Below are 72,089 nucleotides of genomic sequence, written 5' to 3' on the forward strand. Positions count from 1 at the left end.
AGAATCAAGTTCTGCCTGGATCGCATCTTTCCATTTTGGCCAGTCAGCTCTACGTTGGCATTCATCAACGGAGCGTGGTTCGATGTCATCGGTCTCAATAATCTCACGCGCCACTGAATACGCGAATACATCATCAATGATGATGGAGTTTCTTTCCCACGTCCCATGTACACTAGTGTAATTTACAGAGATCTCTACGTTCTCAGGGATAGGTTTTGACATTGAGGCGTCCCCCAATGATGTCTCTTGGGCATAACCATAATCCGGAACATTCTCATGGGACGGATTTTGAGTATCGATGATCAAAGAATTTGTTTGTGCCTCATTCGCTCTCTTTCTAGGGCGAGTATCCTTCAAACCAATTGGTCTACCACGCTTCCTCGCGAGACCTGCGGCCATAGACTCCACATCATTGTCATTCTGAGCAATGGCGCCATCTCCTGGTGTCACAGGAGTGGCGTTATGTCCAGTATTCGGGACATCAATCTTTGCAGGCACGTTTGCAGCAGGTATGTGTGATTTCGTCACTTTGGCAACATCAGAAAACGCATCAGGCAGAGTGTCTGCTACGTTCTGGAGCTCAATTATTCGTCGCACTTCAAGTTCGGACTGTGCGGTATGGGGATCGAGATGAGACATAGTGGGGACAGACCACGACAATTCCTGTCGTTCCTATTGAACATCTGTGTTCTTATCTCCCCCTAATGATGGGAAGACTGTCTCATCAAAGTGACAATCCGCAAATCTAGCGGTAAAGAAATCGCCTGTCAAGGGTTCAAGATAGCGGATGATGGTTGGAGATTCATAGCCAACATAGATTCCCATTCATCGTTGTGGACCCATCTTAGTACGCTGTGGCGGCGTAATAATAGGCACATAAATGACACAACCAGAAATGCGTAAGTGCGAGATATAAGGCTCGTACCCAGTCACTAGCTGTAACGCAGAGTAAGATTGGGTTGCAGTGGGTCGTAGACGAATTAGCGTCGCTGATAGAAGCATTTTAATGCGACGTTTTAACTGTTATCTCCCTACATTTCCTGCATTATTTCCTTAATAAAACTCTGTTTAGGAAAGTTTCCATTATTCGATTGGGAAAGTTCCTATTTGTAGAAAGTTTCTATTTTGTAGTTTCTATTTTTCATTTTTAGAAAGTTTCCCATTTTAGTTTAGGAAAGTTTCCGTTTTTCATTTTAGGAAAGTTTCTATTTTTCATTAACAGTTTCTATTTTCAGGACCTCGGAGCTAAAAAGTGGAAATGAGCTCACAAATGGAAAGAGGAGCTAGAGAACATTGGAGGGAACAAAGATAAGCCACTAGAGGACGCAGAAATGAGCAGAAATGAAGAAAAGAAGTTTTCCTGTTTCAACCAAGAAATCCTGTCCAAGAAAGGAAACGACTCCTAGGCCATCCATGAAGTGTGATCGAAAATATTGAAGTGTTAGGATGATGAGAAGCTTCTTGAAGACACTAGAAGATGACATGGCATGAAGGTGACGCATAAAGGCCCAAGAACTCTCAAGACCTTTGTGGATTTTCGGCAATGGATAAAAGCCCATGAAAACTAGGGTTTTGTGACGCAAAGAACCATGTGTGATGTGTTTGCCGTGAAATACCTAGAGGAAAAGAAGGAAGCAACATGAAAATCAAGCAATTATCAAGAAGATTTCGGCAAAGAGAGATTCTAGGGAGAGTTTTAAGGAAAGAAGAAGTGTGGACAATAAGAAAAGCTCAAAACAAGTCTAGATACGTTCCCTACTTTCTCTAAAGGAATTTTGGCCGAAATAAAAGAAAAAAAATCAGAAAATCTTCATGGAATTTCGGCAAGATTATTTAGGGAGTTTAAATGTCCAAGAAAGGAATCGACTCCTAGGCCATCCTTGAAGTGTGATCGAAAATATTGAAGTGTTAGGATGATGAGAAGCTTCTTGAAGACACTAGAAGATGACATGGCATGAAGGTGACGCATAAAGGCCCAAGAACTCTCAAGACCTTTGTGGATTTTCGGCAATGGATAAAAGCCCATGAAAACTAGGGTTTTGTGACGCAAAGAACCATGTGTGATGTGTTTGCCGTGAAATACCTAGAGGAAAAGAAGGAAGCAACATGAAAATCAAGCAATTATCAAGAAGATTTCGGCAAAGAGAGATTCTTTTAAGGAAAGAAGAAGTGTGGACAACAAGAAAAGCTCAAAACAAGTCTAGATACGTTCCCTACTTTCTCTAAAGGAATTTTGGCCGAAATAAAAGAAAAAAAATCAGAAAATCTTCATGGAATTTCGGCAAGATTATTTAGGGAGTTTAAATTGGAGTTTTGTGATTGGTTGGACCACATCATAGGGATTACTTGGCAAGCTATCATTGGAGGAAACTATGTGGAATTTTCAGATTAATTCCATGGGTTTATTAGAGAAGTACACGGCTTGGAGACCAAGTCATGCCGTCCCCTATATATACTCCCTCATTCTAGACGTCTAGGGTTCCCCTCCATACACTTTTACACTTTAGAAAAATTCAGAAAACTCTCTTGTTGCCGTGAGCTTCTCTCTCCCTCTCTCCATCCTCTAAGTGCAAGCCACGGATTTCAAGCAAGGCCAAGGCAAGAGAAGAAGGAGCCGTGAGTTCATCATCCATCACCACCCTTGAAGCTTGCTTTCGAGATTCAAGAAACCAACAACGTTAACCATCCATCCTCATCATCCATCCATGGTGTAATTCGACCTCTACTTTGTAACCTTGTTTTGAATTTCGTTGGTTTTGTGCTTAGTTGACATTGATGTTTGAACAAGGTTTTAATTCTGAAATTTATGTAATTGAATGAGTATTTTCGAATCCTATATTGTAATTCTTAGTTGCTTTTGTGAGTTCGTTTGATTAAATTTGCTTGACAGATATCTTTTGTATTTTAATCTTATGTGGTTCGAAACACTTAGGGTTTTTATATGAATGGTGCTAGAATTTAAGAACATGAATCAACTTTTTGGTTTTGTGTAAATTAAATCGAAAGGTAGTAAAGGTTTTGTGCAAAAACCGAATTTAATTAAAGAGGATTGCAATTAGGTGGACTTTTTCGTACTAAGTTGCACACTTGAGTTGATAGCTTTTCTATGTGTTTCATGCGTTAAACATGTTATGATTATCTAGCTTTCTAGAGCTTGAATGCATGTTTGATAGGATTAGTCTTTGTGCTTTCACTTAGATTAATTAGCGTTGAAAAGTAAAATATGGGAAATCGTTTGCTTTCTAACGTTTCACATGATCAACTCCTTTCTCATGACTTAGATGAACAATATTAGGGTTGAATCGAATTTGATTATAATTTCAGTTTTGATCTTTGTTTCTCTCATTCCATCTTTGTATTTATGTTTTTGTGTTTTATTTGTCTTGTTTATTTAGTTTAATTTTCGGAAACCAAAACAAAATCCCCCCTCTAATCTCGTGTAAAATGTTTATACTTTGTTTTATTTTTGTAAATAATATACTTTGTATTTTGAATGACAGGTGTGCCCTCAATCCCCTGAATAGAACGATCCCTATTTACTATATACTAACGATGACATTTTCAGGGTTAAATTATGCGCTTGCTTTTAGCGTATCAGTTGCTGCATGCAATATTGCATATCCCCAAGCAGAAACAGGGAGATTGGTGCGCATAACCAATGTCCCTGCTATCATCTGTAGTCGTTTGATAGCGGCTTCTGCGAGACCATTTTGGGTATAAACATGGGGAATTGGATGCACTACATCAATCCCCAGTGACATGCAATAATCATCGAACATTTTCGATGTAAACTCCCCAGCATTATCAAGTCGAATTGACTTAATAGGGTGGTCAGGGTAGTGAGCCCGTAGACGGATAATCTTGGCGAGGAGTTTAGCATAAGCAGCATTTCGAGTGGACAACAGTGCGACATGTGACCAGCGTGTCGACGCATCAACCAATACCATAAAGTATTTAAAAGGTCCGCATGATGGTTGAATTGGTCCACAGATATCCCCTTGGATTCTTTGTAAGAACGGAACGAGTATTTTGGGATCCTTTGCGTAGGACGGTCTCGGTCCTAATTTCCCGAATGAACAGGCTTTGCAAAATGAGCGAGGGGCCTTAGAAGCAACCAATGAGGATTTTGGTTGGGCCTGAGCGTCTGTAGCGCTATTAGAAGCAAAATGTGTGACTACATCACCCATCACGGTGTTGGAACCATGGAAAGTGGCATCCATGGCATCTTGACCATGAGGAAGGACATCCATGGCGTCATGGCCATGGGTAGCGCCATTTATGGCGTTGTCATAAGGTACTTGGACGGCCCTATGGCATCCCAAGACAGCTGCAGCGTCAGATGCTGCAGTGGCTGCTGTCTTACTAAGTCCTGGAATCAATTTTCGATTCTTGCTTCTTCTCACTCTGAAGAATGGATGTCCGTGTGAAGTCTTTAGTATACGGATCATCATATCACGACCAGGATGTCCTAATCGGTCATGCCAAAGCCAATATGTGTCTGAATCCAAGAGATCTTCTCTTATGACATTATTGGATTCAATTGGTCGAATTGTAGTGACATAAAGTCCACTAGACTGACACATAAGCTTCTCTAAGATGCGCTTACGTTCGCAATCATTAGAGGTAATGCAAAGGAACTCTTTTCCGTTCTCAGTATGAGTTTCCGCATGGAATCTGTTGGCTCTTATATCTTTAAAGCTCAATAAGGTTCGATTTGCCTTAGGAGTGTAGAGAGCTTCTGTGACTTTAATCAAGGTGCCATTTGGCAATAGGAATTGGGCCATTCCATGTCCTTGAACTAAACCTGATTGCCCAGCCATCGTAGTCACAGAGGAATGTGTAGGCAACATCTCTAAGAATAATTGCCTATGGCGTAGAATGGTGTGCGTAGTCGCACTATCCGCAAGACATTGTAGTTCTCCAGAATCCATTCCTAAAAGAAAAGCTCGTAATTAAAAAGGAGTCATAAAGAAAAGAACTCAACTTTTATTAATAAGCCAACAAGATTACATCATTGTCTCTTTTACTAGAGAAAATCTAATCCAAAAACTAGCTAATGCAAAACAATGGTGGTCGTCTAACTTCTTTCGGTAATTCGAAAGCAAATGTGACCAGGTGAGTAGAGAGATGTCGGTGGAGCAAGGCTCTCTTAAGTACCACTAATCTCAAAACCTTCCTAGACATCACATTTGTATTGAGTACGCCTAAGGGTGGGCAAAAAAACCGATGCAAACCAAAAAACCGGCCTGGACCGATCCGAACCGGCTGGTTCTGTCCGGATTTTGTGGAAATTTTTAAGGAAAAAGTCTGGTCCAGTCCTGAACCGTGCCAGACCGGGTTCGGGTCCGTTTTCGAATTTTGAAAAAGCAGAAAGCCCGATGGGCCTGAATACTATTAATTACTAAAGGGGATGGAGATATGAACTGTCCATTCACTTCTCTATTGAAGAGGCACTTCAAAGTTTTGTCTTCTACTGATGCTACGATCACAATCAAACTGGCAGCACCAGAATTTCCGGCATCCGGAGCTAGAATTCGAAGGTTGGGATCGATCTGAGTTTTGTGGTATGGTCTCCGACCACCATACCTCTTCTGCTTCTGTTTTTGACTTTTTTGAGATTGATAGATCTATCATTTTCTATAGTTTTTGTATTGTCCTAAAACAAAGTTTCTGGGTTTGTTTTGTGACGGGAAATCTTCGAATCGATTTCCATGTAATTGGCGCGGACGTGGTCCAATTTCTTGGGGATGGAGGTGGATTTGGATATGGGTCTAGTGGATGTGAGGTTGAAGAGGAGGAGAGGAATGGGATAGAGGGTTTTGCAGATTGCAGAATGGTATTTGCAGCTTTGCTTTGTAGGTCTAATTGCCTAAACAGAAGCAGCAAAATGCAACAGTGTTGCAAGGATCGATGGAAACCGAAAGCCCGGAAAAATCGGCCCGTTTGTCTCGGTCCGGGTTTAGGCCGGTCCCTCTTCTCTGCAACTGCAATCCTGGCCCGAAGTAGCTGTGCCGGTTCCGGTCCCGGTAAAAGCAGTGTCGGTCTAGAACCGTGCGCAGCCCTAAGTATGCCTACTTTGAAGAAAGATTAAACCATTGGCATCTACTACAAAGATAATATGGCAATTGCCTACATCTCTTGGAAAATAAAAGGACTTAATCAAAATCGCCAGTTTCTGGGTCTTGATCCTTGTAGTCTTCCAGCCTTAGATCGAGATCGCCATCTTGATCTTCTTGTTCCATGTAATTTGCCTCCCTTGCTTCACGATACATCTTGTATGCATTTGCAACATTCTGGGATGCTTTACACGCCCTTGCCCAATGTCCAGGTAGTCCACATCTAAGAAAAGCATCTTTATGGTCAGGTTCCCATGATCGAGGCGCTTTAGAAGCATTTTGGGGACGGTTTCTTTCCTTGGTAGCGTCACCACCATAACCGGAGGCTTGGCCTCTCTCTCTCTCTTCACACGTTTACCACCACAATTCCGTGCACGCCTATCTTGGCGGTTTCCTTCCTTTTAGGGCGAGAATTATCCCTATCCTTAGGGTTTCGCTCCTTGCGACCTCTCTTAGGGGCGCGACTATAATTAGACTCCGGAATTTATTTGGCTCCCACGGGTCTAGAGTTATAGTTCTTCACAAGTATGTTATCGTGCTTTTCAGCAACGTTCATGGCACCAATAAGCTCATGAAATCTTGTGATGCGTCTAGCATTGACATCAATCCGATAGTTCTTAGCTACCATCAATGCAGAGACGGGGAAGGTAGAGAGAGTCTTCTCGATCAACATTGTATCAATGATTTTCTGCCCACAGAATTCCATCAAAGACTTGATACGAAGTGCTTCTGAATTGTAGTCAAGTACGGACTTGAAATCACAGAAGCGAAGGCTATGCCATCTCACTTCTAAGTCTGGAAGCAGGGAGTCACGGACGTTGCCAAAACGCTGCTCGAGTTCTACCCATAGTTTTCTTGGGTCTTCCTCATTGAGGTACTCGTTTTGGAGCGCGTCATTCATGTGCCTTGTCATGAGAATGATGGCTTTAGCTTCATTCGCCTCTCTCATAGCTCTATTTGCTTCAAAAGCAGCAGCTTGTTGAGGAGTAAGCACGTCCTGACTTGGCTCTTGGATCGTACTCAGGATTCCATCAACCTTAAGATGCTGGCGCACATCACGGACCCACTTGTGGTATCCTGCGCCTGTTGTCTCTAGTGGAGCGAAGCTCAACTTGTTCAGGTTACTCATCCTGAAAAAACAACAAGAAAATAGGGTTAGTTTCGGAGCAAATTAGGCTACCACGAAAACAATAAAATTTCTGAGCGTAGTTGCTTCCGAGAAATTGGGAATTTCCGAGCGTAGTCGCTTCCAAGAAATTCTATTCCAAGAGGGGTTGGATTAGATTGAAACAATGATGTTTGTGGTCGATCGTTTTTATCTCAACAAACTCTAAGTTTGGAGGACTCTACAAGCTCCAAGCTTAGAGTGAGCACGAACCCCCACAGTACGGCTTTTTGGTCTCCCCTATGAAGAAGAAAGGGGGGTAGGAGAAGGGAGGTTGCAAGTCCCCGAGAAAAAGAAGAAAAGAATGAAAAACTTCAGAACGGGAACTTTAATCTTAAAAACTTACTTGTTGATTCAGGGCTTGAGAACACGCTCGTGTTGGAAAACAGGCTGCGGGGATGTGCGAGGCAGGCAAGCTTTGGGCGAGGCTAGCTGAACGCGGGAGCTGCGGGTGCTGCAAGGGCCGCGGGGACAGCAAATGCAGTGTGCGCACGCGGGGAGCAGCGAGCGCAGGGGTGCGTAGGAGCTGCGGGAAAAGCGAGCGAGCGCAGGGCTGCGGGGGTAGCAGATGCAAGGCGCGCTCGCGGGGTCTAAGTGTCACGGGGTCGCGTGGTCAAAGTGTCGCGGGGTAGCGAGCGTGAGAGCAGGCGAGCGTTCGCGGGCGCTGTAGGGGCAGCAAGGCTAACCAGGTAGGGTTAGCGTTGAGTTGCGACGCGGGGGCTGCTGCGGGGATGCTGCGGGGTTTTGAAGGCTACGATTTTTAGGGTTTCAGGGTTAGGGCTTCGTGCTGATAACGTGTTTTAGGGAATCAGAAATTGAGAGAAAATTGTTGTGTATTCTCATTGATAATAGAGGCCTCTTTATATAGAAGATTACAATGCATGGATCATCCGAATCATACAAGGAAAAGTAATCATACATTGAATAGGAATATCTAGATCCTTCTAATTAAACCCTATTAACACTAGGTCAAGTAACATAGGGTTTAGGCCAGACACACAAATAAGGATTTACTTGAACAAATGAGAGATTTTGGTTAAAAATATTTATTTTTTAATTAGATATGTCATATAAGGATATTCTTGGAATGAGATTTGGGTTAGATAAGTAAATTTAATAATTGAAACGAAATTAAAATGTAGGGTGTAATGAGCAAAGTAGGGTGAACAAACAAAATGGTAGGGTGGCAATAGCCGCACCCTTTCATGATTCTATCCGGTCCTCCAAAATTAAACATAAGACGATAATTTTTTCTTTTTTTCTTTTTGGGTACAAACATCCTTGCATTCCAACGACAACAAAAGAAAAAAGGGAAAAATAAATAAATAAGGACATCTAACTTACTTTTACAAATAACCAATATACTATCTACATCTCCCAAATTAGACTAACTTTTCGATTACATATCGGCATCTCGACCGTTCAGATTTGAGATCTATATGGGTAGATCATTTCTGCAAATTTTCAACCAAATTGATAATCATTAAGGCACTCATAACTGCGATTTACAATTATAAACATGAGCGGTTCAAGCTAGATAGATTTAGTTCGTCCATTGATATAATTTTTCAGGTCATCAATTTGGCTGAAAATTTACATAAATGATTTATTCATGGAGTACTAAGGCCTCGTTTGGTTCACGGAAATGAAAGTAATTTCTTTGTCTTTCCTATGAGAATGGAAATGAAATTTCCCAGCAACTTTCCATTCCGATGTTTGGTAACGTAAGGAAAGTTATCAGGAAAGGTGTTAAAAAGTTTGTAAATAATGTAATAAAATAATATATTGTGAGTAATAAATGCAAGGAAAGAATGAGGAAAAGTGATTCCTTTGGGATTTGGAAGGAACCACCTTCCCCTTTATTTTCCCTTCCTTCAGGAACTGATTTCGATTCCTGGAGGCACTAGGAGACTATATGGATCAAAGATGACACATGGAGGCCCAAGAATGTTCTAGACTATTGTGGATTTCGGCAAATGGATTAAAGCCCAAGTGATTAGGGTTTTGTGATGTCAAAGAGATATTTTTGGGATGAGTCATGTGCTTTGCCGTGAAATACCAAGAGGAAAAGAATGAGCCAACGTGAAAATCAAGGAGATTGATTGAAGATTTCGATTGGAGGAATTCAAGGGAGATTTTTAAGGGCAAAGAGATATTCTTGGAGGATTTAAATGTGGTTTGCCGTGAAAAGCCAAGAGAGAAACAAGGAAATAACGTGAAAAATCAAGGAGATTGACGCCACATAAGGAAAGATATGCCTTGGAGATTTCCTAGGGAGAGTTTTAAGGAAAGAAGTGTGGACAACAAGAAAATGCTCAAAACAAGTCTTGGTTCATCCCTACATTCCCTAAAGGTATTTTGGCCGAAATTAAAGAGAAAAATTAGAGAAAATCTCTAGATATTTCGGCAAAGATATATTCAGAAAATTATGGACTTATTTTGGAGCTTTATGATTGGTTGGATGACACAACAAAGATGACATGGCACTCTGTGATTGGTCGAAGCTATGTGGAATTTTCTGATAATTCCTTGGAAAATAATAGAAGAATCATGAAGCATTGCCGTCCCCTATATATACTCCCCTTCTTTGACGTTTTAGAGGTCTACTTCCCATTCAGAAAAATCACACCATATAACGTCAAGTCTCTCTCCATCCTCTAGTGCAATCCACAGTTTTCAAGCAAGGAAGAAGAAGAGAAGAAGGAGCCGTGAGCATCATCATCCATCTCACCACCTTGAAGACTTGCTTCCAAGATTCAAGAATCCAACGTCAAGCCTCCATCTCCATCATCCATCTCACGGTGTAATTTGCCCTCTTTCTTTGTAACCTTGTTTGATTTTCGTTTGAATTGTTTCTAGTTGACATCAATGTTTGAACATATTTTAATCTGAATTCTTATGATTGAATGAATTTTCGATTCCTATGATTGTGATTCTATAGTTGCTTTTGTGAGATTGTTCAATTAAATTTGCTTAATTGATATCTTTTATATGTTTATTCTAATTGGTTCGAAACTTTTAGGGCTTATGTATAATTGATGCTAGATTTAAGTTTATGATTCACCTAATAGTTTTGCAAACTTAAATCAAAAGTAGTAAAGGTTTTGGACAAGAATCGAATTTAATTGAAAAGGATTGCAATTAGATGAACTTTTTCATACTAAGTTGTGCACTTAAGTTGATAACCTTTCTCTTGTTTATTGCGTTGAACATGTTTTCATTAGCTAGCTTTCTAGACTTTGATTGCATGTTTGATAGGATTGATCTAGGTGCTTTCACTTAGGTTAATTAGTAAAGGAAAGTAAAATATGGGAAATCATTTGCTTCGAATGTTTCACATGATCAACTTCTTTCTCATGACTTGGAAGAACAATTGTAGGGTTGAATTGAATTTGATTATGGAATTGGTTTTGATCTTTGTTTCTTATGTTTCATTCTTGTACTTGTGTTTGTATAGTTTCTTTGTTTTGTTTCTTTTAATTTTCGGAAACTAATTCTTAAACCCCCCCCCCCTTAATTTCGTTACTTGTATATATTCTTGTAAATATTTTACTTTGTTTTATTTTAATTCTTTATTTGTCTTACAATGACAGGTGTACCCTCAATCCCCGGATTTGAACGATCCCTATTTACTGCGTACTAACAATGATATCTTATAGGGTTAAATTATACGCTTGCTTTGAGCATATCAGCGGCTCTGGGTGGTGGTAGCTTTTGGATGTAGTCGGATCCGGTCGGAAAATGTAGCTCCGGCGACGGCACGGCTTCAAGCTTCCTGTTTTGAGTTCGTAGGAGCTTCCCTAATTGATCTGTGGTGTTTGTTTGGATAGATTCACATCGGAATCGGATCAACTCAAAGTGAACAGTTCACGGCGGCTTGTGGCGGCGATCTAGGCCTAGTTGGCTTGAACCTCAGGTATTAAAGTTGATCTATTTGGTGTTCTTGACATTTTGGACGGTTGGATTAATCTAGTTTTGAGTTTTGGCCGGTGGTGGTTGTGGTGGTTGTGCCACCGACTGTGGCGGATTTTTTGGCAGCCTTCCAGCCATGTATTGGATGATTTCTGGTATTATATATCATCTACTCGTCGATATGAGCGTTTCAATATATAATATGCAATTTTTGGAGATCGTATGAATATATGGTGATTTTTACGGTTTCGGACCGTTTGATGATTCAATCCGTGAGGATATGAGCGTTCGATCGACTTGTGATTTTGTCATATCGATCGTAGAAGTATACCGGAGACATTGGGTGGTCTCGGATGTGGTTTCGCCTCGATTGGCGTCACTTTGGGGATTTTAGTTCAAAACAGAGGTTTCAGACTTAAATCGTTTGTGAATCGTTACTAAGTGGAAACCGTATGTGATTAGGTACATGACGAAGTATTCTTGGACGGTTAGTTGGTGGTTAGGCTGTTTTGTTCTATATTGAAGATGCAGCGGGAATTTCGAGATGAGTAATCTTACAAGGTTCATTTACGAACGGAATTACCTTTATCGTTTTGAGAGTTATTAATTTAACTGCAAACTATAGTTGGTATTAGTAGGCATTCCTGAGCGGATGACTACGTATATATATATATATATATATATTTACGTGAAATATATATGTTTTGGTAGATTTGTGGATTTATGGAAACAATATGCATGAATGATGCTTTTTATTGTTTTGGGTTGTGGCTTTTCGGAAAACAAATGGTTGTGAAATGATGATTTCTATTGTCTTGAAAAGCATTGAGATTTGTGTAACATTTTGGGTCCAGTGCGACTCCTTTAAATGTTTTATTCCGAGGGACTGTGCGGCCCGAGGATTTAATGTCACAAGTTGACTTTTGGCAGTATATCGTAAGGTTGAACCTTGGCCGGGTGACAGGTTATGATTCAGTTAGAGCTCTAGTCTGTTTGCCAGTGTAATTCATGGGGTAACGGTGCGAGGTTATATCTAACTCATGAATTTGTGTTTTAAGGAACAAGGTGTGAGTTGCTTCCTTATATACGATTTATAGGAAATCAAGGTGTGAGTTGCTTTCCTTATTTCGTGATTTGAATAGGAAATCAAGGTGTGAGTTGCTTTCCTTATTTCCCCAATTCATTATTAAATATGTTGAATCTTGGTCTAAGCTCTTCTCGTAGTCCACAATTAAGGGAATTGTGGTCAGCATGCTTTGTTACTTCTCTATGGTTTATTTGGAGTTCAAGGAATAAGATTAAATATGATGGCTTTAGAGTGAATGTTGTTCATGCATGTTCTCTAATCTCTAGCCATATTATTTCATCAAGTAAGGTAGATACGGTCTGCATGTTTAATTCCTGTGAGGAGCTTGTGGTGTTGAAGAAATTTGGGGTGCAATGTAAACCCCGTCGTGCTCCACGAATAATTGAAGTTAATTGGCATCCTCCTCCTTATGGGTATATTAAGGTGAATACTGATGGGGCATGGAAAACTAGCTCGAATAAAGCTGGCTATGGCGGGGTGTTTCGGGATTATAGAGGCAAGATTCTAGGTGCCTTTTGTTCTAATTTGGACATTGCCAGTTCTGTTGCCGCTGAAGTTATGGCTGTTATCCAAGCTATTGAATTAGCTTGGATAAGGGAGTGGAAGCATATTTGGTTGGAAGTGGATTCAGAGTTAGTTCTTCACTTCCTTCGCTCTCCTACCTTAGTACCTTGGCAACTAAGAGTAGAGTAGAGGAACTGCTTGTACCAGATTTCGCAGATGGAGTTTCGCTCTTCTCATATTTTTCGTGAAGGTAACCGAGTTGCAGATGCTTTGGCAAATGAAGGGATAAATTCATCAGGTATGACATGGTGGGACTTGCCACCTGATTCTGTTCTCTCCTTTTGTAATAGTGATTGGTTGGGGCTTCCCAACTTTCGGTTCTGTTAGTTTTCTTAGTTAGTTTCAAGTTATAGGTTTGTTTTTTGTTTCTGGTGGGCTATGATTTAGGCCCCTCCTACTTTACTGTACTTCTTTCCCTTTTTTAATAAATTATTCTCACTCCGTTGGGGTTTAACCAAAAAATAAATAAATAAATAAAGAGATAATAAATTTTTTTGAAATTTTTTACATTCCAACCGGGAATGAAGATATTCTTTCTGGAGAAGTTTTAAATACACACCCCAAATAACTTAATACACACTCCTTACTCAATACACCTACCATTTAATTTCTCATTCTAACATTTTACTAAATACACAACCCAAATTACCTAAAATATCCTTAAACTTAAAAGTCATGAAATACACTATTATTTAACATTTGATTAGTATATATAATTGACCATATTAATTACTTGTGTTAGTTATTGGGAAATCCATAAGGATTCATTATTGTTCCCTTCAATGTTCAAATAGATGCTTAGAAACAGGTTTTGTATTATTTGAGTTCTCATCCACCAAACACCCTATTGATCAAGTATAAAATTTTGAGTCAAACATTCAACCAAAACTGTATCAGTAGTTTCTCCACAATGGCGGAACTACGAAGTTGTCATTGGATGGTCAAACACATTAACAATTACAAAGTTTTATACATGTGATGTTTTATATTAGATAAGAAATTGTCTGATCGTCACTTTTAGATAAAAAAAAATGAACTAAAAAGTGGGAGTAAAGCGATATATTTTAAAAACATTTAATGCTATTGATTTCGAAATTCTAAATTACTTGGTATCTCACCCCATTTAATTACAATTCATTGAAGAAAAATTTAAATTAGATGGTTTCTAACTTTATTCTTGTTTTAAATGAGGATGCCATGTATAGAAATTCATTGTGTTTATAATTATAGAATAATATAAGGAACATATGATTATTATTATTATTTTTCTTTTAATACATAAATGTCTATTTTGGTCATTTAACCTACCTATAAAATCTGATTTGAAATATAAAATAATAGGGATGTGTATTAAGTAGTTTGGGGTGTGTATTTAAAATTTCTCTTCTTTTTGCCCCTAGCCAAAGGAAAAATAGATGTTTTAGGGGAATAATTTAAATTTGCAGGCTATAAACCATATAGTCTTTATTCGTTAATAAATACAGGAGCAACAGTCTGTGCATGCAGACCTAATTCTCTACCACCAGAAAAATGGACATTAATGAAATACCCCATTAATGTCTCAGGTATAAAAGGAAAAGATATAAAAATTGAGCATAAAGCTAAAATAGTAGCAATATGGTTAAATGGTGTTGAATACATAATACCAAAAATTATAGCTTTTCCGGAAATGAATGGAGATGTGATATTAGGTAACAACTTTACATTTGCCTACTATCCTATTCTTCTTAACATAGGGTACATAGTCCTTAATGTCAACAACATTAATGGTGAAATACACAAAATTCCATTCCTACCACAACATAAATATAAATGTCACAAGGGTTTTGGGTTAAACGTAGCCCCTCAGGTATTTATTCAAAGATGGATGGACAATATCTTTAAAGACCTTAAAGATTTCTGTGTTGTCTACATAGACGATATCTTAATTTTTCTCTAAAAACAGAGAAGATCATAAGAAACATCTTCAAATTCTCTGTAGTAAATTCCAAAAACATGGGATTATACTATCACTCACCTTCCTGGGGAAATTTATAATTCAGTAAATGGCGTATGGATAAACCATATTTCAGGAATCAAGAAAGATTTCATAGTGCAGCTAACCCAGCTGTCAACTCAAATCTCAGATCTAGTAGCACAAATAGACGCTGAGAAGGTTAAAATTTTCAAATATAAACATGCCATCCTCCCAAGTATTAAAACAAATAAATTGGAGTGAACATTTTACTCTAGAGAAAATAACCAGTTTTCTCCAGCTAACAGAAATGTAAGACCCCGGAAATTTGTTACTAATTCCTAAATGTTTCGGGAACTATTAAAGTGTTCGTTATTAAGATTTCGTGATTCAATGCTGGAGCGGAAATTATTTCGAACTATTATTTGCTCGAAATGTTTTGATTCAAGAGTTAACTTTCTGTACGTTTCGATTTTGTGAAAACTTCCTTCATGAAAGTTGTAGAGCGCATCAATACGAGTTCGTGAACGCGTGAATCGGAGTTCGTACGAAGAAGTTATGACCATCGGAAAAAGTTTCCATTTTGGTTAAATAGGAAAATTTCTCAAAAATCAGAAGAAGAAAAAATCTGGGTTTCCTTTTTTGGAAACCAGAGTTTCTCTCTCCTTTCTCCCGAGCCATTCCCGAGCAGCCGACTTCGACCGGCGATTTCTCTCTCGTCCGACCACCAATCGACTAGCCGCTTGTTCTATTCTCTTCTCCTCACTCCCATCTACAACTCTGTGAAGGTTCACGACTTGGGTCAGCCCGTGCACGGCGTAGCAACACCGAGAAGTGGTGGCGGCGCTGTCATTGTTGGCCATCTTGGAACTCAAGATTCCTGCCACCATTTTCGGTGATTCTTGGGGGCTTTTGGAGCCCAAAGGACTTAGAAGCTTTCTCCCAAGGTGGCTTGCAACGATTCAACCTGTGGTGATCAAATTTGAAGATTGACATTCTAAGATTCATCGATTTTCCGATCTCTCAAGGTAAATTCCGGCCAAATGGCTTTGATTCAAACTTTGTGGTAGTTATGAATGTTGATTTACATGTTGAGAGGAAGAGTTTGGCATAGGTCTCGCCACCTAATTTTGAGGTCGGCGGCGGCTCTGCCACTTTCTGTGGTGGCGTTCTCCGGCGGCTTCTGACCACCTCAAGGCCAGTTTCTGCCCCTCATTGTGATCTACTCGTCGATACGAGCATTTCGATATATAGTTTGTAATTTTTGGAAATCATATGAGCAAGTTATGAATTTTCAAAGTTTTAGGGTTTTCGGTTCGATCTATTTTCGATCCGTGAGGATTCAGCCGTCTGATCAACTTGTAATTTTGATATAACGATCGTATAAGTATTCCGGAGACCTCGGATGAAGTTTTGCCTTGATTGACATTACTTTCGGGATTTTATGGCAAATGGGAATTCGAAATATAATAGTTTTCGATTCGTGTTCTAAGTTAAGATCGTATTGTACTTAGGTGATTGGCGGAGCGTATTCGATCCCTTATCTGCTGTAAGAGAAGACGCAGTAGGATTTAGAGGTGAGTTAATATCACGTGGTTCATTTACGAACCGAGTTTCTTAACATTCAGAATTAATTGATAATTGTAAATCGTTTTCGAAAATGAGTATTTGTTTTAAATGATATGAACTTGATCGACTATGGTTCATAGGACTGCTGTTCATAGGTATGGAAAATGGATTTTAATTATAAAAATGAATTTCTCGGTTTTTGGTGCGTGGGAACTATAGTTGGTATTAGTAGGCATTCCTAGGTGGATGACTACGTATATATATATTTACGTGGAATATATATATGTTGATGGAGTGATATTGTGATATGCATATGAATTGTTGATTTTATTGTAAGAAAGAGTATTTGAGTTTTGAGTAACATTTTGGGTCACGTAGGAGTTGTAAATGTTTTCGATCTTTGGATCTAGTGTCACAGTAGTGACGGAGGCGAGTGTATCAGATGCCATAACCTTGTTCGGGTGACGGGCTATGATTGAGTGAGTGTATCGAATGCCATAACCCTAGGCGGGTGACGGGCTACGATTGAGTGAGTGTATTGGATGCTATAACCCTAGTCAGGTGACAGACTACGATTGAGGCGAGTGTATCGGATGTCATAACCCTAGGTGGTGACGGGCTACGATTGAGGCTAATGTATTGGATGCCATAACCCTAGGTGGTGACGGGTTACAATTGAGGCGAGTATATCTGTAAGACCTTGGAAATTTGTTATTAATTCCTAAATGTTTCCTGGGATTAATAAAGTGTTCGTTTGTATGATTTCGTGGTTCGAGGGTGGAGTTGAATTATTTTCGGACGAATAATTATTCGAAGTGCACGTTTTAGGGGGGGTTACGAAGTTTGAATTTTTATACGTTAGGATTCTGTGAAAACTTCCTTAATGAAAGTTGTAGAGCGCGTCGATACGAGTTCGTGGACATGTGGAACGCGGAAATCGGAGTTCGTATGAGAAAGTTATGAGCGATTGAAATTTGGGGAAATTTCTATAAATATGAGAAATTTTTGGATTTTTTCATAAATCCCAAATTTTCTACTTTTTTCATTTTCTCCCCCAGAATTCTCTCTGTTCTCTCTCCTCCGCGCGACCCGACCCTAGACGAAACCCGGTTCCCGACCCGACTCAGTCTCTCTCCTTCGGCCACCTTCGACGACAGGACAAGGCAAGGAATGTTCAGACCAGCATCGTGAGCCGCCTTATGGTGGTGGTTTGCGCCATGGTTCGCCGGAAACAGCAGATCGGAGTCGAGGAAGAATTCACGATCGGGACCCGGTCGAAAATCCACTTTTCCGGCGACATCTCGGCCGATCCTTCTCTGTTTTGGAATGTCCTCCTCCTCCTGATCATCCCCATATAGGCCTTGCATCACGATTTGGTGTGTTGAACAAATCAGCGGCTGTGGTTGAATCTAGAAACGTGATCAGACTCTCGAGATTAATCCAACTTCCAAGCCTGATCTAGGACGATCTAGACCGAATCTCACTTCGTTCCAGGTATGAAAGTGGCTCATCTCTTCATTTTGAACAAGTTTGTAGTTGATGACTTTGGCATCGGAGGTGGTTGATCCGGCGTTGACCGCCGTGGTCGACCACAATATGAACCACCGCTTGTGGCGGCGCGTGGTGGCGCATAGGACCTCTAAATTGAGTTCTGTTTTCAGTTTATGCATCTACGCATCGATACGGTCGTTTTGATATATTATAAGGTTATTTTGGAGAAAGTTGATGCATGTTAGGGTTTTAGGGTTTTCGATTCGTTTCGGTTTTCGATCCGTGAGGATTTGGCCGTCCGATCAACTTGTAGTTTTGATTTGTTGATCGTAGAGCTGTTCCGATGACTTTGTGTGGTCACGGATGAGGATCCGACCGTGGGATCGTCGTTTAAGTGTGTTTTATGAATCGGTTGCTAAGTTAAGGTCTTATTTGTTTAGGTGATTGACGGTTTTGGTTGGGCGAACGGTTGTGATTGTGATTTTGGGCTGTATTGAAGACGCAGCTGGATTTAGAGGTGAGTAAATCTCACGGTGTTTCGGTTGATAAAGTAGTTATGTTTTAATTTAGTATATTTAAATTGTTAGCATGAAAAATCATTTTTGAAACAAATTATTTGTTTTAAAATATATAAACTTAATCGACAACGGTTCATGGGTAGGTTAAAACAATGTTTTGATATAAAATGATTTTCGAGAGGAATAATTTATAAAACTATAGTTGGTATTAGTGGTCATTCCTGCGTGAATGACTACGTATATATATATTTACGTGGAATATATATATATTGGATGGTGTGACATTGGTGAAGTTGTGTTTGAGAGTGTGATTAAATATATTGTAATATCAAAGTGGCAACCAAAGTGGCGATAGTTTATACAGTAGTACCAAAGTGGTGACCAAAGTGGCGATGGTTTATATTGTAGTACTAAAGTGGTGACCAAAGTGGCGATGGTTTATACAGTAGTACCAAAGTGGCGATAATTGATGTAATTGTATGAGTGTAGCGGTATACAATTCATCATGTGTATGATTGATGTAATTGTATGGAGTTGATGGTTGATCATCTACTTTAGTCAAGTCGATGGGTGAACATCGACTATTGACTATAGTTTGGAGTTGATGGGTGATCATCTACTTTAGTCAATGATAGGAGCATTTTAATGCGACGTTTTAACTGCATTTCCCTACATTTTCTGCGTTATTTCCTTAATAAAACTTTGTTTAGGAAAGTTTCCATTCTTTGATTGGGAAAGTTCCTATTTGTAGAAAGTTTCTATTTTGAAGTTTCCATTTTCAGTTTAGGAAAGTTTCCATTTTCAGTTTGGGAAAGTTTCTATTTTTCTTAATAGTTTCTATTTTCAGGACCTCAGAGCTAAAAAGTGGAAATGAACTCACGAATGGAAAGAGGAGCTTGCAAACGTTAAGGGGAGCAAAAATGAGAAACAATGGACCACAGAAATGAGCAGAAATGAAGAAAAGAAGTTTTCCTGCTTCAACCAGGAAACCCTGCGAAAAGGAGGAGAGCTTACCAAGCAAGTTTCCAACGCAACCATGAAAAAGAAATGGAAAAATGAAGTGTTATGACGTTGGAAGGTGACAAGGCTTGAAGTTGAAGCAACAAGGCCCAAGAACTCTCAAGACTTATTGGATTTTCGGCAAAATGGATCAAAGGCCCACAAAGCCCATGCAATTAGGGTTTGTGACGCAAGATTAAACCCTAGAGACCTTTTTGCCATCCAAGCCAAGAGATAAACAAGGGAGATGGCGTGAAAATCAGAAATTAAAAGAAGATTACGCCAAGAGAATTTCTTGGGGAGAGTTTTAAGGAAAGACAAAGTGTGGAGATCAAGAAACGGCTCAAAAGGTGTCTAGATACATTCCTAAAATCCCTAAAGGTATTTTGGCCGAATTAAAAGAGAGAAAATCAGAAAATATTCAAGGAATTTCGGCAAGAATATTTAGGGAGATATTTTAGAGAATTTTGTGATTGGTTGGACCACCTCATAGGGCTTATGTGGCAAGCAAGCATTGGAGGAAATTATGTGGAGTTATCACATCATTGCCGTGAGAATTTTGAGAGAAGTACACGGCTTGGAGAGCAAGGAGGCCGTCCCTTATATATACTCTCTCATTCTCAACGTTTGGGGTCCTCTCCTTTACGTTTTACACTTTAGAAAAAAATCAGAAAATCTCTCTAGCATAGCCGTGAGCTTCTCCATCCTCTAGTCATCTCCACGAGTTCAAGCAAGGCCAAGGGAGAAGAAGAATTGCCGTGAGCATCCATCATCCATCTCCAACCTTGAAGCTTGCTTTTGAGATTCAAGGGATTACAACATCAATCGTTCATCACCATCATCATCCACGGTGTAATCCGATTCTTCTTTGTAACCTTTGCTTTGAATTTCGTTGGTTATGAACTAGCTGACATATATGTTTGAACAAATATTAATTTCTGGAATTTTTATGATTAATTGAGAATTTTCAGATTCATATATTGTAATTCGAGAGTTGCTTATGTGAGTTTGTTTGATTAAATTTGCTTGATAGATATCTTTTGTGTGTTAATCTTGTGTGGTTCGAAACATATAGGGTTTATGCATAATTGTTGCTAGGTTTAAGAACATAAATCAACTTTTTGTTTTGTGTAAACTTGAATCAAAGTAGTAAAGGTTTTGGACAAAGATCGAATTTAATTGACGAGGATTGCAATTAGGTGGACTTTTCCATAATAAGTTGTACACTTGAGTTGATAGCCTTTCTCTATGTCTAATGCGTTAAACATGTCATGATTGACTAGCTTTCTAGGGTTTGATTACATGTTTGATAGGATTAATCTAGGTGCTTTCATTTAGGTTAATTAGCATTGAAAAGTAAAAAATGGGAAATTATTTCCTTTCGAATATTTCACATGATCAATTCCTTTCTCATGACTTAGATGAACAATATTAGGGTTTGAATCGATTTTAATCATAGTTTCGGTTTTGATCTTTGTTCTTTCATTTCCCTTCGTGTTTTGATGTTTTTATGTTTTTATGTTTTACTTAGTTTATTTTCGAAACCTAAATCCAAACCCCCCCCCCCCCTAATTTCGTAAATAATGTTTGTACTTGTGAATATCTTTGTGAATATTATACTTTGTTTTAATTTTAATTGTTTAATTGTTTGACAATGACAGGTGTACCCTCAATCCCCGGAATAGAACGATCCCTATTTGCTTATACTACTAATGATATTTTCAGGGTTAAATTATGCGCTTGCTTTGAGCGTATCAGTCAAAGTCGATGGGTGAACATCGACTATTGACTTTAGTTTGGAGTTGATGGGTGATCATTGACTTTAGTGTGAGTTGTTTGACTTCTTCATTTATTTTCCTTTTCCTTCTAATTGTTGAATTTTATGTAATCTCTTGAACTAAGTTATATGCAGGGATTACTGTCTTTTGAATTGTTTGTTTTAATGTAATCTCCTAAACTAAGTTATATGCAGGGATTACTGCTTTTGTATTGTTTGCTTTAATGTAATCTCCTGAACTAAGTTATATGCAGGGATTACTGCTTTTTGAATTGTTTGTTTTATGTAAATTTCTGAACTAAACTCTATGCAGGGATTTATATGATTTCTATTGTTTGTTTTTAATGTGATCTCCTGAACTAAGTTTCAATGCAGGGATTACTAATTTTACTTAATTCAATTGTAAGTGCGGTTGTGGTTTGAGACTTGTAGTGAGTTGTGAATGAGTTGTGAGGTTATCGTTTCGACAAATGCTTTATGTTGAGGGGAAGTGAGTGTGATTTGTCATTGAGATTATATGATATGATATGAACTTGATGTTTGGTTGTGTTTTGTGGAATTAAATATTGTTGCTTTAATTCATCTCACGAATTGAGAGATTATAAGCATGCGTGACGTGAGTCACCTTATTTGAGTTTACTCATACGGGCTGAAAGGCTTACCGGGTTTGTTGTTTACATTCCCGGTGCACTATTCTATGGTGTAGGGGTTATTGTGCAGGTTTGAATATCGAGTGATCATTATCAAAGTTGAGGTGTACATTCGATGGCGTGGACGTGGAAGGGTGCTCTTAGTTTTAAGTCTTCCGCTGGGTAGTGAGTTGTGGTGGGTGTGTTTACTTATTGAATTGTCATTCAGTTTGATTTGTAAACTATCTGTAATGTAATATGTGACTCTAAAGAACGAGTCGGTATTGACATTGTGAGTTCAGTTTGTTTGTTGCTTAGTTTAAATGAAAAATTTTCTATGTGTTTTTCTTGTGCTTGTTAAGTTATCGCGTTTCGGATTTGAATTTAATTATTCAAAATTCGGGGCGTGACAATATCAGATGTCATAACCCTAATCGGGTGACGGGCTACGATTCAGTTAGAACTTTTGTATGTCTGCCATCTCATGTCATAAGATATCATGTGGATTACTTGGGGTCATGAGTTGTTTTCCTGGAGTTGAGAGGTTGATTTCTTGATTTAGCGTGAGTTGTCTGATTTCTTATTTATTTTCCTTTTTCTCATTTCTTTTGTCGATTTTTATGTAATTTCCTGAACTAAACTATATGCAGGGATTACTATGATTTCTTTTGTTTGATTTTAAGTAATCTCCTGAACTAAACCATATGCAGGGATTACTATAATTTCTTTTGTTTGATTTTAATTTGATCTCCTAAACTAAACTATATGCAGGGGTTACTATGATATTTTGGAACGTGTGCTTTTCGATGATCTCCTGAACTAATTTTCTATGCAGGGATTACCATGTTTTATTTAGAATGATTAGATTTGTCACGGTAGTGACCTGTGTCATTCCAAAGCTTGAATGGATCTTCACTAAAGTTTTCTTCTAAGACTTTATATACCTAGTGATTTTTGTTGAGTACGTGAAACTTTGTTTCTCCAAGTTTAGTAGGTTTGGTGGAGTTGGTAGGGTCTAGTTTTTCAAGTTCAGTTATTTCTTCTTGTTGGTCACCACGCTGGCTTGGGGCGAAACCTTGTGACATTTATATTTATGTTATGGTAGGAATGGGATTTTGTGTATTTCACCATTAATGTTGTTGACATTAAGGGCTATGTACCCTATGTCAAGAAGAATAGGATAGTAGGCAAACGTAAAGTTGTTACCTAATATCACATCTCCATTCATTTTCGGAAAAGTTATAATTTTTGGTATTATGTATTTAACACCATTTAACCATATTCCTACTTTTTTTAGCTTTATGCTCAATTTTTATATCTTTTCCTTTTATACCTGAGACATTAATGGGGTGTTTTGTTAATGTCCATTTTTCTGGTGGTAGAGCATTAGGTCTGCATGCACAGACTGTTGCTCCTGTATCTATTAACGAACAAAGACTATATGGTTTATAGCCTGTAAATTTAAATTTTCCTAAAACATATGTATATCCCTTTCAAAAAAAAAAAAAAAAAACATATGTATATCTCTTTTTCCCTTGGCAAGGGGCAAAAAGAATATCTTCATTCCTGGTTGGAATGTAATACATTGCTAACTCTTTATTTTTTTTCTTTTTTTTTTTTTTATAACTTGTTCCCGGCATGATCGGGATTTGCACTTGTTTTAGTGCAATTGCTTCTTCTTCTTCTTGTTTATTTTCCCTTTTTCCTTTTTTAGGTCACTATCACCTTTTATGACTAAAGTTTTAGTTTCTTGTAAGGGAAATTTTTAACAACAGTACACGACAAATGGGTGATTCCGAAGTTCGGTACATTATCTTTCAAACAAATCAAAACGGTACATGAACTTGTAATCTTGACCTAAGATATATACATGCCGTTACATTTACCATTAGTCAATGTGACTTTGGTCAAATTTGTAAAGGCAAATACGTCTTTTCAATGATTGATAAAGAAGACAAAAAAAAAAAAAAAAGAAGGGGGATCTCCTCTCTCTCCGTCTGTCACATATTTTGATGATGCTCGGAGCTGCTCAATTCTCCTAAAGCCCAAATCTATTGGGATGGCTCTATGCCTTTCTCCCTCTCTTGAATTCAAAACCCAGCCTTTTTCACAGTGACCGCAGTCGACCAACGCACTTCGACCAAATCTCATACCCAACCAAATCCACACAAACGCATCAAAATCGATCCTCAAATCCCAAAGTCTCTAATCAATCATCTGCCTTCTGTTGTCTGCTTCAATCAACTCTGAGGCCAACTTGCCAAATTAAAACTCTATTATGTAGTTATCTCTTTGAATACACAAATGGTTCTAATTAGAATAGCTTATGATGTTTATACTCCAACCATTATCATCAACTATTATTGCCATTTGAACCAAATGGGGTTTACTTGAATTAGCTGCAGCCCAAAACAAAAACCCTAACTAATTCAATACACATCAAGAAATTCAAAGCAGAGAAGCCAATTAGACTAGAGGTGAGTTCGAGTCCGACTCCAAGTCCAAAACCCCAAAGAAAAATTGAAAGAACTACATACCTGATGATAAATTGTTGAGAGAAAGTTTTTGGGACGAGGGATTAGAGAGGATTTGGAGCTGGAATCTGGAAGCTAGGGTTTGCAAATGGTTATAGAGGAAGACAAAGGGCTCAAAGGTGTCGAGGTCCTGAAAGGAGGATGAGCGGGAATGAGTGCCACTACCGAGGAGGGTGGAGATTGAGGAGCACCAGTTGGTGTAATTGAGGAGCAGCTTCTTGTGGAACTTGTGCAAAACGGCACCGTCGAGAGTTGTCTGGCGGAGGATTCAAGCGCATCTGAGCTTTGGCGAGGACATTGTTGTATTGGAAGCCGAAGAACAAGGTGAGCCAGTCAAGGAGGTCCATGTGGGGCCGCCATTGGGCATAGGGGGGCCTGCGGTGGTTGCCGAAGGCGCGGAGGGAGACGGCGGAGGCGCGGACCTTGGGAAAGTGGAGAGAGGGGTGGTCGGCGAGGAGGTTGTGGACGGGATGATGTTGTAGGGCTCGGATTCCTGGTCGGGGGCTTGGGCTGGAGGAGTACCTTGGCAGATACTCATGGCATGGGGATTATAGTCAGAGAAACAAGGAAGAGAGAGAGAGAGAGGAAAATTCTAAATTACCCTTAGAAAAAATGAATAATTACATAGGGTTAACTGTGTTATTGATGTCATGTACTAAAAGTGTGTCAAGATTACAAGTTCATGTACCGTTTTGATTTGTTTGAAAGATAATGTACAGTACATGTACCGTCATGTACTCTTGTTGATTATGGCAACTTTATAAGTAAATTTTTGTCATTAACCAACTTATAATTGTTAAATTTACCGATAATTCACTCCAATAATTTTCAACTATAAGTATAAAAAATTTCAATATATCACTGCATTTTTTCACTCAGCACTTTCATTTCTTCACTCTACATATTTATTTGCTTGATAAGGTGCAAACATCTAACCTCTGATTGGGTATGCATCCATCAAAAAGAAATAAATTGTTTGCTCAACATTTCATTACAGAATAGACTAATCAAATAAACATTTCCTAAAGTTTCGTTTAAGACTAGAAACACCACACATACGATGATGCACTGTACTGTGAAGTTTTCTACAGAATAATGGATGATGTGAAAAGAGCGAAAATAGAATCCAAGTGAGAGAAATTAGGATTTAGGTCATTTGGTAATAGAACTGATAAATAGAAGGGCACCAAGCAGGAGCTCTTTCTAGATGCAAAAAACTTAGAGGTAAACCCGTTAGTCCATTGTAGGCAAAAAAAAGTAAAACACATTATCAAGGGCAAAGCTGTCCTGGCACTGTTCATAAGGGAAAAAAGACAAACAAAATGAACAATGCTGGGGGATGGGGACCAAGAATTAGAATAGAGAATTTTCATATTTTCATCTAAATTTCTCTTTTTTCTATTGAACATATAATGATATTGATATTTTCTCGATATATGCGATATATTGGTCTTTGGTATATGGGATTGACAAGTCAAACTCCCAACATGCATATATACAATAAGATGGTAAAGTTAATAGATTAATATATGTGGAATTTTGATAGGAGCATTTTAATGCGACATTTTAAATGTTATTTCCTCATATTTACTTAGTTATTTCCTTAAATAAATCCTTCTTTTTTAAGAAAGTTTCTATTTTTAGGAATTGTAATAAAAGTTTCTATTTTTAGGTCCCATGGAGCAAATGGAGCTGAAATGAGCATAAAGGAGAAAGAGAAGCAAGAAAAAGTTGGAAATAGCTAAGGCAAGACACAAGGGCTGCAAAATTGAGCTGAAATGAAGTTTTCCTGGTCCAACCAGGAAATCCTGTTCAAAATAGGAAACTTTGTCAAAGCAAGACTCCTGAGTCAACTAGGAAGCACGGAAAAAAAAATGAAGAAAAATTGCTAAAAGAGAGGAGTCCTGAAGGCACTAGGACACCATGTGGCTTGAAGAAGACTCAAGAGAGCTCAAGATTCTTCTAGAACACTTGTGAATTTCGGCAAATAAAGAGACCTAAGTATACTAGGGTTTCTTGGACACAAAAGGAGTGAATTTTAAGTGAAATGATTGTTTTTGCCGTGAGATATATAAGGGGGTATAAAAAGTGACGTTTTGGGACTAAAAATATGTCCAGATACATTCCTGGAGAATTTCAAGGGATTACAACAAGCAGAAAGGTTGAAAATAGGTCCAGATACATTCCTTGATGTCCACATTCATTCTTGGCCGAAATTGATGAGATAAATCAGAAATTATTTATTTAAATTAAGCAAAAATATAATCTCCCTTAAATCAAGGTGTTAAATTGGAGGCTTCTCATTGGTTGGATGACATAGCAAAGCTAACGTGGCATTAATTGATTGGTTGAAGCTGTGTGACATGAGCAGATAATTCCTAGGAAAATAAAAGAAGAATCCAGAACCTTGAGCCGTCCCCTATATATAGCCTCATGCTTTAGACCACTTCACACATCAATTCTTTCATTCTTTTCAACATCAGAAAAATTCTCTCCATTCTCTAGTCTTCAAAAGCTCTGCGTCTCAACCAAGGAGGAGGAGAAGTCATGCAATACATCAAGATTCTAGCCGTCATCCACCCTTGTGTCGTCCCTAGAAGATTGCTTGCTTTCAAGGATCTTCAAGTTCTTCGTCTCAAGGCTTTGTCATTCATCTTTCACGATGTATTTCATACTTTCTTTTGTTTTCCTTTGTTTGATTCGTAGAGTTATGAATTCTAGCTAGTTAACATAATGTTAAGGGCAAAGTTTAAAGCCCGTTTATATGTTTTGAAATAAAGTTGTGATTTCTATATGTTGATTTCTATGTTGCTTATGTGAGATAGCTTGATTGATTTTGGATTATAGAAAACTTTTATATGTATGTGTTCTTTGGTGGCCAACTTAGGATATATGCATGTAATTGGAGCTAGATTTAGGTAAACAATTCACGTAATAGTTTTGTAAACCTAAATCATAAGTAGTAAAGGCTTTGGACAAAAGTCGAAATCAATTGAAGAGGATTGCAAGCAGATGAACTTATTCATACTAGGTTGTGCACTCAAGTTGATATCCTTTCTGTATGCTTATAGCGTTGAACATGTCTTGATTAGCTAACTTTTTAGACTTTGATTGCATGTTATTTAGGTGCTTTCACTTAGAATGATTAATTAAGGAAAATAAAAAATGGGAAATCGTTTGCTTTTAACGTTTCACATGATCAACTTCTCTCTCATGACTTAGATGATCAACTATAGGAATTATAATTGAATTCGATCATATGAATTTGGTTTTAATCTTTGTACCTAACGTCCACCCCATCTTGTATATATTTTTTATATGTTTGTGTTATTTCTTTTCAATTTTCGATTGCTTTATCCTAAACCCACCTTTTTCGTTAACTTGTATATATTCTTGTTTTATTTTTGTAAATTATGCTTATAATAATTCTTTATTTGTTTTACAATTACAGGTGTACCCTCAATCCCCGGTTTGAACGATCCCTATTTACCGCATACTAACGATGACATTTTTCCGGGTTAAATTGCGCGCTTGTTTTTAGCGTATCAAATTTTGACATTAATGAACCTCTTAACCAAGCATTGTCATATCTAATAATTTTAAGACAACTAGTAAAATAAACTTCTGAGCACAATATCATGCAAAGAAGCAAAAGCAGCCTCATAAAGATGGTTCTAAGAGAGCATGTGATGAAAGTAGATATTCACCTTTTCTTCACTCAATATATGGATTCATAACAATATTTATTTTTCACTAGATTTCTTCAATGAGTGTTTCTATTGGGACCTCTAAATTTGATCACTTGACCTCACTTTATTATGAATTATTAAATGACATATATAATCTCCTATAAAATGACTATTAAGGACAATAATTATACCAAAAAATATTATATGTTTTAGGGAATCGAGATTTGAGAGAGAAATTGTTGTGCTTTCATTGATAATAGGGTCTCTTTATATAGAGGATTACAAGGCATAGAATCAGATTTGTACAAGGAAAGGTAATCATACATTGTGACAGGACCCGCCCCGAATTTCGCCCTGAAATCCGAGGTGGCCCTGCGGGGCCCACCTTAGAGATAACTCTACCGGGAACTGGTCGAGTCACCACTAAAGTGGACTACCCAAAACAGTAACCCACGATAGGTCAGAGCCAAACAAAGAAGTGCGGAAGCAATTCATCAACTATGCCTCGAACCATGTACGCCCGACCTCAACTAATAGCGCCTGCAAACTGGGCATTTGAAACCGAAGGGCCCAGGGAAAAGTACACGAAAAACGTTAGAGTGAGTGGACAAAAATAAACAATTTAAAAGAAAAAGGATTTCATACTTTCCCACACTTATTCCTTTTAAAAACACGATGCATGCAACATTTAAGAAAAACACATTTAGCTTTAAATCCAAGGATTTCAAAACGATAAACCGACTAGCCTCGCTAGTCAAAACATTCGAAAATCATGTATCGTAAACCGAAATCTCGTTTCTCAAGAAAATAAGACCAGCCCCGCTGGTTACGATAACATCGAAATCCACAATTCTCGTGAAAACATACCAGCCCCGCTGGTTACGAAAATAACGGACTAGCCCCGCTAGTCAAGTCACGAAAAAGTATGGGGAAGAAGTTATCACCATACAAGAAGGGAGCCTCCCAGGCTCGGGTCGGAGTGTCCCACACTCTGGAGCATCCCATGCTCTGCTCTTACTCACCCACAAACACATAGTAAGCAGGGAGGAGTACTAATAGGCTAGCTAGCAATAAATATAACGACCCAGGTATGGTGGGTTAAAATCCATCTGAAAACTCGAAAATCAATAAGGCTTCCCCATCATCTCACGAGAAAATACATATGCCAATGACGTGACCCCGCACGCCAAAAATATTCTCGAAATCATAAACCAAATCTGAAATCATCAACAAGACATTCCAAATGCCAAATTCCATCGAAATCCCATTTCGAAAAATATTCAAAATTCTCAATATCGACGAAAAGAAATGTATTATAAATTTCCGGAAATCACCTCGGAAAATAATTCGTCGAAAATCACTTAAATCACAAGTTCAAATCCGAGCGGATAAAACTCACGTTCCAAAAATCATGATGGAAAATCCAAGCAATATTCCAAAACCGAAATCATATCCGAAACTAAAATAATATGATAATTAATAAAACATTAATTCGAAAAATAAATGCATGCATCAATATTCAAAAACAAACGTCCACTCACAGTACTATTGGCGACCACACAAACGAGTTCCTTCATCTAGCCATAGCTCGCAACAACGTCCTGTTCACAAGTACATTTCCATAAACGACAATTCGAATAAATAATTACGAACCTAAACGAAACCCGAAAATCCCTATCTTCACTACTTCTCAAATTCAACCCAAATCTCTTCCACAACACCAATTCCTCAATCAACATATTCCACAACGAAAACGAGGAAAATCCGACGGCCGGATTTCCAACAATTCCATCACAAAACACCGAACTTCGAAAAATCACAAACAATTCCAAACTCCTCCAAAATTCACCAAACTTCATATACAAGCTCTACAACATATATACAATTTAATGGACTAAAAACTGGAATTAAATCACTGCTCAACACACCTCCACGCGCCACCAACAGTGGCGGCGCGTGGGCCCCACGCGCCGGCGGCCACCACCTCCGATGGCCACCAAACTTGGACAGTAGCATCTACTCAACACACTCAACCATTCATTCAACTACAACAAGTGCCAATTTTACCTGAAAGAGCTCCATTTCGGCCGGTGAACACAAGCCCAGAAATTCCTCAAGAACCCTAAAATTTCAATTCATCAATTCGACATTTACACAACAAATCGTGACACAAGGCCATAGGGGAAATGATCAGTGATGAAAACCGAACCTTCGATGCCAATTTCGTGGCCGGAAACGGCCGGAATCGCCGGAAATCGACGAAACTCTCCAACTACTACAGTGGACTTCACGGCTCAATTCCGAGCTCCACCGGTCGAGCCACCGCAAAACACCACCCCAGGCGTGACAAGGGAGAGGAGGCGAGCCTGCCGGTGCCCGGATTCCGTCGTGGGTCGGCCGGAGAAGGAAGAAACCGGAGGAAGAAGAAATCGGGCCGAAGAGGAGAAAGGGTCGGGGGAGAAGAGAGAGAGAGAGCCGGTAAGTTTCCAAAAATGGAAACTTACCACAGTAAATTGGCTATTTATAGAAACTTACCATGAACAGTAACCATGAACAGTAACTTTACTATTTCGCTTATAACTTTCGCATACGAGCTCCGATTTTTACGTACCACATATCCACGCGCTCGGTTTAACGTCCCCTACAACTTCCATGAAGAACATTTTCTCAAATTTTGACCCGAACAAAAAGTCGACTTTTAGGGCCACTAAAAGTACTAAACCGAAAGTAAAAGTGAAAGTAAAGGTCGTTTACCGTCCAAATGACTAGTAAACGGGTAAATTTGGGTTCGGGACGTAACACATTGATTGGATATCTCTAAGATTCTCCGAGATTATCTATAATTCTAACCCTATTTCAACTAGAGCAAGTAACCTCGAGTTTGGGCCAGACACAAAATCTGGATTTACTTGAACACTCCCCCTTGTGTCGCCCAAATGTGGTGTTCCTCTCGTTGCCTCATTAAAAACCTTGCCGAGTAACAAAAACCCTGTGGGACAAAAATAACCTTGGTCGAAGGGAAAAAGAAGCAACACACCCTTCACGTTTCGATCCACATGTAGACATCTCCCCCTGATGTCTGCGTCTCCCCCAGATGACTACGATCATGGGAGTTCGGTAACTTCCGCAAGCCAATGCTTGCAACATGTTTCTCGAACGTGGATTTGGGCAATGACTTAGTAAACAAGTCTGCAACATTGTGCTCAGATCGAACCTAGTTCACTCTGATCTTTAGGAGCTTCTGTTGTTGCTGATTGTAGAAGAACTTGGGCGATATGTGCTTGGAATTGTCGCTTTTGATGTAGCCTTGCTTCATTTGTTCAATTCAAGCAGCATTATCCTCATAAATGCTGGTAGGCTCATCTGTGGTAGACTTCAGATCACAATCGCTTCAAACATGCGTAACTATGGATCTAAGCCATATACATTCACGAACTGCTTCATGAAGAGCAATAATCTCTGCATGGTTCTAAGAAGTAATGACTAGTGTCTGTTTAGTAGACCTCCAAGATATCGCATTCTTACCCATGGTGAATACATAACCAGTTTGGGAACGACCTTTGTGTGGGTCAGAGAGGTACCTAGCATCAGCAAAACCTTCCAAAACACTTACGTCGTTTTGGGATGGGGAAAGAGAACGCAGACCACTGTTAGTGGCGTTCCTGGCATATGATGGGTCCGAATCCATCGTCTCTCTGTAGGGATAGAACAAGCCCATATCAATCGTACCACTTAGGTGTCGAATGATATCTTTAACACTAGTCCAATGATATCTTTAACACTAGTCCAATGGCGTCGTATTGGCGTAAAGCTATATCTAGCTAACAAGTTCACAACGAAAGAGATGTCTGGTCATGTGCATTGAGCTAAGTACAACAATGCGCCTATTGCACTTAGGTAGGGCACTTCTGCCTCTAGCACATCTTCGTCGTCATCTTTTGGACTAAATGGATTCTACTTTGGATCAAGACTACGGACGACCATTGGGGTGCTTGAAGGCTTAACTTTATCAGAATTGAAATGCCTAAGCATCTTTTGGGTATAAGCTTATTGGTGAATCAGAATACCATCTTCACGGTGCTCAAGTTCCAAACCGAGGCAAAACCGTGTTTTCCCAAGATCTTTCATCTCAAACTCGGATTTCAAGTGTTCAGCGGTTTCCCTTAATTCTTTAAGGGTGCCAATTATGTTCATGTCATCGACATACACCGCTACTATTGCAAATCCGGAACTTGTTCTTTTTTTTTAACACACATGGGCATAGGTCATTGTTAACATATCTCATCCCAATCAAGTAGTCACTTAGACGGTTATACCACATCCGTCCGGATGGCTTTAATCCATATAGTGAGCGTTTCAACCTTATTGTAAACGCGCTCCGTGGTTTAGAGCCACTTGACTTGGGTAATTGAAGTCCATCTGGAACCTTCATGTAAATCTCTTTATCTAGATCCCATATAGATAGCAGTAACCACATCCATGAGCTACATGTTCAGTTTTTCAGAAACTACCAAATTAACAAGGTAGCGGAACGTAATAACATCCATTACGGGAGAATATATCTCCTCGTAGTCGATTCCAAGGCGTTGTGAGAAGCCTTGCGCCACAAGGCAAGCTTTGTACCTTACAATCTTGTTTCTCTCAATACGCTTTCTAACGAATACCCATTTATGACCAACTGGTTTGGTGTTGGGCGGTATTGGCACAACTTGCCCAAATACCTATCTTCGCTAGAGAATTAAGTTCTGCCTGGATTGCATCTTTCCATTTTGGCCAATCAGCTCAACGTTGGCATTCACCAATAGAGCGTGGTTCAATGTCATCAGTCTCAATAATCTCACGCGCTACAGAGTACGTGAATACATCATCAATGATGATGGAGTTTCATTCCCACGTCCCATGTACACTAGTGTAGTTTACAGAGATCTCTACGTTCTCAGGGATAGGCTCTGACATTGAGGTGTCCCCCAATGATGTCACTTGGACATAACCATAATCCGGAACATTCTCATGGGACGGATTCTGAGTATCGATGATCAAAGGATTTGTTTGTGCCTCATTCGTCCTCTTTTTAGGGCGAGTATCCTTCAAACCAATCGACCTACCGCACTTTCTTGCGGGACCTGTGGCCATAGACGCCACATCATTGCCAATATGGGCAGTGGCGCCATCTCTTGGTACCTCAGGAGCGGCGTTACGTCCAGTATTTGGGACGTCAATCCTTGCAGGCACGTTTGCAGCAGGTATATGTGATCTCATCAGTTTAGCAACATCAGAAAATGCATCAGGCAGAGTGTCTGCTACATTCTGGAGCTCGATAGTCACACTTCAAGTTTGGACTGTGCGGTACGGGGATCGAGATGAGACATAGTGGGGACAGACCACGATAATTCCTGTCATTCATGTTGAACATATGTGTTCTTATCTCCCTCGAACGACAGGAAGACTGTCTCATCAAAGTGACAATCCGCAAATCTAGCGGTAAAGAGATCATTTGTCAAAGGTTCAAGGTAGCAGACGATAGTTGGAGATTCATATCCAACATATATGCTCATTCGTCTCTGTGGACCTATCTTAGTACACTGTGGAGGTGTAATAGGCACATAAATGGCACACCCAAAAATGCGTAAGTGCGAGATATCTGGCTCGTACCCAGTCACTAGCTGTAACGCAGAATACGGTTGGGTGGCAGTGGGTTGTAGACGAATTAGCGTCGCTGCGTGCAATGTTGCATATCCCCAAGCGAAAATAAGGAGATTGGTGTGCATAACCAATGTTCGTGCTATCATTTGTAGTCGTTTGATAACGGCTTCCACAAGACCATTTTGGTTATGGACATGAGGAACTGGATGCTCTACGTCAATCCCCAGTGACATGCAATAGTCATCGAACGTTTTCAATGTAAACTCTCCAGCATTATCAAGTCGAATTGACTTAATCGGATGGTTCGGGTAGTGAGCCTGTAGACAGATAATTTGGGCTAGGAGTTTAGCATATGCAGCATTTCGAGTAGATAACAGCGCGACATATGACCAGCGTGTCGACACATCAACCAATACCATAAAGTATTTAAAAGGTCCGCAAGATGGTTGAATTGGTCCACAGATATCCCCTTGGATTCTCTGTAAGAACGGAATGAGTCTTTTTGGATCCTTTACGTAGAACGGTCTCGGTCCTAATATCCCTAAGGAACAGGCTTTGCAAAATGAGCGAGGGGCCTTAGAAGCAACCAATGAGGATTTTGGTTGGGCCTGAGCGTCTGAAGCGCTATTCGAAGCAAAATTTGTGACTACATCACCCATCATGGCTTTGGAACCATGGGAAGTGGCATCCATGGTGCCATGGCCATGGAGAAAGCCATTTATGGTGTTGTCAAGGGGGACAGAGGCGGCTGCAGCGGCGGTCACACTAAGTCAGGGAATCAATCTTTGATTCTTGCTTCGTTTTGCTCGAAAGAATGGATGTCTGTGTGAAGTCTTTAATATACAGATCATCATATCACGACCAGGATGTCCTAGTCGGCCATGCCAAAGCCAATATGTGTCAGAATCCAAGAGATCTTCTCTTATCACATTATTGGATTCAATAGGTCGAATTGTAGTGACATAAAGTCCACTAGATTGACACATAAGCTTCTCTAAGATGTGCTTTCATCCGCAATCATTAGAGGTAATGCAAATGAACTCTTTTCCATTCTCAGTATGTGTTTCCGCATGGAATCTGTTAGCTCTGATATCTTTAAAGCTCAATAAGGTTTGATTTGCCTTAGGAGCGTAGAGAGCTTTTGCGACATTAATCAAGGTGCCATTTGGCAAAAGGAATTGGGCCATTCCATGTCCTTGAACTAAACCTAATGGCCCAGCCATCGTAGTCATAGAGGAATATGTAGGCAACATCTCCAAGAATAATTGCCTATGGCGGAGAATGGTGTGTATAGTCGCACTATCCGCAAGACATTGCAGTTCTCCAGAATCTATTCCTAAAAATAAAAAGCTCGTAATTAAAAAGGAGTCATAATGTAAAGAACTCAACTTTTATTAATAAGCCAAACATAATTACATCACTGTCTCTTTAGCCAAAGAAAATCTAATCCAATAAACTAGCTAATGCAAAACAATGGCATTCGTCTAACTTCTTTCGGTAACTCCAAAGAAAATGTGACCAGGTGAGTAGAGAGATATCGGTGGAGCAAGGCACGCTTAAGTACCACTAATCTCAAAACCTTCCTAGACATCACACTTACTTTGGATGAGCCTACTTTGAAGAAAGACTAAACCATTGACATTCACTACAAAAATAATATGGCAATTTCCTACATCTCTTGGAAAATAAAAAGACTTAATCAAAATCGCCAGTTTCTTGGCCCTTGAAATCTTCCACCCTAAAAGCGAGATCGTCATCTTGATCTTCTTGCTCCATGTAATGTGCTTCCCTTGCTTCACGATACGTCTGCAACATTCTGGGATACTCTACATGCTTTAGCCCAATGTCTGGATGCTCCACATCGAAGACAAGCATCATTATGGTCAGGCTCCCTTGATCGAGGCACTTTAAGGGCGCGTTGAGGACAACTTCTTTCCTTAGATGCGTCACTACCATAGCTAGAGGCTTGGCCTCTCTCTCTCTTCACACGTTGACCTCCACGGTTCCGTGTACGCCTATCTTGGCGGTTACCTTCCTCTTTGGGGTGAGAGTATTGACCAGAACGTCCAGAATTATCCCTACTCTTAGGGTTTCTCTCCTTGCGTCCTCTATTGGGGGCGCGACTATAATTAGACTCCAGAATAGACTTGGTTCCCACGGGTCTAGAGTTATAGTTCTTCACAAGGATATTGTTGTGCTTCTCAGCTATGTTCATGGCGCCAATAAGCTCATGAAACCTTGTGATGTGTCCTGCATTTACATCGATCTGATAATTCTTTGCAATCATCAATGCAGAGACAAAGAAGGTAGAGAGATTCTTCTCGATCAACATTGTATCAGTGATGGTCTTGCCACAGAACTCCATCAAAGACTTGATACGAAGAGCTTCCGAATTGTAGTCAAGTACCGACTTGAAGTTATAGAAGCGGAGGCTATACCATCTCACTTCTAAATCTGGAAGCATGGAGTCACGAACGTTGCCAAACCACTGCTCGAGTTCTACCCATAGCTTTCTAGGGTCCTCCTCATTGAGGTACTCATTCTGGAGCGCGTCATTCATGTGCCTTGTCATGAGAATTATGGCTTTAGCTTCATTGGCCTCTCTCGTAGCTCTATTATCTTCATAAGCGGCAGCTTGTTAAGGAGTAAGCACGTTCTGACTTGGCTCTTGGATCGTATCTAGAATCTCATCAGCCTTAAGATGCTGGCGAACATCACAGACTCACTTGTGGTATCATGCTCATGTTGTCTCTAGTGGAACAAAGTTCAACTTGTTCAGGTTACTCATCTTGAAAAACAACAAAAGATTAGGGTTAGTTTCGGAGCGAAAAAATCTACCACGAAAACTATAAAAATTTCTGAGCGTAGTCGCTTCCAAGAAATTATGGATTTTTTAGAATAGTCGCTTCCAAGAAATTCGATTCCATGAGGGATTGGATTAGATCGAAAAAATGATGTGTTTGTGGTCGATCATAACTTCTCAACAAACTCTAAGTTTGGAAGACTCTACAAGCTCCAAGCTTTGAGTGAGCACGAACCCCCACAGTTCGGCTTTTTGGTCTCCCCTATGAAAAAGAAAGGGGGGTAGAAGAAGGGAGGTTGCAAGTCCCCGAGAAAAAGAATAAAAACTTCAAAAATGGGAACTTTTAGTAAAAATTACCTCGAAATAGTCGTTGGAGGTGGCCGGAAAATTACCTCCGAAATTTGGCCGAAAAAAGTAGTCGGAGGTTGCCAGAAGGTCGCCAGAGCTGACGTGTCAGTGGGCCTGCTACCTCTTTTTTTTTCTTTTTTTTTCTGCCAATTGGGCTTCTGGGCTGCGGGCCTCCTTCTCTCTTGAGCTAGGTGGGCTGGAACGAAAGGGTTGAGGCAGAGATAGAGGACAGGCGGCAGTTCAAAGGGTGCAGCTCGTTCTTGTGGCCGGTTCGGGGACTACGGCTGGTTCAGGGAAAAAAATTTCGGTTCCCGGAATCTGGAATCAAGGCGCTGATGGTGGCGAAATATGGTTGTCGGAGGCGGACTGGAAGAATGCAAACCAGGCAGGGGAGGTCGTGCTTCTTTTGAGGGCCAGTTCAGTATTTTTCCGGCCGGTTCTGGGGGTGGAGCCGCCTATTCTGGATTCCTGGGATTGGGGCTTCAATATATGCGGCGATGGTTGCTAGGGTTTGAAGGCTACGATTTTAGAGTTTCAGGGTTAAGGATTCGTGCTGATAACGTGTTTTAGGGAATCGAGATTTGAGAGATAAATTGCTATGCTTTCATTTATATAGAGGATTACAAAGCATAGAATCAGAGTTGTACAAGGAAAGGTAATCATACATTGATTAGATATCTCTAAGATTCTCCGAGATTATCTCTAATTCTAACCATATTTCAACTAGTAGAGCAAGTAACCTCGAGTTTGGACCAGACATAAAATCTGAATTTACTTGAACATTATATTTATTTTCGCTATATTTTCCAATTCAATAATATTATTGCATTCTTAAATATTTTCCTTATCTATTTTCATTTTCCAATTTCACTACATACTCATTAAAGCATTTATATATATTTAGTAAGAATTAAAACTATGCTTAAGATCATGTGACATAAAAATTTCTAATCATACATGTTGAACGCATATTGATGAGGGAGAACAAAAGAAAAAAAAAAGCTAGAAATTAAAAAACAACTTAAAAAACTATTGAATAATTAATCATGAGGTACAGAAAATAGAGAAAAAAAAAACATTAAGAAAAAGAAAAGCTAAAAACATGATATTTCTTTTTATTAGATAAGAGATTTATGTTGTCTGATTAATGAATGGACATGTAAATAAATAATTGAAATGGCTAAAGTTTTTTTTATTTTAAAGATAATAGTTTGTTTGAAAATTATATATATATGAGTGAGGTTATTTGAGGAACTTGAGTGAGGCCGGTTTAGTATTTGAAAAGTTTAATAGGAGGTGTAAAAAGCATAGGAGGTCAAGTGAGTAAATTTTGAGGTCCCAATAGGAAAACTCTTCTTCAATATAAAGAAGGGAGAATGAAACCACTGCAAGTGGCCTAGTGGTTCTTGCCTAGTTGGGTGTGCTCCCCAACCTAGGTTCGAACCCCAAAGCTGTCAAAGTGGCCAGGCACTGTGCTACAATGCACAGTTGGAGCATTTCACATGCGCCGAAGGGAGCCTAAAGCCTAGGAAGCCTTTGGGTTCCCCTTGACAAAGTCAAAAAAAAAAAAAAAAAAAAAAAAGGGAGAATGAAATTCACACTTCTGAATTTGCAATCCACACTCCTTTTATTTTTTTTATTCAAATTCTTACAAGAATAAATAATATAAGTACAAATTTCACTCCCATAAATAATTGAATCAAACTGCTGAGTTTAGGGAACGGAAAGCTTGTTGTTTCTTTGGATTTGGATTTGAGTACATTTCTCTCCTCTCCATATTCTTAGCTTTGGCTGCAACAAGGGCCAACGGCCCAACGCAACTGCAATTTTTTTTTTGGTTGGATTGGAAGGGAAATTTCAATTATAACTTGCAGTAATACAATGGGGTTGAATGTGTCTCATTTCTTGAATATAGGTAAGGAGAAAGATAGTAACCCCCCTGAATTTAACATTCAATAATGCATCATTCCATAAAATATTATCCAGCTAAGAAGTGCCAGATTCTATCCAATAGACAGGTTGTTTCAATGGTAGTGCAGCAGCACGAGCTACAGAATGAGCATAGCATTGCAAATTCCAGGAGTTTTAGGTAATTGGAAAGAAATAAACTATTCTTATTTCCAAGAGAAAGAAACTATTCTTATTTCCAACAGAAGCATTAAAAAAAAAACAAAAACAAAAAGGAATAGCAGCTGTGTATATGTATATGCATCTATTTCTATTAGAATGTCAAAGACTGCATGTAACAAGAAATTTAAATTGAATTATTACCTTAAGAATGCTACTCTACATTCCCCAACTCCAAAAGAAAAAAGAATGATAACTTAAAACAGGTCCTAAACACTAAGAAATAGATTAACACTCACTCCATCACATAAAAAAGATGAAGTTACTACATTGTAACATAAGCATTTCACAATGTAGCACCTTCATTCTTTTATATGTGCCAAATTACAGCTAGTTTTCCAGCTTCAGTAATGAAGTAGGATAAAGATAGGTGTTTGGGCGAGTTTGAACAGAACATGAGCACTAGAATGAATTAATCTCATTTTCTTGATTCCATTATAATTACATCACTGACCTTCACATTTCACCTCTAATCTCAGTAAATGAGCATTTTAGGATCATTGACTCAACAAGTTCAGTCAATCTATCATATGACAAGCATTTACTGAGAAAAATTTATCCAGCAAAACCTGAGAAGTAAACATTGAGACATGGTAAGGTGAACCAGTTATCGTACAAAGATCAGATTAACTAGGGGTTAACCCATATCATATCCATACTCAACTATGCATTGAGTTGAAATGTACTACTTAAACTGTGTTTATCTTGCGTTTCAAATTCATAGCACTTAGATAAATGTATAATGAAACAATTAATCAACATATGATCTTTACCCAAAAAAAAGAAGAAAAAATCAGCACAGAATATCTGTATTTTATAACTGATATGTTTGACCTTTCTATGTTTCTATCACTTGTAAGACTAGCCAAATTTGGAAAATCTGAACTCAAACTTGTGCTAACATATGTGCATACTTGTCTAAGCCGTAAACAACAAAAGTCCATTTATTACTAACCAAAATACAGAATAAAATGTCAGGCACACAAATCGTGCCCTATACTGGAACTGGTCACATTCTCATTTCTACATTTTCCACAAGTTACAATATCCCACACTAGTGCCACCGTTTAAAACTATATTGGTGCTGTCTACCAATAAGTTGGTATTTCATCTCAATGTACAACCATGAATCAACAAATATTAAGTAAATAGGCCAGCTACATGTAACGAAGCATTTTAGTAAGTAACTCATATCCAATAATGTACTATGATGCCCTTTCTAAGCATGTAAAAAGAGAGAGCACAAGGCTACCTTCCATATATCCATTTTGGCTGTTCAAATTACTATTGAACTTATCATGTTAATATAAGAACATAACATACAAACTAAAATCCTGAAACAGAGGAAGCATTTGTGTATACATTTGACTGAAAAATGTCTCCATAACCCAAGGGGGGCAAAGAAAAGGAAAACGTCATATCTGATATTTGCTGATATTCAATGTTTCCACAAGTCCACACTACAATGTGTTGAACCATTTTTACAGGTACTGATAACGATGGTTTGATGCAAACGAAACAACAACGCTTTTGTTTAAAAGAAGAGTGTTTCTCAACTTTTACCAAAAGTTCCCATAATACCGTTTTGAGTTATATACAATTAAATATATGAACATTATCATAATCAACAACTAACCACAAAATAAAATAAAATAATTTTTTCCTATTTTCTCTCTCTGCAGATAATCCTTTTCAACTACCTGCTCTTATATTTAAAACATAATATTCATTTTAACTGTATCACAGATAGTGTGTGGCTTTGATCAAGTGTCATTTAATTTCTACTTGCATATATCTGCACCGAATGCAACTCACATCTGACCACATTCTCCCTAAAATGTGTTATAAGAAAAATGAAATATTCACAAGAAACAAATGCAACTAGAACAGAGGTTAACAATGAACAAATAAAACACTCTACTTTCCTCATACAAGATAACTTCATAATAATCAAAAAATTTAAAAGCTTGTATATAGATTAAGAGGAAGACTACCTTTCACTCGAAAACAAGCAGTTATGCAAGACGATTTGGAACTACTGTGTCCTCTTGTCACTAACAGAATTAACTCGAGCTGCAGAACCCCCCTTTGAATTTTTTATTTCTTGACCAATAGGAAAAAGAAACGGTTGATCTGATGCCTTCCTTTTTAAATCATCATTGAAACCACTACTATCCAAATTCTTCTTCTTCATGTTATCATCAATGCCAGTGTAGTCCAATTTCTGCAATATACTTGGAACCATCATATTACCATCCTTGGTAAACTTGTTCCCCATTTCTATGTCGAATTTCTCCTTGGAACTGATGAAGCCTCTTTCACTCTCTGAAGCGATGGATCCCATTGCAGTATCATCATCTTTTAGAACCCATGCTCGGAAATTTACCATTGATGGTGGAATCCTGGAGCAGAACACTTCTTTTAAGTTTCCCAGTATCCCCTTAGTGTACGGGTTTTCGTTCTTATCATAGCGGTAACGAAAGTTCTCATATGTTGTCTGTGAAAAAGTAGTGGTCAAAATTAAAAAAGAATCTATACCTAGATTGGAAGGTTGGCTAGATATTCAACATTAGTCTGTTAGGCAATGTAAAAAAGTAGGTGTAAAAGCTATACCCGGAGTTGAATATTCCATATGAGCTATATTTTCAAGTAGGCATAAAATGTAAAATGAAATTTCAACTACAAAAATACAACTAGAAATGGACAATACACTAAACTAGGATGATGTAATTTGTTTCATTGGTTTACCACTACTCACGACTCATGAGAACATAAGTTTTTTAGCTACGGCAGTGCACAAAGGTTTAGTGAAAAAATTATTTTGAGTTTAATTGCAGTAATTAGAAAATCAAGCTTGCTTCATTCCACTTAGAAGGCCTCAGCCTTCACTGGCTCAAGTGGGCAAAGACAGTGGTGGAGCCATCAACATGGGAGGAATGTGTGCACGCATTAATGGCAAGGGTGTTACAATCTACCCCCTTAGACCTTGGCATCCTCGCAAGGAATGGAGTCACATGGTTTGTTTTTCTCAAGCTGGACAACCTATCTCATCAATCAATGCTTCAAACAAAACCATCTTCCAGAGTATGGGTCTGTTTATTTCCCTAAATCTATACTATAATTAGAAAGGTGGAACTGTTAAGTGGAAGGAAGACAGTTGTTCACAAGGGGACTGGTGGTAATATGAACAAGGAGGATATATATCACACACACACATACACATATGTGGCATTCATATGAAAACAGCAGTACATTTTCACTTAGCTCAAGAAATAACCAGAATTCATTAGATTGGTTAATTAGTAGATTCCCCATACTATGATGGCATACTATAAAATGATGTAGCATTATCAGTACTATGTGTAATGTCTAGGTTAGACCAAGCTTATCTTATGAAACTTATCTGTAGCTTCTAAGTCTAATCCTAAGGCTATATCTTTTAAATCTCCTTTTGTATCTGTAATGGAATCTTATTTCACTCCTGCATTTTTTAAGCTATCTACTTAGACCTATGATAAATCATACTATTCCCTTTTCACACGGCTCAATTATTTAAAGCCAGGTAAATGCATTAGACATACAGTTTTTGCAAAATAATGCAAAACTGATCTTCCAATCAAAAAGGAGAAAAAGAAACTCAAAGCATGCCCCCTATTCTGGTGGACAACATTTTATATGTATGGAACACAATATTGAAACAACCAACCCAAATGCACATACAAGTAAATTATATGTCATCTTAGATTTATACATGAGAAGGAAAGAGATCACACTCAGTTTATACACCAAAAGAAAATTCCATTATCGACAGATGAATACTAAGAACACAAATATGAACAAGAGCAAAAGGGTACCTGGTTGGTGCAGATTAGATAGACATGGAAAACTGTAAGCCCCCCAACAAACCAGACAGCTATGAAGCAATATACTATCAGAATAACTGATACGACATCATGTGACATGGCCCTCCATAGATTGCCCCCTTTTTGAAGAAGGTTGATCCAGGAAAACACAAAGACATATATGCAGAGCAAGGTTGATGATGAAATAAACAAGATGAAAAATGGATAGTTACGCTGCAAGCACAAGAATATGAAAAAAGTAATTTAGTTTGGTGATAATAAACTAAGATAATTCTTCTAATTAAAACGCTTAACCAACTGATTCGCCATGTCAAACACCCAAAGACATCTAAATTTACTTTATGCACATATATGCTCCCTTAAATTTAGATGTCTATATAAGCTCACTTAATTATGGACTCTTGACAAATTTTCAGTCAATTATATCCAAGTGAGCCTATATTGATGTCTAAGTGCGCCTATATTGATGATCCTAGACCTACGTGAACCTATATTGATTTATAAGTGAGCCTTTATAGATGTCTATATTATATGATCACTTGGATACAAATGTCTATATAAATTAACAGAAGCACCTAAAAATTCAGTATAAATCCAAAATTAACTGACAAATAAACTTTTAGGAGGTTTTGGTTCAATATATATACATACATATATAACATAGTAAAGTACTTTTGGATCACAAATTTCAGCTGTCAACCACATAACTATAATTGGTTCACATATATCAGAGATACTTTAAAAGTAGTTTACATGCAGTAAAACTCCATATTAGTAATCAAAAGCATTCTCAAGACTTCATCATTTCACTTCCGTTTGTAGGTTTGGGGATGCAAATGAGCAAAATGTAATATTTTGGGAATAGTATCGGGTGGAGGAACAGCAATCCGTAACCTTTTTCTTCAGTTCAAAAGACTTTTGCGGTTTCACAATATTTCTGTTGTAGAAAATATAGTTTTGGTTCCATCTAGGCTGGATGAATCGTATAGGGTAGAAGCTGGAGCGTACAGGTATCTTCTCTTGTGACAATTAAGGAGTAACTCTTATCTTCCCTTTTCTAGCCCTTCTTGCAAATATGCAAAGATAAAGTACCTCCTAAGTCTCAAGGAACCGGTACTAGCTTGGATAAGTATTGCTCATGGAAAGATGAATACTTGTGAATTGTGATTCTGTTCAGAGGAGAAGGCCATTGAAATGCCCATGCCCATATTGGTGTTTGATGTGTAAAGAGGTTGCAGATCATGTGCTCCTCCTTATGGAAGAAATTAGTTATAGGGCTAATGTCAGATGGGATGTTTAAGCTTCTTGAAGAACCTCGTTGTATGAGATATAAGTTCTATTGGGAGAAGGAAGAAAATAAATAAATAAATTATGGATTTGGGAACTTCTGCTATGATAGAAAGCAATAACAGAACCTTTGAGGGAGCTAGGGATGATGGTATAGACCACTTGTGGGATAGCATTCGGTACTTGGCCTCGCTTTTAGGCATCAAACTCCGATAGTTATTTGTAGGCTATATTTGTGTATTGGAAAGCTGTTGTGCTTTAGTTTTTGTGTCCTCTGTTTCATTGTATTAAATTTATGATCATATGGGTTCTTAGATGTTTTCTTTAGATGTTAGGATTTTTTTGAGGCATTTTGTTGAATCTAAATTATAGTAAGGGTTTTTGTTGGTTAAGGGCATTAGCTTTCTGCAAAGAGCATAGGGATTTGTTCTCATACGTGACTTTTGAAACCTTCCAGGTTCATTCAGATTCTTTTAGAACTCAATAGTATTCTTTACCATAAAAGATGTATAAGTTTGGTCCAGGAAGTGTTTCGATACATTTAAATAACCCATTATGCCATCACATTACTCCCGAGTGTCAAGCCCTGAGACACAATTGTCTTCTCCCTACCTGGTGTTTTATTCACTCTCCTATTAACCTGAAATACACTATCATCATGTTGACTTTTTATATACAAAACTTAATACCTTTTTGCAAGGCAAGGCAGTGCTTGTAATGGAAATGCAAGAAATATAATTGGTTTCTACACAAGGGACTCATAAAATAGTAATTCTAGCAACTGAAAAAGGCAAATGAGGAGTGCCAGAATTTGGAAATGTAATGAAATGCACATGAAATAGGGGAGTATTAAGTGAAGTGTAAGCAAGTTGCAAGTTTATATGTATGTATGTATTACGTATATATAGTTGGTAGTGGTAAAGTGACTTACTAATCCAATACACTGACCAACCCATGGACAGTGGTGATCAAACTTCTGAACACAGTTGTTGCAGATGGAACAATGAGAGGCGCGTGGTGGGCGATATAACAAACAGGTATCACAAAACTTGACCTTCACTGTATGGCCATTGACCGGGACATCTTTAATTCGGGGAATTTTCATACTAGAGCCTTTGTTATTGACCCATTCCATTGATGGGGTAAAGGTATCGGAAGCCTCATCCGATTCAAGTGATGTTGAATTCCTCGGAATTATACCAGGATCTCTACCAGACGTGAGGAAGAGAAAAGTAAAATCCTGTATAGTAATTGGTAAGAATATATTTGAACTAGGGAAGCAAGAAAAGAAAGAAAGAAAGGAAGAAAGAACGAATTCGATTCAATTTACCAACCAAAACAGTGAGAATCAGGCCTGCAGTGAATACGGGATAGCTATAACCTGCTTCATGTCCTTTGATGGTAACAAGCATTCTTATGCAGAATGTGAGTGCGGGACATCCGATCAAAAAGCTAGTTAGATACAGTGATGCGCCATCGTGACCAAACACTAATCTTCCGCCACATAAGAATTTCTACCATCCACCATAGTCAAATTCATTGAATAAAAAATAATTGCATTCAATCAATGAAATAAACAAATAAATAAATAAAAGATTGATCCTTACATTGTTACCCTTCCAGACTCGGTAGAGCCTTTCTTGGTTGGACTTGGGAGGTTCGTCAATGGAGGAGGAAGAATCACAGACTTGGCTCTTTTTCCTGCCCAACATGGTCATCATAATAATAAAAATTTATTGTTTTTGATATGAAGAATTTGGATTCCCAAACACCGCTGCATGAATCAACCAATCATTTTGGTTTTGGTGGGTGGTGTGGGGGGGAGAGGTGAAGCGAATGATATGAGATTGATAACGCACAGAGAAGAGATGGATGCTCAATTCACATCTCCATCATCCTCCTCCCCTCTCTTTCTCTCTCTCGCTCGGCGTCTCTCTCTGTTTTGGAGGTTTTTTTTTTTTTTTTGTTACAATCTGTCTAATGTGATATGTTTGGGAGGGATCGAAACACAGCTGCCCTGCCCGCAAACCCGTTAATTCCCTTGGGGGGATGGATTCTGAACAATCGTTCACAATCCAACTTTCCAAATTCTACCGCCTTTTTCGCTACCAAACCAATATTTTGTTTACAATTACACCCTTCCTACCATAAACCTATACATTCTCTTCTTTTGTTTTCTTGCTGCAAAATAACAACCCTACATCCTCAATACTGACAATACACACTCTACTCTTTCGTAAAATTGACAGTATCCTTTTAAAGGAAAAAAAGAAACACAATAACCAACTGTAAATGAGGATTAGCCCCGATGCCAGTTCTCGAGTGGCGTCGATGGTACAACCTCATCAGCCTTTAAGTTATCTTAAGATTTTGAAAATGACTTTGACAAAAACATATATATAAAAATATACTATCTTTCCACATGCATAATTGTTGTATCATGTTAGTCTAACAGTTAGTACATACGTGTTGCATTTTAAGTATTGCCCTACAATGGTTTAACTTTCGCTTTGGAGCAAATTTTTTGAATTTGAGGTTTTCTTTTGTTGCTTCTGTAAATTATTTTTATTTTTTTAAAGCAAGGTCAAGACCAGCTCTTTGTCCTACCTTGAAAGTTTATTAGATGAAAAAAAACATTACAAAAAAGGCTTGGGGACAAAACCAATCCAAGCCTTTGAGAAGAACAACGAGAACAAAACATATAGAAGATTCTAGAAGCTTCCCCAGAAGCATTATATTTCTGGAACATTCCAGAAAGTACCATACCAAAGACCATAAAACCATAGTGCTATCAAGTGGTAGAAGCTAGTGAACCCGTCACCTACAGCGGAAAGTTGGTCGTGCTTCAAGGTCTCGACCAAAAGTTGGAGCTAGGAACTGAGGAAGAACATTCCATGTGTGCTTCCCATCATTCAAAGCGCCGTAATTGGCCAAAACATCCGCCGGGGCATTTACCTTCACGGAAAATATGGGTGACCCGAAGACTAAAATGTCGTGCCAAAACCAAACTATTTAGCCACGTGGTACGCAATCTCCAAGGCACCAGTGCAGGAGACTGAACAAACCGCACCACCACCGCCAAATCTGTTTCAATCCACAAGAAGTGCCATTCTCTTAACCTTGCCACATGAATGGCCTCCAAGAAAGTCAAAACTTCTACATCTAGGGTGTTGGGGACCTGAACTCGGGCTGCAAAGGCATGCACAAAAGCCCCGTCATGATCACGAACAATGCCTCTGTACCCTGCATGCTCCAAGTCACGGAACGAGCCATCCGTGTTGACTTTAATCCAAGGGAGCTACAGAGGCCTCCAAACAACCAAGTGAAATTAACTTGGGAGCAGTGGGTCTAAGTTGGGAGAGCCCTAAGAATCCAAACATAAAGACACTAGAAGGGGATGTAAAAGAGACAAACACAAGCCCGACAGACTCTTTCAAAGACACCACAAAGAAGTGCTTTAATCTTTGAAAAGAAAACTTGCCCCCCCCCTTCATGCTTCAATCGATTCCGCTCAGACCATAAACACCATGGTCAGAGCAGCTTAGAGGAGTTAGTGAGTCTAGAAACAACCTCCATGGAGAAGAGCCCATGCAATGTAGACTGAGGAGGAATTATCAACCTGAACATTTGAAAACACCAACCTCGAAGATTCGAAGTAACCCTGCAATCCCAAAAAAGATGTTGCCAAGTCTCACAACCATGACCACAAAGAAGGCACTGAGAGCATAAGGAAAACCCTCTCCGCTGCAACCTATCATTTGTTAAAATTCTCCGCTTCAACAAGACGAAATCTGTCATGAAGGAACCTAGATGAAGGAGAAGCCTTGGAAACCATTTCCCAAGCTCTTTTAAGAAGCAAAGCCCGATTCAAGACAAATAGATTCTTTAGATTCAGACCCCCACTGTCCTTAGGCACACAAACACTATCCCATGCATGAAACCAAAGCAGCTCCACTTTTCAACAGATCCCCACTCCAAAAAAAGTTCTGAATCCAACCTTGCACTTTCTTGAGTAGAGAACAAGGTCACGGGTAGACTTGAAAACTATAGATTAAAAGATTCTGAACAGCCGATTCAATAAGTTGTAACCTTCTCGCTTGCGAGAGAAGCCGTCCCTTCCAAGAACTTAACTTGTTGCACACCTTGTCTGCAATTGGCCTTAAAAGACACTCTTTGGAGCCCCAATAAAAATTAGAACCGCCAAATAGTTAAACGGCAAAGAGCCTATCTTAACCCCAAGAAAGTTAGTGATAATAATGGACTATCTTGGAACTGCATACTTACCGAGGAACAACAGAGACTTGTTGGTGCATAAAAATTCGGGAGAGTGATTACCCAACATAAATCTCTCTCCTTCAATCTTCGAGAAGCCTAGACGCATCCATCTTGCAATCGATTATGGGGAGAAGGAACCTGCAAAACAGAAAAATACTCCGACGCCCAAGTAAATATCAATTCGAGAAGAATATAAAATGAAATTAAAGAAATTGGATTGATACTTGTTACCCTTCTTTTTCCCCTCCCCACTTTTCTCCATAAGCTTGTCAATTTATAGTCATTGATTCCTTGATCCTTACTTCATGGTTCTTGGCCCTCACTCCACGTTGGTAGTGGGAGGAGTAGTGTTTGCACGTTCTCCACCACCTGATCAGTTTTTACTGTCTTTCACTTTAGCAAGTTGTTAGTCACTTTTGGGCTTTGATCAGTGGGCTTGGTTTAATGGGTGGGAGCCCAAAGCCAAAATTTTACACCCCCATAATGCCCCCTTTTTCCCTTTCCGTACGAGCTCCGAGTGCAGGAAGGAAAAACAATCGATACTTAAATAGAAATAAATTGTTAGTCCATAAGGATAGATAATAGCAACAACAACGTACTCCATGTGTCAAGTAAAAAATTAAACAAAATTTATCAAACGTACACAAGAATAGTTAACGGCAAAATTAAGATAAAGGGTGAGGATTCAAACAGCATTTTTAAGGGCCTGTGCCTGTTTAACGTCGCGAGGACAACCCTTTTAAAGTCCGGGGACTGTGCCTGTTTAACGTCGCGAGGACAACTCTTTTAAAGTCCGGGGACTGTGCCTGTTTAACGTCGCGAGGACAACCCTTTTAAAGTCCGGAGACTGCCTGTTTAACGTCGCGAGGACAACCCTTTTAAAGTCCGGAGACTGCCTGTTTAACGTCGCGAGGACAACCCTTTTAAATTCCGGAGACTGTGCATGTTTAACGTCGCGAGGACAACCCTTTTAAAGCCCGGAGACTGTTTCTTTAACGTCCCGAGGACAACACATTTAAAGTCCGGAGACTCTCGGTATGCCGCCTCCGAGGAGGACACAACACTGAAAATCATGTTAGCAAACATATGCAATAACAAGATAGTTATTACAAACTTTATATAATGCAATAATCTTATCCGTAAATAAACAAGTTTTTCAACTCCCTTTAATACCTTGCTTTGATTTTGGCTTCAACCCCGTCGAAATGATATTGCCCCCGGCCTTGACCTTGGTAGCTTTAGTGAACACCATTGAGTAGAGAGCCGTTTGAAAAACGTGGTGACAGCACTAGACCATATAGATTTCATTAACACACAATGTCATATATATACATTTATGTCCTTTTGAATGGCATAAATAATCAATAACAGCACACAAAAGATGCACTGGGCCCGGTCAGTACCAAATCAAATTTTGCAAATACTTACTCCATATTAAGAATATAATTAGCATTGATTTGAGCAGTACCTTTAAATCAATTAATCAATGAGAAGCATATAAGATGTCAAGTTACCTCCACCGTACAATAAGCAAAGAACCCTAACTCACTCACTGAGAAAAGAAAGATATTTCAAGCCTAAGAAGCATAAATGATTGACATTTGAAGGTATAAATCTCATTACTCCATAAATGATTTTGGTTTAGTCTAACAAACATAAACGTATACTGACACGCTTTGAGCAAGCGCATAATTTAACCCTATAAATATCATTAGTAGTATAAGCAAGTAGGGATCGTTCTATTCCGGGGATTGAGGGTACACCTGTCATTGTCAAACAATTAAACAATTAAAATTAAAACAAAGTATAATATTCACAAAGATATTCACAAGTATAAACATTATTTACGAAAAAGGGGGGATTTTGTTTTGATTTTCGAAAAATTAACTAAGTTAAGAAAACAAATAAAACACAAAAACATAAAAACACGAATGGAATGAGAGAACAAAGATCAAAACCGAAACTATGATTAAAATCGATTCAAACCCTAATATTGTTCATCTAAGTCATGAGAAAGGAGTTGATCATGTGAAACATTCGAAAGTAAATGATTTCCCATATTTTACTTTTCAATGCTAATTAACCTACGCGAAAGCACCTAGATTAATCCTATCAAACATGTAATCAAACCCTAGAAAGCTAGTCAATCATGACATGTTTAACGCATTAGACATAGAGAAAGGCTATCAACTCAAGTGTACAACTTAGTATGGAAAAGTCCACCTAATTGCAATCCTCGTCAATTAAATTCGATCTTTGTACGTACAAAACCTTTACTACTTTGATTCAAGTTTACACAAAACAAAAAGTTGATTCATGTTCTTAAACCTAGCAACATTCATATCAAAACCCTAAGTGTTTCGAACCACATAAGATTAAAATACAAAAGATATCTATAACGCAAATTTAATTAAACAAACTCACATAAGCAACTCTCGAATTACAATATATGAATCTGAAAATTCTCAATTAATCATAAAAATTCCAGAAATTAACAATTGTTCAAACATATATGTCAACTAGAGCAAAACCAACGAAATACAAACAAAGGTTACAAAGTAGAGGTTGAATTACACCGTGGATGGAGGATGATGATGGGTGAATAACGATGGAATCCTTTGAAACTCGAAAGCAAGCTTCAAAGGTGGATGGTGGATGATTAGATCACGGCTTCTTCTTCTCTTCCTTGGCCTTGCTTGAACTTCGTGGCTTGCTCTAGAGGATGAAGAAACTCACAGCTATGCTAAGGAACTTTTCTGATTTTTTTCTAAAGTTAAAACGTCAAAAGAGAGGAACTTTTGACGTTGAGAAAGAGAGAGTATATATAGGGGACGCATGTCTTGGTCTCCAAGCCGTGTAAACCTTTAATAAATCCATGGAATTAATCTGAAAATTCCACATAGTTTCCTCCAATGATATCTTGCCAAGTAAGCCCTATGATGTGGTCCAACCAATCACAAAACTCCATTTTAATTCCCTAATATATAGTTGCCGAATTTCCATGGATATATTCTGATTTTATACTTTAAATTCGGCCAAAACTCCTCTAGGGAATTTAGGGATGAACCTAGACGCATTTTGAGCTTTTTCTTGTTGTCCACACTTCTTCTTTCCTTAAAACTCTCCCTATTTCTTCTCCCAACGTTTTCTTCTTGATTTTTCTTGATTCTCACGTTGTTCTCTCTCTCTTTGCATGGCAAAGACTCTTAAGTCTCCCAAAAATCTCTCCCTTGCATCACAAAACCCTAATTCCATGGGCTTTTGTCCATTGTCGAAAATCCACAAAGGTCTTGAGAGTTTTTGGGCCTTCTTGCGTCACCTCCTTGCCATGTCAATGTCATCTTCTAATGTCTTCAATAAGCTTCTCATCATCATAATACTTCAATATTTTCGATCACACTTCATGGATGGCCTAGGAGTCGTTTCCTTTCTTGGACAGGATTTCCTGGTTGAAACAGGAAAACTTCTTTTCTTCATTTCTGTTCATTTGTGCATCCTCTAGTGGCTTGTCTTTGTTCCCTCCAACGTTCTCTAGCTCCTTTTTCCATTTATGAGCTCATTTCAGCTCATTTATTTCAAGTACCTGAAAATAGAAACTGTTAATGAAAAATAGAAACTTTCCTAAAATGAAAAATGGCAACATTCCTAAACTAAAAATGGAAACTTTTCAAAAATGAAAAATAGAAACTACAAAATAGAAACTTTTTACAAATAGGAACTTTCCCAATCAAGAATGGAAACTTTCCTAAACAGAGTTTTATTAAGGAAATAACGCAGAAAATGTAGGGAAATGCAGTTAAAACGTCGCATTAAAATGCTCCTATCATATACTTGTCTGGTCTATAAGATGGTTCACGCTATACTGGCCTGAGAAGACTGCCCTGAAAGTGTAATCCAGGAAATTACAGAAAGATGTAACAGAAAATGCAAATCAACATCAAGAAATGAAAATAACTAATTAAACAGGTCTTCCTTTCAGCCAATATGTGCACTACATGAAATAATTAACATCACATAGCAAAGGGACGATACATCCGACTAATCCAGCTATGACCATGCAATTGTAACCATATCAGGTAAAGGCAACCAGGAATCTAATACTAGTTCAAGTATGATCGCATTTCAAGAACAAAGCATTTCCTGAGATCAAACAGTAAAACCCGTCGGAAACAAAAACCAACAACAGTTTATTTAACTCTCACTTGAATTTTACCACAGCTGCAACGTCACAATCACTCACTCGTTAACCTCAGGCTTCCCAAACAAATATCAATCCAAAACATGGTGTTATAATCCAACGTATAAACATGGGCTATAAAAATTAGTTGAAAACTGGAAGATTAAATAAGACTCATTTCCTATTGCTATCATTGACCATAGGTCTTTCAAATATTCAATCTACCATCCCATAAAGTTGCACATGGCGAATCATCACATGAATCAGATTTACATGTATACAGCAAACACATTAACCAAAAACATGATCATTGAAAACATACATACACTTGGTTTTTAGGACCTAGACCTAGATGTAATTACAAGAAAAGAAGCAATTATAATTAACCATGTAAATCAAATAGTACACAGATCGCTCTAAGCAGCTAAGCACACAAGCATTGTTAAACATCACACATTAAACCAATCAGACAATAAACTTTTGCACACCACCGATTCAAAGTACTTTAGTTTTCAAATGCAGATCATGCATGAACCAGTTCTATCAAGCTAGCTGCCCTACTGTCAGCAAAATTAACCTTTCATGAATCAAAATGAAAATGAACCCGTACGTACCTTTGACCAGTTAACAATTAAAAATAAGTGAGTGGGTTACCAGATATATATAGGTTGCAAGATTACATGCATTACTCCCGAGACGATGTCTCTCGATCATTATCTGTTCATTATAAAGCTTCTGCTCTGAGGCAAAATGCCCCCAATCCCTCTGGCTCCAGTATTCCATTAGCTCAATTTTCTGTTTTGCACCTGCCTTAAGGTTTCCGCAGAGTTAATCATGTTTCAGCCAATGCGTTGTAGGGTACCCTTTGTCGTCGCACGATCGTCGTGCTTTGATGGTGTAAGCATAGCAGCCTCGGTGATGGCGGCCTCATGCCTGTTCGTGCCGCGGGATGACGTCCTCATCCATATGCTTCATTCCTATATCATTTTCCTTTACACGTCCTTGAGCCATATCTCCTGCAACTTGGGTTATTTACTATGAATCGTAAGAATTAAAATACGCCCTAGAAAACAAAGAAAGCAAAAGACCAATTAATTAAAGAGTGTAAGTACAAGATTTTGTACATGTTATTTGTTGGCATTCCCATACAAAGCTAGTGAAGTATATCATGACAATTCATCACTGAAGAAGTTGGAAAAGGGTCTAATACTGATCTCAAATACGTTACAGGTAAATGCATCTCATGAGTCAGCATATGCATTGGGATTGCAATCTGTGTTGCAATCCTTGAGTCAGTCCTAGGTTTTAGGAAGTTTGTTTTTGGAAAGTATCTTTCTATTCTTAAATTTTATTATGCAAAGATTTTTTTCACCAGTTAAAATCGTCCCATTGAAGACCTAATTGATTTAGGTCTGTTTATTTTAATTGGCAATCTTTTGTTAAAAAGATTTTTTCTAATAGGAATCAATTAGGGTTAGACGCATTGATTGTACACGATTCTTTCTCCATATAATTCTGAAAATATGGTCTAGGTTTAGAGAGCTTTTAATTTGCATATCATATCAATTTGCATGTGATTGATGCATATATTGTGGGTCTAAACTCTCCAATTCAAATAGTGTTTAAGGAAAGGAGTTTAGGAAATCTTATCTGCATTTAGAATTGTTTTGAATACATATCAGATAAAAGATTGTGATTGCATATTGTTTTGAAAAACCTTTCCATGTATATCTCAATCGGTGTTTAATGTGATTGGATTGAGGGGGAGTCTTTATCTTCTATAAAAGGTTTTGAAACTGCATTATGAGACGTAGAGTTTTCTGATTGAGAATTTTAATTGTGCTGCATAGTCTGCACTAACTGTTTTACAAAACTCTCATTGTTTGTTTGATTGATTGATCATACTGCTTGTTCACTGCATTCATCACTTGCATATGTGATTGAGATCAGTGAGGCTTCAAGGCAAGATTGAATCTGAAGGCGTGTCCAGATTTCTTCATCTATACAGATTGCTTCATAGTTGTTTAGAATAGGTCTTTTACAGTTGTGAGCAAGTTAGCATTGTTGCTAGTCAATGTGGTTGTGTTGAATACCACTACTTGTGATCTGTAACGATTTGATTCATATTGGATTTGATTCTCGTGTTGGCTACGTTAAAAGCCACGCAGTGAAGTTTACTCAGTGGAGAGGTTTACACTGCGTCAGCAATTCTTGTGTTATTTTATTTGTGTTGTTGCTTGTTTGAATAACTGTCATTACTCAAACTCTATCAGTTTTGTTCCATCCGGTAATTACAATTGGCATCAGAGCGGGTTCTAAAGCTTTTTAGTAGATCCGAGGACATGATGGAACATGAATGTGACAGAGCTGCTAGTTCGATAAATTGTCCCCCATATTTTGATGGTGAAGATTACTCGCAATGGAAGATCATGATGAGGTTCAAGCCTAAGAAAAAGGTACAAAATTTTGCTGTCTCTTCTGTTAAAATGAAAGATGTAGATGATAGTGATTATGTGGATTTAGCTTTACTAACCAAAGAGTTTAAAAAATTTCTGAAAAATAAAAACTCTTATGGTAGTACTTCAAAAAGTATATCTGAATCAAAAAGGGGGCAATTATCTGAAAACGTATTGACAAAAACCAAAAAGTCAATAATTTTGATAAAGAGAAAAGCGTTGTTGAAAAACCTATACGTTATGAATGTGGTGGTATTGGTCATATATCTTCTGATTGTGGAAATAGAAAATATAGCTCACAAAATAACAAGGCTCTTAAGTCAACTTGGAGCGACAGTGAGGAAAATTCTCAAACTGAGAATGAAGAAGAGAATATTGCTTTCATCTCCTCACCTTATCATGAGGCATCTGACGATTCCAACAGTAAAGGTAAGATTTTTGATGTATCAGATGATGAGACTAATGATAAGTGCAGGGAACTGTATAAAGCTTCAAGAGTGATGTTCAAAAGAAATCTTAAACTTGAGAACGAGATTGAGCAAATCAGAAAAGCAAAGATCAAGGCCAAGTTAAATCTTGAATCATGCAAAGAAAAATGGGAAGGTGAACACTTTGCTTACACTGACAAAATTGATATTTTGCAGGATAAGATGAATTCCCAAAATTGCGAGGTGGAGCGTATTGAGTTGATTGACAGGATTAAAACCCTTCAGGTTGAAGTTAAAGCCCAATCAAATCTGAATATCTCACTAACCTCTAAAATTGAGAGTTTGCAGGTTAAGCTTGAAGAGTCTCAAGAAAAGTTCAACAAATTCTCAATAGGGTCAGATTTGGTTTCCAAAATGATTGGAATTGGAAAACCACACACCAACAAGAAAAGGTTGCGGCATAAAGGTGCAAAAATCAATCATTCTAACTTTGAGAAAGGTGTGAGCTCAAGTGTGCACTCAAGCTCATCAAATGACCAAGAAACTCATCCCCCAACTCTTCCTCAAAAGCCTAAATTTGATTCAGCACCTCCACCTCATCAAAGGAGAACTCAGGTAAGTTCTGACAGTCACATCTCTGTGCGTCAGCCCAGGTATGTTCATAACTCAAAAAGTTTCACTCCCACTTGTCATTTCTGCGGAAAATTGGGACACATACGTCCTAGATGTAATATGCTCCGCTGGGTCACTCAAAATCAGAGGAAAGCATCAAAAATAGGCTCAACTGCATCGCTGCAAGCAGAGCTGAAAGAGCATCTGAAGTTGATTAGCAGGATTGCAATCCCCAAAGAGCATAATTTGAAGCAGAAGCAAATCTGGATTAAAAAAGGTTCAAATAATTGTTTTTCTGCTCATATGAATAATCTTGATAATATGCTTGAGCTTGCTTTCGTTCCTACTGAACACAAATTGTCTAATTCGTTTACTAGGCCTTTAGACAGAACTCAATTTGAATCACTTAGAAGCACCGTTGGTGGATGCTCTAAGTATTGATACTCTCACTTTGCTTGATCCATTTTGCATGCATTCATGTTGTATGTCTTCATGGTAGTATAGGTGCATTATTATTTCCGTTTCTGCATTGTTAGGATCAGTTTCTGGAAATTCAAGATTGTAATTTGTATCCCTAAGTGTCTGACAGATTAATTTGAACTTAGATTGACGAGGGCTCTACTCCTTTTCTTAAATCTGTGTGCAATGAGCTGCTTAGCATGTTTTGAATTTGTTCCTGCATCACTCTGTAATTGTGAGCTTGAACAACATATTCTCTATCACCTTGAATCCTCACATGCACACATACTCTAAGTGGTGGTAAGTCATATTTGTTGGTTGGCCTGTTCTCAATACTCTTGTACGGAATATTTCCTTATTTTTGCTGCTCCTTGAAAAAAAAAAAAGAAAAAAAAAAAAAGTTTTATGGAGCATGGCCAGACTATTGCCAAAGTAAACAGCCCTCGGTCGTGACGAACGATATGAGAATTGGGAAGAAACGGGAATGGTTTGGTCACCCCGGTGGATTATGAGACTATTGACTCGAGTAGATGTGCTCTTTGGGATGTCCTTGTTACATCTAGTACCCTAAAGTCATCTGACTTGGGAGCTGCTAGCTTAATACTCGTTACATGAGTCGTAGTCTTCTTGAGCAAAAATGTTACTTTGTGTGAAAGGCCAAAAGAAAAATTCAAAATCATGCCCACACGGTGTTATAAGGGGGAATATAGTTTACGTGCTTAAATTTGTTTCGTATGTGAGGCTTGCTTTTCAGGTTTCCACAAATATTACACACCCCATCTTGAGATATGTTCACTCTTCACAACAAGAGGTATAGAATACTCGATCACCCTCTATCTTACCTTGTGATTGTTGGAATCAATTCACTCGTGTGAACTTATTTTGTTGCACTCTTGTTTATGATTAAGTGGTATTGCTCTTGTTGGAAAAGCTATGCGAATTAAATCTGTTCTTAGCATTTGGATACAACCCACTCATTGTGTGTTTGCATTTCATCCTTGCATCTCTCATCACATGATCACACTTAGGGGGAGTATTGATACTTGGACTATCTTTCTATGATTGATTCTTCTTGGGCTGGTGTCTATTGCGAAACATCTACTGGTGATCCTCCTTCTACATAGCTTCCGCTACATAAGTTCCATTTGTCATGAAAATGTCAATGTTGCATCGCTTTTTTGTGTGTTCCGTGATGATATCATATTTCAGATATACATATACCATTGATGGGTCTATCCCGTGGACAAAAACCGTGTAAATGATTTTGGTTTCAGTGGTGAAGCCGATCAGGTCACCGATCAGGTCATTGAATAGGTCACTGATTACTGAACATGAGAAGTTCAATGAATTTGGAAATGAAAGTGCGCTTGTATGACATGAAACCAAGCACTAATTGGGAGGCAATCCAATGAATGGATGAGGAGATGGCAACGACATAGGAAACTTTTATGTTAAAAGGGTGTTATAGTTTACCTGAATCTTCTTTTCAATTTCTTTGCTTCTTTTCTGGTTCCTTTTTATGTTTTTAGTGTGTGTGCAGGTCATATAGTTGAGGAAAGATAGAAGAAGATCACTATTGACCGAAACAGTTTTTCTGGCTCGCGGATCGGTTCATTTTGAACGGCTAGGGTTCACAGCTCACTTGGAACCAGAAGACGTGCCATACATGGATCAAAAGCCCCAGGAGTCTATTTTCCAATGGAGTTGACAGATAGAAATTCTGAGTTCTAATGAGTCTGCAGTCTCCAGTTGAGTACAGAAAGGTCAGGGCAGAAAACCAGAAAACTGGGCAGCTGAGCCACATAAAGTGCAAAACAGGGGATACTTCCCGGGGTCCAAATGAGACAAGCCTTATATGTATTTGAAGCCCCAGATGTCTACTTCATTCATACCAAAGGGTTTCTGAATATGACCCCTGTAGCTTCCGGTATTCAGGTTTGAATGGACAAAGGACATTCTGTCAGCATTCTGACAGTTTTCTGTATTTTTTTGCTACCTTTGCAGGTCTCTAGTTTTCACATCCCTTGGACTTAGAATTCGCGCCACATATGTACGGAAATCCCTGAATATGAACTTTCATCTCCAAGTAGGATCTTTGGATTCTGATTCTGAATGGATGAGCTATAAGCCTCGGAAGTAGGACTGCTGCAAGGTTTTAGCTGAAATCAGTTTGTGACAAGTGATGTTTCCTATTGTCTTTGAGCATTATTGGAGTACCTTTGGAGCATGTTTGGCATGGAGCTTATGTTAGGAAGTCAAGGCTTAATTAGCCTTGAGGTTCGTGTCTTTAGTTCGTCTCCAAAGGTCGTGTGCATTGGGAGGTCTACAAGAGGGAGCATTCTCTACTTTTCTTAACTATACTTGTTTTTGTTGTTTTCTTTTATCTCTCTTTCTATACTTAAATCTTTTCATTACATGTGATTATTTGTCAAACATTGAGGACAATATTTGGTTTAAGTGTGGGGGGAAGAAAATTGAAACCTTTTTGCTATTTTTAGGTTGTTAGTTTTGTGTTTTCGATATATATATAAAAATAATTAAAAAAAAATGATATTCAGTTTTGGAACAAAAATAAGTCTATGGAAGGGCTGTCTTCGAAGTCTGTTGTTGTGTGCTTCATAAGCTAGTTCGTTATCTTCCTCTATCTACTTGACAATGAATTCATGGATGGTTCTTGCAAGCTCTGGAGTTGGCTGCTGCATTAAATTTTGGTAAATTGGGAAGGCCATGCACATAGAGATTGATAGAAGTGGGAAGATACCAAGGTTGAGGTTCTGAGTCCCATGCAGGGAATAAGACAAAGGAATATGATGATATCGGAATGAAATATTTGAAGTATGTGCTTTTGTTCCTTGTTGCATGCTCCTCTATTTATTCACTCAAGTACGAGCAACACAAGAGCTGGTATTCTTGGGTTCATTCACATGATGTGTCTACATGTTCGGTTTTATTATGTTGTGCTCTCACTTGTTCATTAACTACAAGCTGAAGGTTGCCTTTGTCATTCCTAGACAAAAAAGGGGAGAATATTGGTGAATTTGATCAACTTGTGCTTTGATTATTTAAATCTTTTGATATTGATCTTGAAATTGCGTTGACATTCCTATGCCTTATCTTTAACTTACTTTTTACAAGGTGTGTGTGATAAGTGTTACAGGAATTGCAGGCTTCTTCCCAAGTGAGGATCCTCTTGTACTTGTTGAGGGGGAGTTTGTATTAATTAGATGTGTTTTGTATAGGAATGCCAAAGGGGGAGATTGTAAGTACAAGATTTTGTACATGTTATTTGTTGGCATTCCCATACAAAGCTAGTGAAGTATATCATGACAATTCATCACTGAAGAAGTTGGAAAAGGGCCTAATACTGATCTCAAATACGTTACAGGTAAATGCATCTCATGAGTCAGCATATGCATTGGGATTGCAATCTGTGTTGCAATCCTTGAGTCAGTCCTAGGTTTTAGGAAGTTTGTTTTTGGAAAGTATCTTTCTGTTCTTAAATTTTATTATGCAAAGATTTTTTTCACCAGTTAAAATCGTCCCATTGAAGACCTAATTGATTTAGGTCTGTTTATTTTAATTGGCAATCTTTTGTTAAAAAGATTTTTCCTAATAGGAATCAATTAGGGTTAGACGCATTGATTGTACACGATTCTTTCTCCATATAATTCTGAAAATATGGTCTAGGTTTAGAGAGCTTTTAATTTGCATATCATATCAATTTGCATGTGATTGATGCATATATTGTGGGTCTAAACTCTCCAATTCAAATAGTGTTTAAGGAAAGGAGTTTAGGAAATCTTATCTGCATTTAGAATTGTTTTGAATACATATCAGATAAAAGATTGTGATTGCATATTGTTTTGAAAAACCTTTCCATGTATATCTCAATCGGTGTTTAATGTGATTGGATTGAGGGGGAGTCTTTATCTTCTATAAAAGGTTTTGAAACTGCATTATGAGACGTAGAGTTTTCTGATTGAGAATTTTAATTGTGCTGCATAGTCTGCACTAACTGTTTTACAAAACTCTCATTGTTTGTTTGATTGATTGATCATACTGCTTGTTCACTGCATTCATCACTTGCATATGTGATTGAGATCAGTGAGGCTTCAAGGCAAGATTGAATCTGAAGGCGTGTCCAGATTTCTTCATCTATACAGATTGCTTCATAGTTGTTTAGAATAGGTCTTTTACAGTTGTGAGCAAGTTAGCATTGTTGCTAGTCAATGTGGTTGTGTTGAATACCACTACTTGTGATCTGTAACGATTTGATTCATATTGGATTTGATTCTCGTGTTGGCTACGTTAAAAGCCACGCAGTGAAGTTTCCTCAGTGGAGAGGTTTACACTGCGTCAGCAATTCTTGTGTTATTTTATTTGTGTTGTTGCTTGTTTGAATAACTGTCATTACTCAAACTCTATCAGTTTTGTTCCATCCGGTAATTACAAAGAGAATAGGGTGGGAATTTTTCTTATCGACGACTCGATGAGAATGAACTTGCTGCTGCTCTAACGCGTTGATGGTTGCGTTGGTGGCTTCTCCATTATAATCTCATGACTTTTTGTTCAGTTTCCCATAGACGGCGCCAACTGTTGGTGCATAAAAATTCGGGAGAGTGATTACCCAACATAAATCTCTCTCCTTCAATCTTCGGGAAGCCTAGACGCATCCATCTTGCAATCAATTATGGGGAGAAGGAACCTGCAAAACAGAAAAATACTCCGACGCCCAAGTAAATATCAATTCGAGAAGAATATAAAATGAAATTAAAGAAATTGGATTGATACTTGTTACCCTTCTTTTTCCCCTCCCCACTTTTCTCCATAAGCTTGTCAATTTATAGTCATTGATTCCTTGATCCTTACTTCATGGTTCTTGGCCCTCACTCCACGTTAGTAGTGGGAGGAGTAGTGTTTGCACGTTCTCCACCACCTGATCGATCAGTTTTTACTGTCTTTCACTTTAGCAAGTTGTTAGTCACTTTTGGGCTTTGATCAGTGGGCTTGGTTTAATGGGTGGGAGCCCAAAGCCAAAATTTTACACCCCCACAACAGAGCCTATCTTAACCCCAAGAAAGTTAGTGATAATAATGGACTATCTTGGAACTGCATACTTACCAAGGAACAACAGAGACTTGGCTTTGTTAACTTTTTGCCCTGAATTTGTCGCATATTCCTCCATGAAATCGCTTAGGGCACGGAGGCCTCTTGATGTAGCCTGCATAAAAATTATTACATCATCTTCAAACAGTACATGCGAGGGGGGGAGGGAGCAACAACCCGGAGCTGCAATGCAGTCAATCAGATTTTGATAAACTAGCATAAACAAACCCCTATTTAACACTTCCTCCGCAAGACGAGAGAGAATTGGTGACAGAGGATCCCCTTGATGGACTCCCCTTAAACAGGTGAAAAATCCACATGACTGACCATTGATTAAAATAGATAGGTGTGCAGACTTAAGAATGCAGAGTATCCATTGCACAAAGGTGTCATCAAATCCAAAAGAAGTATGTACCCGGAGCAGAAAACCCTAATCAATGGTATCAAAAGCCTTAGCAATATCAAACTTGATAGTAATGTTGCCCGTCTTGCATTTATGATCTAGAAGATTCATGCCCTCAGAAGTTAGAAAAATAGGGTACGGTCGACAATAGACCTACCTTTTACAAAAGCACTCTAATTTGAAGAAATAATCCTCGAAGATATTGGACCCAACCGAATGGCCAACAACTTTGTAATGACTTTAAACACAAAGTTAGCTAAAGCAATTGGACGATAATCTGCAATCCCCTCAACTTCAAGGACTTTTGGAATTAGAATGAGTAGATTGGAATTGAAATGATAGAGGAGCTATGAAACCTGATTCGAGGAAACTCCGTACCGCAAGAATTACATCTGAAGCCACCGCAGACCAGTAGAACTTGTTGGAATTGTATCAATGAATTGAAAATATGCTTCTACAATAAATAAGTAATTACAACAATAATTTATACAATAATATATAGATTACAATACACAACATGTATCTGAGATAAAAGAATTGTAATTGCAAGAGAAACTGACTTGTGATTCGATAGAGGCTTGCAGATTGGCAATGTCCTTTAGACAGAATTTCACCCCTACTCAGTGCTTGTAGTTCGTTAGGCTTCTGTCCACCAGGATACAACTATCGATAATCCAAGAGCCTAGCACCAGACCTTGGATTCTAGCGAACGTACTAAGTGTTTTTCTCTCTGAAGGAAAGGAAGGAAAAATAAATCTGTATATTTTGGAGAGGAAGACCTGTTGGGTTTATATAAAGTTTGAGACACCACTTCAGTTTAAATTGAAGAGGTAAGTTGCATTTCAATAACCTCTTTAGTTCAAATTCAAAAGGTAAGTTGATCAGACTTGTGCTTTTGAATTCAACCGTCAAAAACTGAATTCTATTCCACCACCGTTTGGAAATCTCATTGAGGAAGATCCAAGTGAGGTGAAAATCCCCTTGAGATGGATCCGAGTGAGGAAGAAAATCCCTTTGAGACAGATCTAATCCTCCTCAATAGAAACCGATTTCTATTCAAACTCTAACAGTCCCCCACATTTGAATAGAAAGATGAATATAAGGAACTATGGCAGACTTGTACTAATGATGAAACATTTCGAGAGAAATTTGGAATTGATACGCATCAGGAGAGGTGTCTTTTGGACTTGAACCTACCTTAGTGAATACTTATCGGACGTACTTGGTGACGCGGTGGATATAAAATCTTGAACTGTTCACCGTTGTAGTAGGCCAAGACAACAAGCATCACACGTATCACTTCCGACACTTTTCAGTTCATACGTTTGTGTTCATTTTGGTCCTGAACAAATCCCGGATTCATGAGAGCTTTAGAGAATTTAGCCATGTAATTCTCATAAATGCGACCCCACATTTACTCTCGTATAGGTGACACCTAATTTATGAATATCCTGCTATATTCCTCTTGAAATGTAAGAGATTAGTGTCATTAAGAATATTGAATTCAACCTTTCACTTCGTCACAGGTAACACACTTCTCCATCTTAGTAATGAGTTTGTTGTGTGTTCAAAGTTTTTGAATCTCACTCAACTAGTTTGCCTATTGAACCTAGACCATGGGATCTCCAATCAACTAGGTTAGGTTTCCGCCAAGTTTGATTCATTGAATTGGCTTTAAATCCATTCCCCTCAATGTATACTTTACTTGCTCTCTAGGTATACCCTTTGTAAGAGGATCGGCAATATTCTCTTTTGATTTAACATAGTCAATGGAAATAGTTCCATTTTTGAGCATTTCCTTGATTGTATTATGCCTACGTCTTATGTGCCTTGATTTCCCATTATATATATGGCTTTTTGCTCTAGCTATTGCTGACATGCAGTCACAATGTATGCAAATAGGTGTAAGAGGCTTAGGCCACAATGGAATGTCATCTAAGAAATTGCGAAGCCATTCTGCTTCTTCTCCAGCTTTATCTAAGGCTATAAATTCAGATTTCATTGTTGATCGTGCTGTACACGTTTGCTTTGATGATTTCCAAGATACTGCTGCTCCTCCAAGAGTGAAGACATATCCACTTGTGGATTTAGATTCATTGCAATCTGAAATCCAATTAGCATCAGTATAGCCTTCCTATACAGGAGGATATCTTGTGTAGTGCAATCCATAATCAATGGTATACTTTAAGTACCTTAGTACTCTTATTAAAGCCTCCCAATGATCTTTTCCAGGATTGTTGGTGTATCTTTCCAGGATTGTTGGTGTATCTACTAAGCCTACTTATGGAATAAGCTATATCTGGCCTAGTACTATTCATAATGTACATTAAACATCCAATTACTTGGGAATACTCCAATTGTGATACACCTTCACCAACATTTTTCTTTAACTTGCAGTTGGCATCAAAAGGAGTTACGGCAGGATTGCTATCAAAGTGACCAAATTTCTTGAGTACTTTTTCCACATAGTGGGATTGAGTTAAAACATATCCATTTGCACTCCTTTGAATGCGAATGCCAAGAATCACATTAGCTCTTCCCATATCTTTCATATCAAACTTAGAGTTCAACATTTTCTTTGTGGAGTTTATGACATCTAAGTTGGATCCCAAGATGAGCATGTCGTCTACATATAAACATATAATGACACAAGAATTTTTAAAATTCTTTATGTAAACACATTTGTCACATGCATTGATCTTAAAACCATGTGTAGTCATTGTGTGATCAAACTTTTCATGCCATTGTTTGGGAGCTTGTTTAAATCCGTACAAGGATTTGACAAGTCTACAAACCTTCTTTTCTTGACCTTTTACCACAAACCCTTCCGGTTGCTCCATATATATTTCTTCATCTAATTCACCATTTAAAAATGCAGTCTTCACATCCATTTGGTGAATTTCCAGATTGTACACCGATGCAATTGCAATTAGCATCCTTATAGATGTAATTCTTGTGACCGGTGAATAAGTGTCAAAGAAATCCAACCCTTCTTTTTGACGATATCCTTTTGCAACTAGACGAGCTTTATACTTGTCTATGGTACCATCTGGTTTCAATTTCTTTTTGAAAATCCATTTATATCCAATTGGTTTATTACCAGGAGGTAAGTCAACCAATTCCCAAGTGTTGTTTTGCAAAATGGATTCAACTTCACTATTAATTGTTTCCTTCCAAAAAGGAGCATCTGGAGATGTCATTGCATCTTTGTATGTTTGTGGTTTTGACTCAATTATATAAGTAAGAAATTCGGGTCCAAAGTCCTTGGCAATTTTGATTCTCTTACTCCTTCTTGGTTCCAAGTCTGATTCTTGATCGTCATTATTCATAGCATTTGGTTCCAGGTCATTTCCTTGTACACCAGATGATGTAGCATCATCAATATGACTTGAATCATGTTTCCTTTTATTTGAAGATACTCTAGTTTTGTATGGAAATATATCTTCAAAAAATTCTGCATCCACAGATTCTATAATAGTATTTACATGTATATCAATCACTTCTGATTTAAATACTAAGAATCTATATGCTGCACTATTATTGGCAAATCCAATAAACACACAGTCAATTGTTTTTGGTCCTAATTTGCTCCTCTTTGGTAAAGGAATTTGAACCTTAGCAAGGCACCCCCACACTTTTAATGTTTTATACGTAGGCATTCTTCCTTTCCATATTTCATATGGAGACTTGTTAGTTCCCTTATGTGGGATTTTATTCAAGATTGCATTAGCAGTAAGTAGTGCTTCACCCCACAAATTGTGAGGAAGTCCAGAGCTATTTAACATGGAGTTTATCATATCTTTAAAAGTTCTGTTCTTTCTTTCAGCAACTCCATTTTGTTGCGGGGAATATGGTGCAGTAGTTTGATGAATGATGCCATGTAAAGAGCAAAATTCTACAAATGCATTAGATTCATATTCACCTCCTCTATCTGACTTTAGGATTTTAATTTTGTTATCAAGTTGATTCTCAACTTCAGCTTTATATGTCTTAAACATATTCAAAGTTTCATCTTTGCTATGTATTAGATAAACATAGCAGTACTTACTGCAATCGTCTATGAAAGTAACGTAATAGTTCTTTCCCCCACGAGTTGGTGTGGATTTAAAGTCACATAAGTCACTATGAATCAATCCCAACACCTCATTTGATCTACCAAAAATTGATTTAAAAGTTTGCCTTGCAAATTTTGATTCTGTGCAAGTTTCACATTTATGTGCAGCATCTATAGTGCATTTTGGTAACAAACCAAGATTAATCATTCTATGTAAAGAACGAAAGTTGACATGTCCTAATCTAGCATGCCATAAATTAGAAGACTCAAGCAAATAAGTAGAACCATTATCTATATTATTATTAGCAACATCATATACATACAGATTGAGTTTGAAGAGCCCCTCTGCCAGGTAGCCATTTCCTACAAAATTTCCTCCCTTAGTGAGAACGAACTTGTCAGATTCAAAAACAAGCTTAAATCCTTTGTTGCTCAACAAAGGACCAGACACAAGATTTTTCCTAATTTCAGGAACATGTAGCACCTCAGTTAGAGTGAGTTTTTTCCCAGAAGTGAATGTCAAAACCACATTACCCTTTCCAGCAACACTTGATGCAGATGCATTTCCCATGAACAATTGCTCCTCACCATTAAGTGGTTGATAGGTGGTAAACAGATTTCTATCTCCACAAATGTGCCTTGTCGCACCTGTATCAATCCACCAGTCCTTATTGTCATTCACCAAGTTGACTTCAGAAACAACAGCCACAAAATCCTCCATAGCCACAGCCACATTTGCTTGGTTGTTGTTGTTGTTGTTGTTGTTGTTGTTGTTCCTAATGGCGGTAGGTGCATCTTTCTTGTGACGACATTCTTGTGCCTTGTGTCCAGGCTTTCCACACACCCAGCAACTACCTTTAATTTTCTTGAAATTATTGGTCTTTGTTGCATATTTGACAGCATGTTTATTGCCTTTGAATTTCTGACCTTTGAATTTTGGTTTGGAAGTTTCTCCCTCAACCATATTTGCTTTGGCTTCGATGACAGATCCATCGGGTTGCTTCTCACTTTTCAGGTGGTCTTCTTGAACTCGTAGTTTCAAAACCAGATCCTCCATGGTCATTTCACTCTTCTTGTGCTTCAAATGCACTTTGAAATCCTTCCAAGAAGGTGGTAATTTTTCTATAACAGAACCAACTTGAAAGCTTTCATTAATCAATATACCTTCAGCATGAAGTTCATGAATAATCACCTGGAGTTCATCAACTTGACTAACAACAGTCTTGCTGTCCACCATCTTATAGTTCAGAAATTTTCCAATAATGAACTTTTTTGAACCTGCGTCATCAACTTTGTATTTTTTCTCCAAAGAATTCCAGAGTTTCTTTGCAGTGGTGTATGACCTATATACATCATACAAAGTATCATCCAGACCATTGAGAATATAGTTCCTGCAGAGAAACTCACAATGTTTCCAGGCATCAATTGCATTCAATTGTTCTGCAGTCACGTCATCTCCTTCTGCCTTTGGAACTTCTTCCTTCACGACATGAGCAAGGTTCAATGTTGTCAGATAAAACAACATTTTTGTTGCCAGCGTTTAAAGTCCACACCCTTGAATTTTTCTGGTTTCTCAACATGAGTTTTCACACCATTCACTGATACTTGATCCATGAATTCTGTCTAAAGATTGTTGGGATTGTATCAATGAATTGAAAATATGCTTCTACAATAAATAAGTAATTACAACAATAATTTATACAATAATATATAGATTACAATACACAACATGTATCTGAGATAAAAGAATTGTAATTGCAAGAGAAACTGACTTGTGATTCGATAGAGGCTTGCAGATTGGCAATGTCCTTTAGACAGAATTTCACCCCTACTCAGTGCTTGTAGTTCGTTAGGCTTCTGTCCACCAGGATACAACTATCGATAATCCAAGAGCCTAGCACCAGACCTTGGATTCTAGCGAACGTACTAAGTGTTTTTCTCTCTGAAGGAAAGGAAGGAAAAATAAATCTGTATATTTTGGAGAGGAAGACCTGTTGGGTTTATATAAAGTTTGAGACACCACTTCAGTTTAAATTGAAGAGGTAAGTTGCATTTCAATAACCTCTTTAGTTCAAATTCAAAAGGTAAGTTGATCAGACTTGTGCTTTTGAATTCAACCGTCAAAAACTGAATTCTATTCCACCACCGTTTGGAAATCTCATTGAGGAAGATCCAAGTGAGGTGAAAATCCCCTTGAGATGGATCCGAGTGAGGAAGAAAATCCCTTTGAGACAGATCTAATCCTCCTCAATAGAAACCGATTTCTATTCAAACTCTAACAAAACTTAAAGAAGGCGCCTCCAAAACCATCCGGACCCGGTGAGCTATTACTATCCATGGACTGAACAGCAGCAACAATCTCCTCATCACTCGGGACAGACACAAGAGCAACATTTTCCTCCGCCGTAACTAAGCAAGGAATGGTTCTTTCCACCAACCCCGTATTGACAATAACATGATCTCTTGAGAACATATTTTGGAAATGTTGTACAATATAACCAACAATAGAATCTTGGTCTTGCAAAGTAGCTTGGCCAATAGATAAAGAAGCAATTGTCTTGTTAACGTGGCGAACCCGAACCATATTATGAAGAAAAGAATTGTTCCGGTCCCTATCTTTGAGCCAAGGAACCCTGGACTTATCCCGAAGCTTAGTGTGCTGCAATGAAAGCTCAAGTTAATATTTGCTGGACGCCTCATCCTCCTTGAGAAACCGCCCCTCCGAGAGTTCAAAATAATATAAGAAAAATTAAAATTTCATGTTTCCTATATTACTTTTTGTTATTAGTAGTTTATAGGTACTTTTATCCAAAAGAAAAAATTGTATAATTACCTCGTAAATAAAAATTGTATTTAATTGTGAGGCTACATGTTTTTTTTTTCTTCTTATTTTTTGTCTGGAGCATATAAAACCTTAGAGCCTATCTGTAAGACCTCGGAAATTTGTTATTAATTCCTAAATATTTCCTGGGATTAATAAAGTGTTCGTTTGTACGATTTCGTAATTCGAGGGTGGAGTGGAATTATTTTCGGACGAATAATTATTCGAAGTGCACGTTTTAGGGGGTTACGAAGTTTGACTTTTTATATGTTAGGATTCTGTGGAAGCTTTCTTCACGGAAATCGTAGAGCGCGTCGATACGAGTTCGTGGACATGCGGAACGCAGAAATCGGAGTTCGTATGAAGAAGTTATGACCATCGGAAAAACTTTCTATTTTGGTATATATGGGATTTTTCCGGAAAAATATCAGAAAAATCTGACTTTCCATTTTGGGAAAGTTTTCTCTCTTCTCTCTCCCGAGCCCAGTTTCGCCCTCTCCCTTCGCCGGCCGATTTCTTCACCGTCCGGCCACCAATCGGCGCGATTCCAAAGGGAATCCTGCTCTCCTCAGTCCCCTCTACACTTCTGTGGTGGTGATTCGTCGTGGGAAGCACCGTACACGGCGGTACAAGGCCGAGAAGTGGAGCTGCCGACGTTGAAATCGCCCCCGTGGGTTCTCCCTCCTCCGGCCACCATAGCTCTTGATTCTTGAGGGCTTTTGCAGCCCATAGGACGTTGATGCTTCCCTCCAAGCGGCTTGCAACGATTCAAAGTGTGGAGGTAGAATTTTGAAGATTGTGATTCTATGGTTCATCGGTTTTCAAAACTTGCGAGGTAAATTCTGGCCAAATGACTTTGATTCTGACTTTGTGCTAGTTATGAATGTTTCAATTGGAGTTTAGATGAATAACTTTGGTGTTGGAAGTTTTGTCAAATTTTGACTTTGGTTTGGTGGCGGTGCCGCCACTGTGGTGGTGGTTTCCGGCGGCTTCCGGCCACCTCTGGGGCAGTTTCTGCTCCTCATTGCGATCTACTCGTTGATACGAGCATTTCGATATATAGTTTGTAATTTTTGGAAATCGTATGAGCATGTTATGAATTTTCCAAGTTTTAGGGTTTTCGGTTCGATCAGTTTTCTATCCGTGAGGATTCGGCTGTCCGATCGACTTGTAGTTTTGTTATAGTGATCGTAGAAGTGTTCTGAAGACGTTGGATGGTCTCGGATGAGGATCCGACTGTTGGATCGTCATATAATTGTGTTTTGTGAATTGTGTGCTTTGTGTTGTATTGAGTGTGATCTTGATGTGATTAGGTGATTGACGAAATTGTGTGAGTGGAGTTTGGACGATTTGGTGCTTACCTTGGTTTTGTGTGAAGATGCAGCAGGATATGGAGGTGAGTAAATCTCACGTGGTTCATTTACGAACGGATTTATTTATTACGCAGAATTACTTGTTTAATTGTTAAATCATTTTCAAAATAAATTATTTGTTTTAAAATATATGAATTTGATCAACAACGGTTCATGGGTAAGTTAAAACAATGTTTTGATATAAAATGATTTTCCAGAAGTATAATTTATAAAACTATAGTTGGTATTAGTGGTCATTCCTGCGTGAATGACTACGTATATATATATTTACGTGAAATATATATATGGATGGCGTGACATTGTGATGTGCGTATGAACTGTGAATTATTCAGAATGTGGTTTTGTGCGTTTACTCTTTAGGGAAATACGTTATATCATGGGATTGTTGATTTGTCGTGTTGAATGAGAAAACGAGTTGGGGTAACATTTTGAGTCATGTGGGATTCTTTGTAAATGTTTTCTGATCTTCGGATCTGGAGTCACTATGGGTGACCATTTTCTGATCTTCGGATCTGGAATCACTGTGGGTGACCGTTTTCTGATCTTCGGATCTGGTGTTTATTGAGAGTTGATGGGTGATCATCTACTCTAGTCGAAGTTGATGGGTGATCATCGACTATCGACTTTAGTTTGGTCTTGATGGGTGATCAACGACTCTAGTGTGAGTTGATGACCTGTGTGATGAGCTGTGTGGTGGTTGGCGTTATTAAGGGATGTTTTTAGTAAATGTTTCTATTTGTTTCTATTATTGAATTGTTTGTTTTCTTGGTAATCTCCTGAACTAAATTCTATGCAGGGATTATTGTTTCTGAATTGATTGTTTTCATGTAATCTCCTGAACTAAGTTATATGCAGGGATTACTATGATTTTATTGGTTGTTTTAATGTAATTCCCTGAACTAAATTTATGCAGGGATTACTATGATTTTTATTGTTTGTTTTAATGTAAATTCCTGAACTAAACTCTATGCAGGGATTTATATGATTTATATTGTTTGTTTTTAATGTGATCTCCTGAACTAAGTTTCCATGCAGGGATTACTGATTTTGCTTAATTCAATTGTAAGTGCGGTTGTGGTTTGAGACTTGTAGTGAGTTGTGAATGAGTTGTGAGGTCATCGTTTTGACAAATGCTTTATGTTGAGGGGAAGTGAGTGTGATTTGTCGTTGAGATGATATAATATGATATGATATGAACTTGATGTTTGGTTGTGTTGTGGAATTAAATATTGTTGCTTTAATTATCTCACGAATTGAGAGATTATAAGCATGCGTGACGTGAGTCACTTTATTTGAGTTTACTCATACGGGCTGAAAAGCTTACCGGGTTTGTTGTTTACATTCCCGGTGCACTATTCTATGGTGTAGGGGTTATTGTGCAGGTTAAAATATCGATTAATCGTCATCGAAGCTGAGGTGGACTTTCCGTCACGTGGGTGTAGAATGGCGCTTATACTTGTAGTCTTCCGTTGTGTAGTGAGTTGGTGAGAGTAGTTACACGTTGAATTGATATTCAGTTTAATTTGTAAACTATTGTAATGTAATATGTGACTCTAAAGAACGAGTCGGTATTGACATTGTGAGTTCAGTTTGTTTGTCGCTTAGTTTATTTGAAAAATTTTCTAAGAGTCTTCTTTTGTATTGTTTGTTCTCGCGTTTCGGATTTGAATTCCTTTATTCAAAATTCGGGGCGTGACACTATCATGACAAAATTCGGGGCCAACATAGTCAGTCTAATGATTTTATCACTAGAAGGATCAAAATCTAGTCTCCATTATTGAAAAATCAAATCAAATTGTGAGGCCACATGATGATTTTATGCCTTAGGGCCAACCTTGTAACTATTCAAA

The 72,089-nt window shown here is 38.3% G+C and overlaps 1 protein-coding gene and 1 long non-coding RNA gene across 2 annotated transcripts; both read right to left on the minus strand.

Moving 5' to 3' along the window:
• Nucleotides 1-28,227: 28,227 nt before the first annotated feature.
• On the minus strand, nt 28,228-29,710 carry LOC133720098 (uncharacterized). Its single transcript, XR_009851683.1, has 2 exons — nt 29,546-29,710; nt 28,228-28,551 (listed from the first exon to the last, which is right to left on the minus strand). It is a non-coding gene; the product is annotated as an uncharacterized LOC133720098 (long non-coding RNA).
• Nucleotides 29,711-39,306: 9,596 nt separating this feature from the next.
• Nucleotides 39,307-46,080, minus strand: LOC133720048 (probable protein S-acyltransferase 1). The gene is made up of 6 exons (XM_062146240.1): nt 45,683-46,080; nt 45,410-45,589; nt 45,007-45,315; nt 42,780-43,001; nt 40,920-41,422; nt 39,307-39,494 (listed from the first exon to the last, which is right to left on the minus strand). The coding sequence occupies exons 1-5, from the start codon at nt 45,794-45,796 to the stop codon at nt 40,961-40,963; spliced, it is 1,287 nt and encodes a 428-aa protein (XP_062002224.1). The 5' UTR covers nt 45,797-46,080; the 3' UTR covers nt 39,307-39,494; nt 40,920-40,960.
• Between the last annotated feature and the right edge of the window lie 26,009 nt (nt 46,081-72,089).

This window comes from Rosa rugosa, chromosome 7 (assembly GCF_958449725.1).
Source record: "Rosa rugosa chromosome 7, drRosRugo1.1, whole genome shotgun sequence".
Classification (NCBI taxonomy): domain Eukaryota; kingdom Viridiplantae; phylum Streptophyta; class Magnoliopsida; order Rosales; family Rosaceae; genus Rosa; species Rosa rugosa.

Coding starts and splice junctions, on each gene's coding strand:
- LOC133720048 (XM_062146240.1), bottom strand. CDS start 45,796: ATGATGACCATGTTGGGCAGGAAAAAGAGCCAAGTCTGTGATTCTTCC. Junction 45,316..45,409: donor GCCTGATTCTCACTGTTTTG/GTTGGTAAATTG, acceptor ATTACTATACAG/GATTTTACTTTTCTCTTCCT. Junction 43,002..45,006: donor TTGGTCAGTGTATTGGATTA/GTAAGTCACTTT, acceptor TTGTGCTTGCAG/CGTAACTATCCATTTTTCAT.